Below are 71,898 nucleotides of genomic sequence, written 5' to 3'. Positions count from 1 at the left end.
CCCTCCGCTCATGGACTTAGAGGGGACCCCCCTGTTACTGCACAGATCCCTGCTCTCCCTCCAGGGAGGTTTAAGCTAAGCTGCAGCAATTAAAACAGGGGCCTAAAGGATAAGCTCGCTCACTCACTCCCTCACCACTCACACACATTGATTGACAAGGACAAGACACACAAAACAGAACGTCCCAAAAAGGGAGACGGTCTCTGTGCAGCCAATGTCTGGGGTTTCACCCTACTCACCAGCAAGAGAGGAAAGCCTCAGACCATGCCCAGGCCTGTGTGGAAGCCAGAGAACTTCAACAGGCCAAGGGGCAAAAGCTGTGACACGCCCTGACAACAGGGGGTCACGCTGGGTAGGCCACCAGCAGGCAGAAAGCTGCTGGGGCAGAGAAGTTGGGCAGAGAAATGGCCCTCCCCTGCTTACAGGGTGGCCTGGGGGTCCAGAGAGCTCCATTTCCCCCTCGGGTGCGGAGACGCTGGCTCTCACCCTCCTTACAGGGTTGCCACGCTCTCCGGGCAGCCAAAGGAGCAAGACGGCCAAAGGCCAAAACCAACAGTAGCAAAGACCTGAGCCCTGCTTACAGGGAGGTCGCCCAGCACACAACATTCCTCACGGCACCCCAAAGGTGCCATCATGCTCTTACGTGACCTCCCCCTGTGCCCACAGGGGGTCCCTTTGCCCAGGGTGCCTTTCTCGTGCCCCCTCTTCTGCCCCACGCCGCTCCTCGCCTCGCCGTTCCACACGACGCCTCTTCTCTCTTCTCTTGACACGCCGCCTCTTCTCTCTTGACACGCAGCCTCTTCTCTCTTCTCTTGACATGACGCCTCTTCTCTCTTCTCTGACAGCTTCTGCCAAGGAAGGAAAATGTCATTAGCTCTGGGAAGGGCCAACTCTTCTCCCTGAAGGAAACGTGGATCCATAGCCCTGGAGGGAGCTCCTCAAGGCACCACCAGCCCACCCACTCACCCACCCGCCCGCACACCCTCCCTCAATTTCAGCCTGGCTCACCGCACTGATGCGCCGCAGAGTTCTGGCCGGGGCTAGAGCCGGGCTCGCAGGCGGGCACCCTGGGCAAATCCGCTGGGCATGCAAAGCAACGGCCACAGAGGCTGCGCACCCCTGCTCACAGGGGGCCCGAGCCGTGGCCTGCACTGTAAAGCGCCCAGGACTCATGGCCGGGCCCTGACTTACAGGGTGGCCCTGGTCCTTAAGGCATTCGGAGGCTCCTTCTCTCCGACTGAGGGGCACCTTCACCCTCACCCCACTAGCGGGGCGGTCACCCCACACAGGCTGCCAGCTGAGGGAGCACAAAGGCTCCCAGACCCAGGACCTGCTTACAGGCTGGTCCACACCCAGGGAGCCGCAGAGCTCGGCCTTCCCCCTGCACCAACAGGAACGAGACTCCACAGCCAGGTACCGGAGCTTCAGAGCTAAAGGCCGGGGGACTGGCGGATACAGCCCCGAGCCTCTCAAAGACTAGGGCCAGACATTCCCAAATAAGCTCCAGGGAGCCCAAGGCTCCGACCTGCGTCCGAGTTACGGGCGGGCCTCCTGGCTGCACCACACCATCAACATTACCATTATCATTATCATTGTCATTATCATTGTCATTATCATTATCATCATCATTATCATTGTCATTATCATTATCATCATCATCATCATCATTTCATCATTTTCATCACGTAGTCCTTCAGGAGCCCAGCGCACAACCTCGACCCCAACCAGGGGGAGGTCAGCCCAGCCAAAGGTGGGCCTGCAACCTGTGGCACTGCATTTCCTCAACCTGCACCCTCTAAAGGGCGAGGGAGGGCTCGTTCCTGTGGGCTGGCTAAGAACAGCCTCCCATGCCCTGCTTAAAGCAGGCTGGGGCTGCTCCAGGGAACAAAGGGCTCCACAGATTGGGACTGTGCGTGGAAGCTGGAGACCTTCAATACGCCAAGGGGAAAATACTGCGACACACCCTGACAACAGGGGGTCACGCTGGCAGGTCACCAGCAGGACAGGCAGCCATGCAGGCAGAGACCCAGGTCCTGACTACAGGCAGGTCGCATTGCCTGCACCACAACTAAGTGGCTTGGCACCGTCCTTGGAAAGAAGGGGCGAGTCCAGACCGTCCCTCCGCTCATGGACTTAGAGGGGACCCCCCTGTTACTGCACAGATCCCTGCTCTCCCTCCAGGGAGGTTTAAGCTAAGCTGCAGCAATTAAAACAGGGGCCTAAAGGATAAGCTCACTCACTCCCTCACCACTCACACACATTGATTGACAAGGACAAGACACACAAAACAGAACGTCCCAAAAAGGGAGACGGTCTCTGTGCAGCCAATGTCTGGGGTTTCACCCTACTCACCAGCAAGAGAGGAAAGCCTCAGACCATGCCCAGGCCTGTGTGGAAGCCAGAGAACTTCAACAGGCCAAGGGGCAAAAGCTGTGACACAGCCCTGACAACAGGGGGTCACGCTGGGTAGGCCACCAGCAGGCAGAAAGCTGCTGGGGCAGAGAAGTTGGGCAGGGAAATGGCCCTCCCCTGCTTACAGGGTGGCCTGGGGGTCCAGAGAGCTCCATTTCCCCCTCGGGTGCGGAGACGCTGGCTCTCACCCTCCTTACAGGGTTGCCACGCTCTCCGGGCAGCCAAAGGAGCAAGACGGCCAAAGGCCAAAACCAACAGTAGCAAAGACCTGAGCCCTGCTTACAGGGAGGTCGCCCAGCACACAACATTCCTCACGGCACCCCAAAGGTGCCATCATGCTCTTACGTGACCTCCCCCTGTGCCCACAGGGGGTCCCTTTGCCCAGGGTGCCTTTCTCGTGCCCCCTCTTCTGCCCCACGCCGCTCCTCGCCTCGCCGTTCCACACGACGCCTCTTCTCTCTTCTCTTGACACGCCGCCTCTTCTCTCTTGACACGCAGCCTCTTCTCTCTTCTCTTGACACGCTGCCTCTTCTCTCTTCTCTTGACACGACGCCTCTTCTCTCTTCTCTGACAGTTTCTGCCAAGGAAGGAAAATGTCATTAGCTCTGGGAAGGGCCAACTCTTCTCCCTGAAGGAAACGTGGATCCATAGCCCTGGAGGGAGCTCCTCAAGGCACCACCAGCCCACCCACTCACCCACCCGCCCGCACACCCTCCCTCAATTTCAGCCTGGCTCACCGCACTGATGCGCCGCAGAGTTCTGGCCGGGGCTAGAGCCGGGCTCGCAGGCGGGCACCCTGGGCAAATCCGCTGGGCATGCAAAGCAACGGCCACAGAGGCTGCGCACCCCTGCTCACAGGGGGCCCGAGCCGTGGCCTGCACTGTAAAGCGCCCAGGACTCATGGCCGGGCCCTGACTTACAGGGTGGCCCTGGTCCTTAAGGCATTCGGAGGCTCCTTCTCTCCGACTGAGGGGCACCTTCACCCTCACCCCACTAGCGGGGCGGTCACACCACACAGGCTGCCAGCTGAGGGAGCACAAAGGCTCCCAGACCCAGGACCTGCTTACAGGCTGGTCCACACCCAGGGAGCCGCAGAGCTCGGCCTTCCCCCTGCACCAACAGGAACGAGACTCCACAGCCAGGTACCGGAGCTTCAGAGCTAAAGGCCGGGGGACTGGCGGATACAGCCCCGAGCCTCTCAAAGACTAGGGCCAGACATTCCCAAATAAGCTCCAGGGAGCCCAAGGCTCCGACCTGCGTCCGAGTTACGGGCGGGCCTCCTGGCTGCACCACACCATCAACATTACCATTATCATTATCATTGTCATTATCATTATCATCATTATCATCATCATCATCATCATTATCATTGTCATTATCATTATCATCATCATCATCATCATTTTCATCATGTAGTCCTTCAGGAGCCCAGCGCACAACCTCGACCCCAACCAGGGGGAGGTCAGCCCAGCCAAAGGTGGGCCTGCAACCTGTGGCACTGCATTTCCTCAACCTGCACCCTCTAAAGGGCGAGGGAGGGCTCGTTCCTGTGGGCTGGCTAAGAACAGCCTCCCATGCCCTGCTTAAAGCAGGCTGGGGCTGCTCCAGGGAACAAAGGGCTCCACAGATTGGGACTGTGCGTGGAAGCTGGAGACCTTCAACACGCCAAGGGGAAAATACTGCGACACACCCTGACAACAGGGGGTCACGCTGGCAGGTCACCAGCAGGACAGGCAGCCATGCAGGCAGAAACCCAGGTCCTGACTACAGGCAGGTCGCATTGCCTGCTCCACAACTAAGTGGCTTGGCACCGTCCTTGGAAAGAAGGGGCGAGTCCAGACCGTCCCTCCGCTCATGGACTTAGAGGGGACCCCCCTGTTACTGCACAGATCCCTGCTCTCCCTCCAGGGAGGTTTAAGCTAAGCTGCAGCAATTAAAACAGGGGCCTAAAGGATAAGCTCACTCACTCCCTCACCACTCACACACATTGATTGACAAGGACAAGACACACAAAACAGAACGTCCCAAAAAGGGAGACGGTCTCTGTGCAGCCAATGTCTGGGGTTTCACCCTACTCACCAGCAAGAGAGGAAAGCCTCAGACCATGCCCAGGCCTGTGTGGAAGCCAGAGAACTTCAACAGGCCAAGGGGCAAATGCTGTGACACGCCCTGACAACAGGGGGTCACGCTGGGTAGGCCACCAGCAGGCAGAAAGCTGCTGGGGCAGAGAAGTTGGGCAGGGAAATGGCCCTCCCCTGCTTACAGGGTGGCCTGGGGGTCCAGAGAGCTCCATTTCCCCCTCGGGTGCGGAGACGCTGGCTCTCACCCTCCTTACAGGGTTGCCACGCTCTCCGGGCAGCCAAAGGAGCAAGACGGCCAAAGGCCAAAACCAACAGTAGCAAAGACCTGAGCCCTGCTTACAGGGAGGTCGCCCAGCACACAACATTCCTCACGGCACCCCAAAGGTGCCATCATGCTCTTACGTGACCTCCCCCTGTGCCCACAGGGGGTCCCTTTGCCCAGGGTGCCTTTCTTGTGCCCCCTCTTCTGCCGGACGCTGTTCTTCTTCTTGCTCAATGTTGCTTTTTCTTTAAGTTCAGCTGCATTCTGTTTTGGAAAGACAACACCAGGTTCTCTCAGATGAGTATGTTTTAAAAGCTACTCTGAGGTAAAATATATTATTTGGAGTAATAATCTGATATCTATACACAAACAAGACATTAGTGCAGTGTAATGTTTCACCTTCCCTCTAGATTTGTCTCCCAACTTCCTTTTTTCCCCTCTGCCAGCACCTTTCCAATTTTTTCCAATGTCAGCTCTCTTGTTCACCATTTTGCCCTCCTCAAGCCAGCACACCTCCCCCCTTTCCCCTCACTTTCTCTTCAGTTATGCATGAGAATTCCTTTCTCATTCCCACTTCGATGGTGGTGGGAAAAGTCCTTCATACATCCCTCCTAAGTTGCTAAAAGCCTCTGCCTCCCACCACACCCATCCATTAATGTCTAAGGCACTAACGGCAAATGCGGGGGCTCCGCGCACCTCCTCTCTCCTCTGTTCCCCTCAGAGCTCTGAGGTAACCCTCTCCCGCTGCATTCATTTATAGCCCCCCCTTCCCGCCGAACGCTCTGATAGGCTGGCTTTCCTAGCCCGCGAAGAACCCAGCCAATGGCAGGGCGTCTCCTCCGGTGCCTTGCCTTTCCCGTCCCCCCCCCCCCCTCCCGCCTCATCCCCCCCTCCCGCCTCAACCGCCCCCCCTCCCGCCTTCCCTGTTGAAAGAGGCTAATGGCGGCTCAGTGCCGGCTGAGGGCGCTGCCGTGGGCAGAGACACCTCACGCTTTGGGTTTAGCCTGTCGTGTGTTTATGCCTTTGTAATAGGAAACACAAACCTCACTGTTTATTCCCTGTGTGTTTATTCCCTTCCTAACAGTGTTTGATAACACACCCCAGGGGGTTCCTCCACTCCACCGGTGTCTGAGGGAGCTAAGGGACAGCCATTTTGTGCAGCCTTTCATGGTGGCTGGTTATTTTGCAGGTACCAAACAAAACAGAATTCCAGATGTTCACTGTGATTAAGGGGTTTTATCTTTTATCAGTTCACTCCCAAAATTTAACCAAAAGCACTTCTTGCACACTTGATGGAGCCCTAAGAAGTTTCTGACTAACTCAATTATAGAATTTATCAAAGCCCTTTACAACCAAAAACTTTTCACCAAACCCTTCCACTATTATTTTTCTAGTGAGGAAAATGAGATAAATGCAGGTATGTTTGCATCCAAAATGCCTATGCACCTTGAGAGCCCCCAAGGAGGTGCAGAGTGGCCAATTAGCCAGCTGTGTATATAGGTAAGGAAGGAGTTCACATAATAAAGCCAAATTATGTTTTGTTTCTTTTCTTACTTTTCACAGAAATAAATTAAAAAACAAAACAAAAAAAAACATAGGTAAGAATCATTCTTAAAGTCAAATTGCTCAGAAAAAGCATCAGAAGGCTGAAGACGAATCAGATTATAAACCACTTTGGTCAGCCCATCGCCTTAACTCCAGCTCCTAGAGCCATTAACCACTGTATTTCAGATTGAGCTACAAGGTATCTGCAGATTGGCACTAACTGAGAAAGGTGTCTTGCAAAGATAGTGCAAATGTAACAGAACTAGATTATTTATTTATATTTATAATATATTTATTATTATGAAGTTGATTCAGTGACAAGACACTGAAATCTTCCAGAGTGTGGCACTGGCAGGATGTATTTACCCCTACCTCTAATTTCTCATGAAATCAGAAAGCCATTATATCTCAGAATGCTCTAGTCCTATCAGGGCCATCCACACTGTACCCACTTCACAGCAGACATTCACATAACTTTTACAAACCAGCAGTTAATTATGACTCACCATGCTTTTGGAGCAAGAAAATAATGTTGAGCCCATTTTATAGAAAAGTATATTGAGACTAAACTAAATCATTTGTCCAAAATCATCACTGGCACCAATCCAAAATCCTGCAGGCCTTGTGGCATTGCCCACCACACACATGCACAGGAGCTGAGCAGGCCTGTGCTACCAAACTCACAGGGAACCTATGCAACAGCATCACCAGAGCTTTGATCACCAAAGTGAGAAGGGGAAAGACTATTGGGTCCCAGTCGCAGCCCTCTCTACTGGGACTGGAATAACTATTACCTTCCCAAATGTACTACCAAAGCAAACTGGGCCAGCAGGAGTGCACCAGGAAAACATGGAAAAGTATAAGGAAGAGCTCACAGAGAAATGACATATGCATTGAACTGCATGCGACACAGATGTCACAACACAGTCAGGATGATCATTGTGCCATTGTTCAGCCTCCCAACGAACACAGAGACAGCAGCAAGTACAGAGGATGCTATCTAACGCTGGTTTCTGCGGAAGCTACATATCTGAGGGTGGAAAAAGGGCTTCTCTCTTGAAGAGTCCTTCTTGAGGACTATCTACCAACTACTCAGTGCTCAAAGATGATCCTGCTGAATACATTTCTGTGTTCTACTCCCCTTTTCTTGGCAGTAAAAAATGAAAGCCCAGCACAAGCTGTTTGCCAGTATTAAGCAGGTCTTCAAACACAAGCTTCAGGCTTGGATATGTCAAAAAGACAGTGCTAATAGCACAGGATCAATGACGTCCTTGTGACTCAGGATAGAGGTCAAATCCATACACTCTTTAACCTGTCTGTTACCAAATTTTGACACAGCCACTGATTGCTGATGATCTGCTAAAAGACTCCACTAGCACAGCAATGTAAGAGTCCTACCACTTCCATTATGCATCTCAAACAGGACCTTAAAAGTAGACAGCAGATGCTGTTTTTCCCTCAGAGCCACATACTTACTGAGTTTGAAGATCAATATAGGCATCCTCCCTCCATTCCAGTTGCTACAAGTGATCTCCTGAAGAAACAGTACAAGACCCCGGACCTTAAATTACTTGCTACACTCCTCTAAAGGGAAATATATTCGAGTAACATACAGCTCAGAGAAAAGTTTAGGCTGAGCCCTATGTTTTGCTTGTATTAAGAATAAAGGAAAAGATTGCTCCATCACTGAAGAGGTGAGAGCATATTTTCAAAGGAGGCCAGTCACAGGCCCACTGCGTGGACATCAGAGCAGGGATTCAATGTACATACTCATTAGGAGTCATTACTGGTAACAAACTAGGTCTCTCTGGTATCTTAGAAATTAGGGATCTGCAGTAAACAGCTCTCTCTGCAAAAGAGCTGGCAGGAAGCGTGAGGATCCTGTTCAGTTTTTCCATACTAGACATGCAGCATCGAAGCTTTCTTTCATTCTTTGATCAAAGGAGAAAAACTATAGTTTGGTTAATTGGGTTGGGCTGTGCTTTATCCGATTTCCTACTTTGACTTTATATAATGTGCTTCTATAAATCCTTGGCATACAAACTGAAAATCCAATCTCAGAACAAACCAACAACCTCATTCAACACACAAAGAAACCATTCACAAAATTGAATGTTCTTTACTCAGCTCCTATTAAACAACAACCCCACACTATATCCTACAGAAACCCCTTAGGTTTTGTCCAAACTTCATCCTTCCCTAGAGCTGGAAGCCAGCTCTGTTTCATACTCTAAAGAACCACACATTCAGATGAGCGTAATAAACTAGCAGAATCTGAAATGGCTGTGCTTGTTTTACAAATGTACTAAAGGCAAGGTGTCATCTCATTATACCAGTGAAGAAAAACAGTGAAAACAAAATATCCTCGCATTTAACTGCTCTTCTGGCTCCAGTCTTCAAGTACTCGTGTGTTTTATTCAACAGCAATATTAACTGCTATGGGTATATAAGTGTTTTGTTGGATCATGACCTCAAAATATTAGTCAACAACCACAAAAGGTACGAAAGATTATTCACAGATTCAGACGATATGGCTGAACATAGGTTTCATGTTTTATGCAAGCCTGAATTACAAACATCTGAAGGGAGATGTTCAGTTTAGAGACTTGCAAAGCTCAATTTAAAAATATCATAATTTTTGCATTAACAAAAAAGTGAAAGCATAACACCTGTAATTTATTGCATACCTAAGCCTATTAAATATGCATAATGATTAAATTGGGAAAGAATAAAAGCTTCTTTGAACAACAAATTCATTATAAAAAGCAGCTCTCAGCCCAAGAATGGACTTCTGCACTCTAGCTATAAACTCATATAAACGACTCTCAAAACCAAAAATTCCATCACACCATGTGCCATGATGGTTTTGAACTTCAAGCACCACTACCACGTAAGAATCCTTAAGAAAACAGCCCATCATTACATGGCAAGTAGAAAATCACCTGCTGACCAAGCTCTAATCTAATTCAAGCTTTTAGTTATATAATAAACTTTATTCCAGTGAATTAGGAATGGCTAAAATGGGGGAGGGCAAGACATTTAAATACTGTGACAGGCAGGCATTGTAAGAGCTAAGAAACTACATTTACTTCTTTTTATCATAAGCAGATTAGGTGGGTGGGAAGTAAAAGCAGAGAGACAGAGGCAATATCTGAGACTATCAAGACCACCAAATACTATGTTCAACATGCCATGTAATATAACACCTTATTACATCAGCACAAAAAAATGGAAATTTTAAAACTGTTAACATGTTAAACCTATCCATTGCAAAAGAGGATATGCAAATACCAGAATAACATGATTTTTTAAAGCCCTACAGAACATTCAGCTCAGAATGACACAAAAAACAGGGGGAGGCACACACATTTTGCTTCTTCAAAGCATAGATAATGTTATTTTTAAGTTAAGATAAAGCAAGCAGTGTCTTCCTCTCTCCCGTAAGAACAAATACATGGTAATAGCCCAGGCTCAGAGTTGTGCAGTTCCCAACCATTGTCAAATCATTCAAAACATGTACCTCAGCAGACAGTGGTTTCTGACCACCTGTCTTGCACCAGAGATGTTCGTGGTACTTCTGGTGCACTGTATGATATTGTAAGTAAATGAAACAATGAGAATTAAAATGAGGTAAAGGTACTTCTAAGAGACAAACATTCCTGGGGATAGGACATGCACTATCCATTTTTTCATGAGATCCCCCGATGTGAAATGGGGGCAAAGGCAACCAAGAGATTACAGTAGGGGGAAGACAAAGGAACTAGAGATATTACTGCTGACTATTCAACTGCTGAAACTGTTTTTGTTGCACCTTTTAGAGCACAATCAGAAGGGAGGTGGAGAAAATCACTCCAAAAGGGTGCCAAAAGAGTAAAAAAGCCAAGAACAATAACAAATCTGGAACTGTCCTTCACAGCCCCCTAGATCATTCTAAAGTTAACCATAAACAACAGATATCACACACACATTTGACTCTTTCTTTACAGGATGACACTTAAAATAGGTACCCAAAAGCCAGTGAAGGTCTTTGGTTATGAGAGACCAAATTCAAAACTGTCATCTGTATTTCAATAAAATTGGCAAAGTATCAGAGCTAAGAGTTGTTCATTTCTTATACGCATTAGGAAACTAACCAGTGGGTAGAAGAGAGACATCTTAGCCCTGATCTTGTTAAAGGAAGGCCAGAGTCTTGATTAGACACTGCCAAACTCGAACAGGAGGTTTCTTAATAGGACAGAAGGGAAAGAAAGAAGATTCCTTAGTTTTGTTGGTTACAGAGTCACTTATGCACCAAATTGTAAAGATCCAAGAAACAGAACTGAAAGTTGAACCAGTTCCCTAGGTGTTCTTTTCCATAAGAGCATGATATCAAAGTCCAGATCTTGCCAAGCAGGTCAGTTTTGAGGAGCACACTTCAGTTTTGTGAACATAGAAGCATTTTAAGTACTCTTACAAATTCTTCAGTACACAGAAGAGGGTTTACTTAGCACAATCTCACAGCAGCCCATCTTTTCCCCATGTCACTTGACACTGGGAAGAGAATGGGATTCTTCTGCCATGACCAACTAATTGAGAGGCACAGATTTCATCTGTGCCCTCTGTTCTGCCAAACCACTATAGCTCCTAATTCTGGAGCAATACAGCATAGCCTGAACTGGCTGTTACAGACATGGCAGTCAGTACAGCATTGGAGCAGTCTGTTTCCAGATTACAGCTCTAAAATATCAGCATTGTCCAACCAGTAATCTCTTCTGAGCTTTGTATACCAACAGGTATGAGACAACTTAGCACAGCCAGAGTGCAGACTGAAAGCTTAGCAAGGATTTGTGTACAAAGGCAGACACTGTTGGACAAGATCAATTCAGAGGAAAGCAAGCCTTCCAGTAAGGGCTGCCTATCAGGTAAGCTCCCTACCACAGAAGATGTATTAACCAAAATGTTATTTATACTCCAGCAAAAACATCCACACAGTAATGAGAGGATGACACAGCAGTATCTGCATGAAACAACACCTCATAGTAAGGGATGCCAATCTTACATCTTTTCTAAAGGCCTTGGCTGCAAGTTTAAAATATTTGGAAGTGTAAATATTGTCTCTGCATTTTATGACACAATAAAAAGTGGTTTAATACAGCAATAAACGCTCAAATATGCCTTGACAAAGTTATTTTAAACACAGTTTGAAAGCTCATAGCTTAAAGTTTTAGACATATAATTTCAGAAAGGCCTTGACACAAGTCCATTTAAAACTAAAGTATTCTGCTTATCAAGACTTACTAAATAAATCTCAAGGTTTTTATGGCACTAATGAATGAGTATGAGCACATTGGGACTGTTGAGTTGATGCGCGGATAGACTCCACACTCGCTTCGTAGCTATGCTACATCTCAGCCACACAGAAACACAAACTTACACATGGGATCCCACACACTCCCACTATGGTTCCGCGTACCCTCCTCCTGCTTCTTATGGTCATGGTCCTCAGAACTTCTTACGGTCATGGTTCTCAGAACTGAGATGCAGCAGAACCCTGGTGGGTTCGCTTACCCTTCACCTGCTTCCCTTGGCAGGTCCGGGCTCCCAAAACTTGGGATGCAGGAAAACCCGGGCTCACCCGATCCGCTCCCAGGATCGCTGGCAGCCGCTCTATCGGCCGGCGAGCCCCCCGCTTGCAAGCCCTACCTCCCAAGGGGAACTTCGCTGTGCGCCAGACGTCTCTGCACGCCTTACCAGCACCCCGGGACACACGTACGCCTTACAGGCCCCCTAAGTTACCATAACCCCAAACATACCGTTTCTCCGCAGCCGGCACAGGTCGTTGTCTGTCCCCGCAGTGAGCAGACGGGAAGCGGAGCTCCTCCAGGCAAGCAGCGGTGGCACCGAGGATGTGCACCCCTCGGCCGATCCTGCAGCCGGACAGAGGCCTCCTGCCTGGCTCGCCGAACTGATGCGCGGATAGACTCCACAACTAGTTGTGTAAAGTAGGTGTGCTTTTATTCAGCGCTGAGGTGCATGGGGATAGCTCCTCCAAAGCATGCACACCTCAGGGGTGTTCTCCCTTTACATTTGTTCTCTTAAGGTACACACAGACATGAGGTTGCTCAATCCGCCTATACATATTTATTATCTATCCCCGCTTGGAATTATAATGAGCCGGAAGGTCCTTTGCACCCGCGCAGTGCCCCTTCTGGTCATGGGCAGGGGTCTCAGGATGAAGTAAATGAGTCTTCCTCTTAAACTTTACAGCTTTTAACCTTCAGACATGGCCTTAGGGTCTGGTCGGCGCCCAGTCTGCCTCTCCCCGGCTTATCAGTAGAACCAATCATCTGCTTTTGTCCCTTGTCAGTAGAACTGCATCTGCTTCTCCCCCTCCAGCAGTAATCAATGCCTTGGCAAGGTGGCAATGGCAGGTACTTAGGACAGACAATACTTTTGTTTAAGCAAAGGAATTTCTTTAACCCCTTGTACAATTTCTCTGTATTACCCCCCTGTACATTGGTTACCCCTGTATCAGAGTCATTTGCATTAAAGCTATATATTGCAGAGGCAAAAGCAGAAAGTGGCATATGCCTTAGTACTGAAAATGGGGTTAGGGCTACCTGGAATAACAGGGCTGCAAATGGGGAATTTTTCGTGGTTCAACCAAGGGCATTTACAACAGTGACCTAGGACACAAGCGATATCAAACCATTTAAAGGATTAGAAGCAGCATACACTACATTGTGCCTGTCAAAACCTTACACAACCAAAACAGTGAAAAACTATAGTGAGTTAAACTTGTTTGAAACAAGTTGTTTCAAAGCAAATAAACCTCAGCAAATATACATGAACCTCACACCCTCTGTGATGAGATTTAACTTGCAGTTTTCCCAGCCACTGCATGGAAGACCAGGGGTCCATGCCCTACCCAAGCCAAGTTCATGGCATTAATTACCTCACATAGCAGCAGGGGCACCCAGCTGTCCCCCACTCATCAGGGCCAACCCCAAGGCGAGGGGGATTGCCAGCACACATGCTGCAGTAGTAGCCACACAGTCATGGCCAAAGCACACACCACTTCGGCTAAGCAGGACAAAGATGGGCAATTATCTGTGAAAGGTCTGTCCCCAGGAAGGCTGGTGATGGCAACAATTATGGCTCTAGAAAAAAACTAAGCTCAAGGTTAAGAGCCCGGGGAAAGCATTTCTCCTCAGAGCACCCACTCAACTGCATAGAAACTAGATTAGCCAAACCTTTACATTTTAATTGAAACGAGGCAGGCACTGCTCTCACAAGCAGCTGAGTTGACAAGTCCAACAGGACAGTGGGAGTCATCTGTTTCTCTGGCACAAGCACCCCCAAAGCTACACCACTCACATCACCCTCCCCACATAGATCCCTTTACTACCTTAGAGCTGCTGCTGCAGCACCAAGCACAGGGACAAGGAAAAGGCATTTTTTTTTCCTAAGCCACCACAATTAATTCCAGAACTGTTAAACCTACAGGGTAATGAGCCACAGAGGATGCTTAAACATCCAGTGCGCAGAATATAATAGCACAGGTTTGGCTTTTGGAAAGTAGTTCAATTTGACTTTGAAAAATCACAATGAACAGAAGTTAAAGCACAGAAGACAAGTTTTACAGCTTATGTGATTTGTCCAGGAATTTGCACTTCCATTTGCCTATGGTTTTGTTCCTTTTAATGTGGAAAATAAAAGGTGCTTATCTCATTTTAATCACTTTTTTTTGATGCAAAGAAGCCTGATACCAACTGTTCCTGCACTTCTCTGGCATGAAGTACTTTTCCCTTACCAGGATCAGTCAGCACACTTCCAGGGAGTCAAGACAGTAATACAGCAAGATAAAAATACACAGCACCCCCAATCACAGGCAAGTAATTGGCAGAAATAAGACTCAGTCTTCTGAGTTAGACACTGTGGAGCCCACTTGTTAATTAAAACAGGTTAGGTGAATGATTTAGGTAAGTAATTCAGAAGAATTATGAACCTTCCTAATCCTTTGTTCAAAATCAGAGCTGACACTTCTGGAGACTCAAAAAAGCTAACTTTAGTCACACCTAGTGCTATGCATGCAGACATACACATGTGCACACCCTGAGCTCTCCACTTCTTCTACCCTTCCACATTTCACAAGCAGTAGAAGTGTCAGAGTAATCTTGAAGGGTAATACTTGTGTCAATAAGACGTTTGCCACTCCATGCTGCCTTCAGTACCACCAAGTTTATTGTTCAGGCTCAGAATCCCAGAAATAGCCGCCTGGTTTTTTTTTGAAAGTGATAACTAAAAGAGTGATCCAAGTAATAAGGGATAAGGTGCCGCGGCCAGGTGGAGGGGAGAAAACACCGATACGATGTAGGTTCACAAAATGCTCCGTTTATTGATTACAAGGCTGCTCTTAATATACTGTCTTACACGCGATCACGCATTACTTGATTGGCTGCTTCACTTTGCCCACGAGGAATACACGCTCCCCTTTACCTCTCCTGATTGGTTTCACACCTTCGCATCAGCTTAGCGTTACATCATGCTTCTGCAATTACTGGCATCTTGTTATTGCATTCCTGTTTTGCTGATCTTGACACTTCTTCTTCTTTTAACCTGGGGTCATAAGTTCACTTTCTCACAGCTTGCTGTAAGCCTGTTCAAGCGCCCATGCTCGACCCCCAACATCTCCCCCTCTTTTTTCAAATAAAGCGTTCGTCATCTGCTGCAGGTGTTGCATAATACATTGTAACAAACAAGGTCCAAAAAACAAAATTAACAACATAATCATTATTGGTCTGCTAAACATCACGATTAAACTCCTTAACCAACTACTTATTCCTAACGATTTTAACCAAGAGTCTACAGTAAGTTTTTTCATATTTTCTTTAAGTTCAAACAACTTCTTCTGAATAGATTCAGAATGATCAGAAAGATTCATACAACACATGCCCAGAAGCATTCTAATGCAAAGGGGATGTGAAGCAGCTGCAGAAGTAAACTGTACAGTGTTAACAGTCAAGGAGTTACACTCCCCCCCTTTTTTTTTTTTTTTGTTTTTGATCAGACAAAAAGCCATTTATTGCAAAGCATTAACTCCTTATATACTATTGCTTACACACACCTACAGTAATCTGGCATATAATGATTGGATACTTGTCTTGAAGACCCTTAGTGACTAACACATAATTGGTTAAGCATAGGTGTGAGAACTTGACCTCGAACGCTTGCCAACAGTCCACAGTTCTCAGGACTCAGTGAATTACAGCTTCTTCTTATCTTGCTTGCTTAGGCTTCCTCGGGCCTCTCACGGCCTTGCTGTATCCCTCAGAGTTATTCAGAGCTCATGTACCAAATATTCATTCTCCTGTGAGAACACTGTTTCCACATCTCCCCCTTTTTAGTTTTACTAAAGGTTTTTTAAAATTTGGTATGTCTGCTCTATCACTGCTTGACTTGTGTAACATAACAACCCACTACTCTAGGTAGCATTATTTCAGTAATATTAGTCTGATTTGAAGTCACTTGAGCCTTTATAACATGTGGCATATCAGTGAATCCTACACACCATGTAACAGGATGGACTAATGGGGATTTAACAGATGTGCTCAGTATACTTGTCCATTACCCATGGTCACAAATAATAGAACAGATATTACAAAGATTTTACACAGATTTCTATCATTGCTGTTTCTTTATGTTGTTCTGCGGCTTTATACTTTTCGCTGGCAGTCAGTATGGTCCTGTTGATAGCTGTACACAGCTGGGCCTGCCCTTTTTCTCCTGGATGGCTCTCTGATAACAGCGGAGGCCATCCCTCACATCAAGGTCTGGTATGACATGTGTCTCCACTGCTCTACACCTGCTGGGTTGCAGCCAGCAGCGGAGCTAAAGGTTCTTCTTGGTGGCAAACACAGAAGCCAACCCAGTCTTGCCCTTGACTGTGGTAGCAGGCATTTGGTCAATCTCTGTCCTTGCACCTTCTTGTCAATGCAGAGTTTCACCTGCTTAACCCAGTAACAAGTCACTACTACAGCAAAGCACACACAGATTTACATTAGCAGAGTAACTATTACAGAGTGCATCAGCATGTTGAAGATGCTAATGGCAGCGAGTGACTAACCAAAAAAATTTCTTACAGTGGAGTTCTCCCACCCTCTTAATTTGTTCCATTACTTGCTTTATAACACTATCATAATCTTAGAATCCTTTAGCTTTTACCTTAGCATTTTCTAGCAGCTGCTGCAAATTTGCATGTTCTAACATCTCTTTTACAAGTGACAACTCCATACAATACAAGGTATAGTTTCTTGTTAGCAACTGGCTAGTAAATACAGGTGGTTTTATACACAAAATCACAACCTCTAATAATAGCTACTTTACAAGCACGCATATTCAAGCTGTTAATTTTCAGTTGCCCCCAAGTGATGTTTTTTTTTTTTGGTTGGTTTTTTTTTGTTTGTTTGTTTGTTTGTTTTTTTGATTACACATGCATATTGTCTGGAAAACAAGCTTGAAGCAATATACATCAAAACTACAGTCATTAATAACAGCTAGAATGTGTTATCATTACCCTTTTTTTCTATTTTTGTTCTTTTTTTTTATTTTTTTATATTTTTTATTTTTTTTTCTATTTTTTTCTATATTTTTTTCTTTTTTTTTTGTTTTGTTTTGTTTTTTGTTGTTTTTTTTTTTTTCAAAGTTGCTCACCCTGCTTTGCACAGCTAAAACCACCGGCCTATTGGCAGCTGCACTTTTGCATTAACCTTTTCTTGCCCGAAAGGTTAAACTGCTACCTGTTAAAACTTTTACATGAACCTGACAACAAAAAATATACAGAACACTGTCTGCCCTCATCACACACAGACACACACACACACACACACGGGATCCCACAAGCACACTCCACACAACTACAATATTTGAAACACAAATTCCAGACAATCATTGTTCCCACTACACAGTCCCACATACAGGACGTGGCACAAGGACCCTGTAAAGACTACCAGGAAACCAGCTCCAAGAAGCATCATCGCAGTGTGGGGTGGCAGGCTCAACCTTAGCAGGCGTCCCCGCAGAGGCTCTGCCTCCCTTACATCGCATGAGGCTTGGGCTTTTATACTGACCAAAATGCACACTCGTTCCGACACAGGTAGCCAGCCTATGTCAGAAGAAGTTGCCAGCAATATCTCTAAAGGTTTCCAAGGGTCAATAGAAACATGGACATACTTATATTTACCAACTTCTAGTACATGAGTATCACAGAGAGACTGTATCAAAGGAGTTGTATATGGGGTCCCAACTCCACGGTCTGACACATTCTGCCCGATACCCCTGATAAGAGCATACAAGAGATTTTCCCACTGCGGGTTTTGAACCAGCATATACACCACAAGGAAACCATGCAATACATCTGCATCCCCCACCCATCTCGCTTCTCCCTTTACAGCTGCCCATTTATCATGAGGATATGGGGGATATAAATCAGGCTTCTTTTCCGGATGAATAGGCTCCAGGTCAAAAGCACCATCCAGGTCAGCATCGGCATTATCAGGCATCAGAATCTCAGGATCAGCAACAGCAAACTGATGAACGTGCACAGGCTCCTTCTCGGGGTCAATAGGGCATGAGTCGAAAGGATCATCTTCATCCCTGACATCAGTCTTCGCTGCTGCAGCGGCAACCAGTGGAGGTTCGGGGGGGGGGGGGGGGGGGGGGGGCACGCTGATCTCCATGATCTCATTTTTTTTTTTACTTTAACATCTCTAAAACAGTTCTCCAAATGACTGACAAACTTTTCACAGCATCATTGCCTTTTGTAGCTGCATTCCACAGCTTAACTCCTGCCCCATTCCACAAGGATATCTCAAATCCGGTAGACTCATAAATCTCTGGGTAACGTGTCTTCGACCATTTCAATATTAACTTTAGGTCTGTCTCTTTAAGGGTTGCTCCCTTCACCTTAAGAAGGACTGAAAACATCCATAAATCAGGGGCTTCTTCCTTAGTAATTTTCTCCCAAGTCTCGAGATTAAAAGCTTCACCGACTCCCACAATTCTTCCCCTGTCTTACGCCATTGATCTTTGGAGAATAACTGTCCCGTATTTTCTAACAACCCCCTTCGTCAGCACCAAAATAAAAAGTCCACAAGTTCCTGTCGGGGTATCGAGTACCCTGTTTTCTTCGCTACGCATAGCACTCCTTCTGTCGTAGCCTTTTCTATCGCTGATACAGCGAAACCCATCCCGAACCAGACCGCAGTCTGCCTGACTCACCGGTCAGCCGTGGCCACGTAATTTGAGCTCCTTTCCTGCCTCTCTCGGGCAGCCGGGATCTCCACCTTCTCTCGTCCGCGGTCTCTCTCTCTCCTGGTATCACGTCGGGGTCACCAGAATGCCGCGGCCAGGTGGAGGGGAGAAAACACCGATACGATGTAGGTTCACAAAATGCTCCGTTTATTGATTACAAGGCTGCTCTTAATATACTGTCTTACACGCGATCACGCATTACTTGATTGGCTGCTTCACTTTGCCCACGAGGAATACACGCTCCCCTTTACCTCTCCTGATTGGTTTCACACCTTTGCTTCAGCTTAGCGTTACATCATGCTTCTGCAATTACTGGCATCTTGTTATTGCATTCCTGTTTTGCTGATCTTGACACTTCTTCTTCTTTTAACCTGGGGTCATAAGTTCACTTTCTCACAGCTTGCTGTAGGCCTCTTCAAGCGCCCATGCTCGACCCCCAACAATAAGGTTTTGTTGTCAACCCCAAAAAAAACATTTTGATTAATTCCAATTTGTACCTGACTCTTCAAAATGCCATTCAGGATGCACAAAAACTGAGGAGAATCTTTCTTTAAAAGAAAGTACTTTTGACACCTCTAACCACATGATTGTTAACACTTTAAATGTGAAACAATGCCAATTTTGAAAATACTGCTCAACAATTACCTTATTTGATTTTCATCAGCATTAACACCTGCTCAAAAGAGCAATAGATGACCAGAACTCCTGTCCTCACCATTACTTGTATGCCACCTCCAGTCCAATAGCTGTATAAAGCACTTATGCAGCAGCCCCAGGATCAAGGTGGCAGACCCTGCCAGCATGAGCACTGGGCTAGTGCCATGATAACAAACCTGCTAGCTAGAGCAGTCTCACAGCTCATCTTCCTGAGCAGAGCAATGTCCTTCTGCCTATATAACATCCATGTAAAAATGCTTGCAGCAAAACCCCAGCCTAACATACATTAGGAGCTTATCTACTCATGGCATGCTCAGGAAAGTCAAGGCAAATCAGCTGAAGGCCCACAGTTAAAGCCAAGAAATTAGAGTATTATTAGATGATAGCTACTTCTAAGAGGGAATATTGAGATGATACTTTAAAGCAATATACCCTTATTTCAGAAGTCAATTCATTTACTTTCTCTTTTCAAAGGATGAATGGGAAAAGGAAGACAGGAAAGAGAGCAATAAAGGCACAGTAAAGACCAGTCTTTCAGAAAGTAATAGTCATATATATATCATCCAACACCAAATCTGAGAGAAAGAAGTTTGGGAACCTCTTCTGGAAACCCTTGAGAACGCTCTCTGTTCTAGCACCTCTGTTTTACTGTGGTAGGTCTATGTCCCTGTTCTCCTAAAATCAGCATTATAAAGCTACATTATTGCAATTTACCACCACTAACTCCAGTAGGTCTCACTTCAGTACATCAGCCACTGTTTTTTCAGTCTGGAACAGCAGCATTATGAATCAGAGACCTGACATCTTGCACAAGGCAAAGTACCATTTAGATTTAAAACAAAAACAAGAACTAAAAAAAAAACATTAAAATACAAAATGTGCAAATTTGTCAAATATTATGCACCGATTACATGGAACCTTGGGCATGGAGACAACTTGATGCAGCTCACTACTGTCATATGTCCCTAAAGAACCTCCTGAACTCACTTCCCAAATGCTTCTTTAAACTCTTTCATCTCTTGGTGCTCAGATTCTTCACCTACAACAACAGCAAATTAAGTCAGAGAAATTCTTGCAGAGAAAGGAGATCCGTGTCTTTTAAACTTTTACTGCTGTGCATTATTTAACTACTCCTGAGCCAAGAGCTAAACCTTATAAAGTCCTTCCAAGCCTTGTGGAGTCTGCTCTCCATAGCAAAATCATCCTACACATACCAGGAGTTAAACCTCCAAATTTTTCTTCTCTTGAGATTTTATATGTTTAAAATGAGATGATCTAAGCTTAGTTCTAAGTATTCTGAGATCAGTTAAAAGGCACAATCCATTAGAAGAAAAACATTCAAACTGCAAAGTAAAAACAAGGCTGGGTTCTGCACAGGTTTCTACGTGATTCTATTTTGGTCAACTAACTCGAAATTCAAACACCATTTTGTGCAAAATGGGACAGTAAGTATTCAATTAGACCCTGAAACTGTGCATAAATGTAAGATGATGCATCAGTTTCACTTCCTCACTGAACTGGTCTCCTATACGTGATTCATTTGTGGAGATAAATATTGCAGAGGAAAAAACCCCAACTTGATAGAATTCTTCCACCCTCCAAATAAAACATAAAGACAAGAACATGGAAATAACCCTGGCCTGGTATTTTGGTCACAGGTCTACTTTACTTCTTTCATATGCATAAAATGCTATGAATTAATCTGTTTATAATTGCACAGATGGAAAATCCAACACCGAATTAATGAATCTATTTGAACAGCATTTAAACTACTGCTTTTATATAAAAAGTCTTATGTTTCCCCCCTCTCCCTCCCAAAAGGCTACACATTGCTTCCTTGCTCATCTGCAAGGAATTTACAGGTGTTAAATCAGCCACAGCAGCCTTCCCTTTTGCTCCCTGAATGCTATCAAAACGTATTGAGAATTACAATAGAAACATACTGAGAATTACAGAGGAAAAGTTTATTAGAAACTTAAACATAAGCACTAGGAAGTTCAAACAGAAGATTTTTCCCTAGTTTATACCAAGATCGGGCTGCATGCAAAATTACACAAAAATCAAAGCCCTTTGCTTCTTCAGAAAAGAAATAAACCTTAAAAACCCTTAAAATGTGGCTATACATTTATAAATAACCAGGTCCCCTATTATAGCCAATATCTTGTAGATCTGATGTTGAAGTGATAAGATATGCACAAAAGGACCAAAATTCCAGTGATTTGTACTTCTGAAGCAATTTGCCAGGTTCCCCATGTAAACCCATCCTATAAATAGAGGTATTCTAATGGAAAAAGTTTCTCAAGTATCCACTCTAGCCTAAAGACAAGTTCTCTCAGTGTCAGCTTACCACAAATAAATGATTGAGTTTAGCTCATAAATGTCATCTGAAAGCAAATTTAAGATTGCTGCCTCCAATTTCCATACTAAAATGGCAAGTTCCATGTTAAAGGCCACTGCCTGACACACAGGAAGAACCTTCTCCCAGTTTCACAACAAAGCTTTGACACACAGGTACTTCAATTAACTAGGCAAGGATCTAATTACACTCCTTATAGAAAGGTTGATGCACAGAGATTTATGTATTTCATTTTACAGTAACCAAAACTTAAAGCTATCCATACACCTCAGAAACCATCATTGTTAAATTTTCCTCTCAAACATTTTTCTACCACAGCTTCCTTTCACTAGTATCTGAATGTTTGCTTTTAATATCCTTGCAGGTCCTGCTTAGTCTTATTCTGAAGGGCTTTTAGCACCTGATAGTTGTAGCAACCCTGAGGAGCACTAGAGCACACAAACACACAAACTAGCTTCCAAATGCATTTGAGACACATCAATAGAAGTTATGTTTGTAAATATACATAGAAACATATAAACATAGTCAACATACTGCTTTAAAAAGTAAAGTCTTATCAGTAAAAGCAATAAGGCTCAACACTTACCTTGCTTTAGCTGCATTACAGATGACTGCTTGAGGCTGGGTGAAGCTCCTGGTAATGGATTTTGAATGGAGTTCGCTTTCTCCACCTCCTGTTTCAGAAGCTTCTTACTCTCTTTCGATGTACATCTTCCCATGTCTCTCCAATTAGCCAGTTAACAAATTGGGAGTTGTATCAGCCTCAGCAGGACTCCCCCACAAGCTTGATATGAAACATTGCAATTAAAAGCCATTTCCGAGTCCACACATACAGCAGAGAAAGGGCACACCAGCCCCACATACTTTGCCTTGCAGTGGTGCTTCTGTGGCAGCACTTCATGGCACTTGGAAAACAGACACAATTTGCTCCAGAATCTTCACAAGCAGGGACAGAGCTGAAGAGCAGCATTCCTTCTACAGAGCCCAAAGAGCAACTGAGGCCCAGAGCTGGGTTTAAATCCTGGGTGTGGTTTGATGCACAGGTGAGGCTGTTTAGGGTCATTAAGGCTTACTAATGCCCTCAGTGCCTTAACGAGTTCTATTCTCAGGGCACATTAACACAGAGTGAGGTGTGATTGCAGTGTTGTGATGGGGTTTTGTTCCCTCTGTTAGCTGATTGGTCTTCTTCCTCACCCAGCCCCAGAAACATTCTATCAAATGAATGTTCTGTGCATGAGAAGACACAGCCACACAACCACTTCATTTGTGTGTGATTCAGTAAATCCTCTTGGAGACCTTAAGATTCTGATCAGTTCTGGGAGACTTTGGAAGAGTGGGTACATAAACACAACCCTCAGCAAGGCACACACCATTCTGAATGGGTAGTTCCTAATAGCCTCTGTACTGTTTATTTCACATTAATTTCACCCTACAAGGAGGTAAGGTGTTCACTTTCCATTCAGATCTGTATAGAAATTTAAGACAGGGTGCATCTAGCTTATGTTTTCAGTGCTCTGCATCCCAAACAGAGATGAATTAGCAGATCTTTATGACCATAATGAATAAAACTATGCATGCACTCACTGCAGGCACCCAAAAGGATGCCTCTTTTGTTACTTCCTCCGATTTAACAGTTTGAGGGGAGCTTCAGAAAGGGAGACTTTATACAGGTGGGAACAAGCAGATGATGTCCTGCCTCCTTCCCCATAGCTGAAAAAAGAAAACAATAGGCTTTGAGACATGATCCTATATGTGGAGGAGAAGGTAAATAGGATGCTTCCCTGCTGCTTTTCATCCTCTCTATGATGGAACCCCCCAGAATTAGCATCAGTGCCCTGCTGAGCATCAGTACATCACCACTCAGGAGACACCTTTTCTGTGCAGATGGACAAGAAAAGGGTGATGTCTCCATAGCGTCACAGAGTGTCTGGGAGTTTTGAGCAGCTTCCCTCTTAATTTCACTGTGCATGACCTGCCCCACTCACCGTCTGTATGCACAGCAGCATGGATTTCATCCCTTTGGAAAGAGCTTGGAATGGGTGTTCCCAAGGAGGAGGTCAAGAAGGCTTTCAGGTTTCATAGATAACATGGGGACTCTCATGCTTTCTGTTGCCAGCTGTGGGTTGGGTCATTTTGTGACCATGTCTTCCTTCCTTCCAGAGTGCTAGGAAGTTCTTGCAACCTCCCTTTTTGGTTTTGCACTTGTGCATTGGGAACACACAATGTTAAGGGTTTATGCTCCTTCCCTGCAGTCGTACAGCTGTGCTGAAACCACAGCATCACAGGGATGTAAATCAGCCCCTCAATGCAAAGTTTATAGGTCCTGCAAAGTGATGGCTTTGCTGCAGGTGTAGGAAAGAGAACTGCAAAGAGAGAGTCGTGTGTTGGGGAGGATTGAAAGAGCATCCCTGAACCCAGGGAACTGCTCAAATGGAAAAAGAAAGGAGTGAACTGTTTCAGTTGCCTCCTGCCTGTTAGGCTGGGTAATGCTGCTATTCCCCCCCCCCCCCCCCCCCCCCCCCCCTTAAAGGCTCAGTAGTAACCATCAATAATGAATGTTTTCCCCCTTTTAGTTCCATTACAGTTTCCTTTCTCCCCATGACAAATCCTCCAATCACTCACACAATATAATAGTATCCACGGATGCAAAAATCGGGGGATCAGTGTTTGTATGCCAATTTGCTTGATCACAGAGCAAAAAGCTTTGTTTTGTCAGACATCTTTGAGGCAGAGCTGTTAAAATTGAATACATAATTTGTAAACCAGCAGTATTTATGACTTTGCTTATTAAAGCCGTAGTAGTTGGTTTAGGATTTTATCAAAAGGACTTAAAAATTCACCATTGACCTCTTACAGGTTTTGCTTTGCCTGGCCTGGCCCAGCACAACCTAGCCCAGCCTAGCCTGGGTTAGCGTAGCCTTGTTTAGTCTGGGTGAGCCTAGCCTAGCCCATCCTATCCTGGGTTACCCTGGCCTAGACTAGCATAGCCTGGGTTAGTTTATTGTGGCCAGGTGGTTTAGCCTAGCCTGGGGAAACCTCCATCCAGGATGAGATTAGCTGGGGTGAGATTAAGACGTGTGAGATTACCCTGGGTGAGATTGACTCGGGTCAGATTAGCCCGGTTCAGATTATCCTGGGTCAGTTTTGCCTGGTTCGGATTAGCCCGGGTCAGATCAGCCTGGGTCTCATTAGGCCCGGGTCATATTAGCTCGGGTGACCCACTTTGGATCATCCCGGGTCAGATTAGCTCAGATAAGGTTGGACAGGTGAGATTATCCTACCCTGCTTAATTTAGTTCAGCCTGAGTTATCTCGAGTTAGCCTTGGTTAACCTGGATTAGCCTATCCTCAGTTAGCCTGGGTTAGCCTAGCCTGGATTACACTGGGTTACCCTACCCTATCATAGCCTATCATAGGTTAACCTAGATTAGCCTAGTCTAGCCTGGGTTAACCTGGATTAGCCTAACCTAACCTAGCCTTGTTTAGCATGGGTTAGCCTGGCCTAAGGTACTCGGGGTTATTCTAGCCTGGGTTAGCCTAGCCTTGGTTAACCTGGGTTAGGCTAGCCTAGCCTAGCCTGTGCCTAACCTGTGTTAGCCTTGGTTAACCTGGAGTAGTTTAGCGTAGTCTAGCCTAGTCTTGCTTAGCCTGGGTCAGCCTAGCCTAGGGTACCCAGGGTTATTCTACCCTGGGTCAGCCTAGCCTAGGGTACCCAGGGTTCTTCTAACTCAGATAAATGCATCTTGTTTCAACCCTAATGCATGACTCACAGTTCAGTGAAAAAAGCAGATTAGTAGAAGCAGCTGCCTCAGATGGGAAGTATCAGGCACCTCCATTTATCTCTCACCTCTTTTGTAGCAGTAACTGCTTGGTGTGGTGATGATAAGAGAAGCACTATTCATAGGTTCAAATGCTCACAGTGAAACTAAAAATTAGTGCTGAAAACAGCCCAAATGGAAGAGCAGATGTCAAAAAGTCCCCCTCAGACTGTATGAAGGGATAGGAAAGACGCAGAGGAAATGAGAGTTAGGAGGATGACCTGCTTTTTCTGTGCTTTTTCACTGAATGATTCCAATAAACCTAAAGCTTTATTTTTTCCATAGCAAATAGAAAATTCCTTCAATAAAGCCCATCCCCTATAGCCAGAGGATCCATTCCCTTAAAAAACATATAAACTCAAAAAAACGTGGTCCTTACATCAGGAATGTACCTTTTCCTCTCCCAAGGTTTCCTCTCCAACGTAGGAGATTCCACAACCTCCCTGGGCAACCTGTTCCAGTGCTCTGTCAGTCTCACAGTAAAGGAGTTCTTCCTGATGTTAACATGGAACCTCCTATGCTCCAGTTTACACCCATTGCCCCTTGTCCTACCACTGGATATCACTGAAAAAAGCCTAGCTCCATCATCCTGACACCCACCCTTTACATATCTGTAAACACTGATGAGGTCACCCCTCAGTCTCCTCCAAGCTAAAGAGTCCCAGCTCCCTCAGCCTCTCCCCATAAGGGAGGTGTTCCACTCCCTTCATCATCTTTGTGGCTCTGCGCTGGACTCTTTCAAGCAATTCCCTGTCCTTCTTGAACTGAGGGGCCCAGAACTGGATGCAATATTCCAGATGCGGCCTCACCAAGGCAGAGTAGAGGGGGAGGAGAACCTCTCTTGCCCTACTCACCACACCCTTTCTAATGCATCCTAGGATGCCATTTGCCTTCTTGGCCACAAGGGCACATTGCTGGCTCATGGTCACCCTCCTGTCCACCAGGACCCCCAGGTCCCTTTCCTCTTCACTCCTTTCCAGCAGGTCAACCCCCAACCTGTACTGGTACATTAGGGTTTTGTCCCCAGATGCAAGACTCTACACTTGCCCTTGTTGAATTTCATCAAGTTTCTCCCTGCCCAACTCTCCAGCCTGTCCAGGTCTCGCTGAATGGCAACACAGCCTTCTGGTGTGTCAGCCACTCCTCCCAGTTCAGTGTCATCAGCGAACTGATGAGGGTACACTCGGTTCCCTCATCCAGGTCGTTGATGAAAATATTAAACAGCACTGGTCCCAGCACCGACCTCTGAAGGACTCCACTGGTCATAGACCTCCAGCTGGATTCTGTGCCATTGACCACAACTCTCTGCCTTCTTCCTCTCAACCAGTTCTTGATCCACCTCACTACCTGATTGTCAAGCCCACACTTTCTTAGCTTATCTATGAGAATGCTGTGGGAGACAGTATCAAATGCCTTACTGAAATCAAGAAAAACCACATCTACCGCTCTACCATCATCCCTCCACCTAGTCACTTCCTCATAGAAGGCTATAAGGTTGGTCAAACATGACTTCCCCCTCATAAAACCATGTTGGCTGTTCTTAATAACCCCCTCATCCTTGATATGCCCAGAGATGGAGTCAAGAATAAGTTGTTCCATCACCTTTCCAGGGACGAAGGTAAGGCTGACCGGTCTATAATTACCCGGGTCCTCCTTCTTGCCCTTCTTATAGACTGGTGTGACATTTGCCATCCTCCAATCCTCAGACACCTCTCCCGTTTCCCACGATTTACCAAAGACGATGGAGAGATGCTCCACTGCCTGTTCTCAGGAAATGTGAGGAAGCTCCGGCAAAGTCTGGCTGTTTTCTTCAGGAAGCAAACACACCAGATCCAACTTTCCCCAAGGAAAACCGGAGCAGTGGCCAGGCCGGAGAGGATGCTTCCAGGGCCGGTTCTCACTAGATGGTGCTGTCGGTCCGGGAACGGAACTCCCTGCTGGAAGGCAGCATCATCCTCTTTGTACTGCTTATGATAACCAAACCTTTTTCTGCTCGTAACTCTCCTGAGCGACTTCTTTCCTTACATGCAACCTCAATGCCATGGAATTATTATGGGAAAAGTAATTAAGAGCATAAATCCGCTCCATACTTCAAAGAATTATACTGAAATACTCCTTGTTTTGAAAGTTTTGCAGTGCTCAGCCAAAGCCACATCAGGGCAGCCTGGCCTCTGCAGAGATTTAGGTAACACACCTGACATTGCTCAGGGATGCAGATACAGACAGAGGATGTGCAGGCCTCCTGACTTATGGAGCCAGTCAGAACCCTGAGTTTTTATGTCTGTTTAGAAAAACACATAATGTGAAAGACTGTCTTCTTTCTGAACTAAAATAAAGCCCTCTAGACTCCAGGAAAAGAAAATGTCAATCATATTTAGGCTTTTCACTTTGTATTATATAAAGTACAAAATACTGTACCCTGAAATGAAAAACTGTTTCTAAATCAAGGTTTGAAATATTTTGATAGCATCAAAATTCCCCATGTCCAGCTCTACAGTCTCCCATACGATATTGATCCAAAACAAAGCTCTAGTTAAATTATTCAAATTTGATGAAATATTTAAGGCTGGCATATCTATTACCAGCATGTATTTTTTTTATTCAAAGCTCTGAGGAGCACATCTGTTCTTCAGTCACCTTTATGAACTATTCTTTTCAACAACTTTAAAGCCATTTTGAACAGATTACCAAACTTTTAAAGACTATTTCATAAGAGTGATACACATCAGAAAGTTCGAACTCTTAGTCCTTACTCTGAACATACTCAATTTCTAGAGCTCCTGCACCAACCACCATCTCATTTAAACTGTTCAACATAAAGCTGGAGGGCTTACATCTGATTTCACCACCACCACAACTTCGTTTTCTAAACCAAGTGGAAAACACCCAATCATTAGGTTTAGGATTAAAGTAACACAGCAGTTGGCATCCGCTCATTTGTTATAGTTCATTAACGACATTTTAAAGAAGGAAGAGCCATAGCCATGTCCCCGAAACATGCTTTGAACACTGGGGACTGACAGTGCTGAGGATGCCCAAAGTCTTCCCTGGAAGGTGGTGGTGATGCAGCCCAGCTCCAAAAGGTGCAAACCATCATCACTCCTCCTGCCTCTGGTCAAGATGTGATAGCTCAGCAGCCTGGAAAACCATGCCAACAGTGTAGATTGACAAAAAAAGTAGCATTTGGCCCTGAGTCCCTCCAATATTTGTTTTTACTATAAAAGGAGAATTAGACTGTAGATGACACATGGGTTAGCTGATTTAGTTATACAAGTAACTGGGAAAGCAGAGTGTTATGTTTTCAAATGCCCTTTTCTGCTTTTGACAGTTCAAATTCTTTTTAAGCTTCACCTCAGGCTACACAAGTTGTTCTGTCCCCAGACCTGTAGCTATGTTGTTTTAAGCACTAATAAGCACAGCCTCACTACCAGGCACTCCTCATCTCAGAGCATCTCCAATCCAGCAACTGCTTTGAAGAGCTTGTCAGTAAACCCAGAGCTTGGGTCTTCTGCATATTCAAAACACTGTTCTTCCTAAAGGAACAAAGCCACACTTACAGCTACCTAGATTTGGAAAGGAAGCCCAGTGGGGCCTAACAGAGTTGTGGCTGCCCCATCCCTGTCAGTGTTCAAGGCCAGGCTGGACGGAGCTTGGAGTAACCTGGGCTTGAGGAAGGTGTCCCTGCCCGTGGCAGGGGGTTGGTCTTCAAGATGCCTCTCAACCCAAACCACTCCCTGATTTCCCCTCCTGATTCCCATGCTGCAAGGACACCACCAATCCCAATAATCCAGGTTAGCTCCTTTCCCCTCTTCTTCTCCTGGGTTTCCCAGGGTGGACACTTTACCATCAAGTTTCTGCTTCTTAATGACAATCTGAAGGCCAGTAGCGCTGAAGAGAAAATTGGAAGCTATTGCAGCAGGTTCCAGCTCTGCTTCCAGTGTTAGGCTCAAAGCCTCAGAATGTTACTGTTGTTTTCATTTTACAGCCATTTTGAACAGATTACCAAGCAAGAAAAACATACAGCCTCAAGAGCAATAGCAGTAAAAGGAGGATGGCTGAGAGTTCAATCCAAAGTAGCACAGAGCAATCCATGAGCTTTGCCTCAGCTCCAGCCACTTTATGAACTTGTATCCAAACTGCAAGATGTGTGAGATGGGCTCCCGAACAGAAACTTGAAGCTGCCTGGAGCTGCAGGCAAGTAACAAATACCCTTGTTATAATAGAAGATAATGGGAGAGCCAGGGGAAGCACATGCAGTGAATACTCTGAAAGTGAGAGATAGACCTTCAGCAGCCATGCAGCCCTGGCACCACCACTTGCTTTCCACAGGATGCAAGCAAACCTTGGAGAGGGGAACTCGCACCACACACCTGAGCAGCACAGCTCTGCTATGACTGCACTTACAAGCCTCACCCAGTCCTAAAAGGAACATCAACAGTTCCTGCTCCTCCTGTGCTTGTGGGTTTATTTAATGGCACATTTACTGAGGAAAAGAAGGATTTTCTGCCCATGTAAGACCCACCTGAGATTTAACATTTGTTGTTAGCCTTGGCTTTGCACTTGCAGATCAATGCAGCTCAGAGGCTGTTCTTGTCCTTTGTGTGTGGAGCAGACATTGCTTCCTCATCCAAAATGGGAGCTGTCATCAAAGAAAAGGAACTTCAGTGTATGGTGAGAAAGCCCCAAGAAGCACAACTTCCCATGTGTCATGTACCTGCATTTCACCTCACTCAGCATAGCAAGAGGGCTCCCATTCAGCTTTACAAGTGCCACACACCTCTATCACCATTCAGCCCCACGAGCTCAAACTCCAACAAGGAAGACTGTCACCATCCTCACCACTGGACCTGTTCCTCCTAACACCCGACTCTTCCCCAGCACACTTAACCCTGTTATATTCTGCCTTGCTCATAACAGACATGCAAGTAGACAAAGTGACCTCTTTCTCCCATGCACCAGTCCTCAAAGCATTCGCACAATATCATTGGCAAAAATTGAGCTCAAAAATGTCAAAACAGTATTTTTGATTGCTCTGTTTTGGTGGGGGAAGGGCACTTGCAGCCAAGAACATGGCAAAACAGACATGGCACACAAAATATTCACGTGTATTTATATTTGTCTGGGAAAAAACTGTTGGAAAATGTTGCCCTTCTGCTTATAACCACTGTGTCCTGAGGATGAATAATTTTGGCTTTTCCCAAGAAAGGGCTCCAAGTCAACAATAACAGCAGGGCTTCAGGGTATGTTTTACCACCAAAGGACAAGGGCTGATTGATCTTGCTATTGACTCCTGCTGACACTTCTTCAGGAAGTGCAGTTCAGCCATGGAGTTGACTGTGGACACCCCTGGACTACTCAGCTCTCTACTAACAAGCTGAATTATTGAATCCCGAGTCACTGAGTTGGCCTTTGCCAGAACAAGGACTCACCTGCCCCTTTCAGCAAGTAGACAGCATCACCTCTCTATGGCATAGGTGACCAAGGCACAAGGGCCCCTGCACAGCTCTCCACCAGCTGCATTGTGACACTTTGGAGGCTCTGATACGCTTGGCTTGTTTTCTTCAGGGATGTGCAGCTTTCCCTTCTCTGTATCTATGTAACAGCGTTTAAGTGATGGAAGATGTCAGTCTTTAAAGTGATAAAGTTTTCTCACCAAATTCTTTTTCTTATTATAAAAACAAGGGAAAGAATAACATTTATCTAATCACATGGCTATTACAGTGTCTATTTTTCTGGACTCTGACACTGCTTGCCCTAAAGACTGAGCATTTTCTTCATGAAATACCAGCGAGTCTTGGGGCATGACTTTAGAGAGCACCAGAAATAGTGTATGGAAGGAGAAAAGCAGTATTCCTTTCTTCCACATATGGATACCAGTTCCAATGAGGGATTTGCACAAATATAATTCCTTTTGATCCTAACTTAACTGGGATCCTGTTAAACTCCCTTCTACTTTTTCCTTCCATCTATTATATCCTTGTCTACTCATTTTCTTGTACTCTCTATTTTTGGCCACCTTTTGCCTTGACTTCAGTGTGGCTCATGCGAGGCTGCTCCTTCAGCCCCCACAAGCATCCCCATTCTTCCTTCTTTGTCCAGCACAAATAGGGCCGTCCAGGCACTGCCTCTACCCCAGATCGGCAGCTCTAAGGTGGACACATCTCCACATCCCTGCAACCCAGCCACACCCAGGTATCACCACTCCTCTTGGAAGCCCTCACAAAGCAAAGGCTCTTCTGCATTGAACCGCACCAATGTGCACTACAGTAAAGGCAATTTTACCATCCTTCACCTTCACTGCTGCCAACCTTCCCCCCACATCCTTTGTCACATCAAAGGTGGTCAGCCCTATCATAGCCCAGGCAGGATCTTGGTGGCAATTTGTACCCACTCCACTGTGTTCAGTGGCCATGTGACTGTGGTGGGCTGGCCACAGAGCCAGCATCCACTTGTACAGGTTTTTAACAGCTGTCTTCATGCCACTTCACGTAACAACCTCTAGATCTGAAATCAGCCTCAAAGATCACTTTGTGATGACAGGAAAGCCACTCCAGTCCAGATTCAATAGCCCAGAAGTCTCTTGTCTGTTGATGATCCCCATTGCCCAGCTGCCACCACAGCTCAAGAAATGAAGGGTCAAGTTAACTATGGGGGCATGCATCAAGGACTGTATCACTGTGACCAGTAGAGACCTGCTCTTGCACTGCTGAAGGCAGTGTCAATACCCTTCAGAAACCCTAGGTTTGTGCACAAAGACAGTCCAGCCCTATCTAAGCAGCTGCCATGCTGTGGTTTGAACAAGGGACACTGTCACAGCCATTCATGATTTACATTATATAGTCAGGAGGCATCTATGAATATTAACTCATTTACTTATGTTGTCATAAATAGCCCTAGCCAGCCAACACCCACAAAAATACAAGCAGCCCAGTGTTAACGCTTGGAAAGCTTCAGCATCAAACTGAACAGGCAAGCAGATTTGGGGTTATAGACTGCAAACAGTTGTAACCATGGCAGATACACCAGCACCTCACAGGATATGGCTCTTTCATAACTGCAAAGAAAAAACTATTATAGTTTTTCCAGCCTTCAACATTTTGTCTTGCAGCTAAAAATGTTTTTTTTAATAGAGTACAGCTTGCTGTATAGAGCAGCTATCCATCTTGGAGACCTAGGAAAGCATCCCAAGCTCTGAAGCTTGATGTGAGATTTAAACTTAGATACAAAAATAAGTCCTAGAAGGAGCAACTCTATCCAACTGGGGTATAGACAGCTCTGTGTCCCATCCCACCACAGCAGGAACCTGGAGATAAGGGCTCCTTGGAATACTGTGGCCAGCCAAGCATCTTATGTAAAGCCAGTGGGATGAGGGGAAGTGCCCTAACCTGCACTGTCAGGAGGGATATAGCTCAAGCTGCAGCCTCCCCTCAACCCCAACACACACTTATCCACAGGTTTTGTTCTATGAACAGTCCAAGCTGAAATCCCCAGGAGTCTTCCGTAAGATAAAGGCAATGGAACAAAGAGTACTATTTCTATTTCTTCCTTTTATCCTAACCATAGTAATCAATAACATTATGCACTGAAGAAATGTTTCTCTTTAAACGAAGAAGGGAAATTCTGTTTAAGATCAGATACATGCCTTTCACTTTTCAGCTCTCCTTAGACACTGGTGAAATCACCTGTGTCCTATAAGATCTTACAAACAGCCTTGGTTGCTCTGTTTACATTAAAACACCACAAATCAGGTAATAGGTACTGGCTATGCTCCAGTGGATGTGAGAGCATCCGCATTCCTACACAGTTACAATGCTTCCTCTAACAGTTGGATCTATATCCATATCCAAGCTAAATAAATCATGTACCATGGTCCCTAAAACAGCTCACTTATCACGCTTAGTGTGAATAATGAAATGTCATAATATTTGTCCAGGACAGTGATTTATTTTGCTTTCAATAAATAAGGTCCAGCAGGAAAAAAAAAAAAAAAAAAAGTAGTAATGTTTCCTCTCAGTGTTATTCAGTATCTGCTGGTGGAAATGGACTTTGAATCAGTGGGGGCAACATAGGAGGAAGGCACCTGGATTGGGAACTCAGCTTAGACCTGCAAGGCATCATCTTCTGTTCAGCAGAGGCAGGCTTGGTGAAGCGAAGTTAAAACCAAGCAAAGCCTTAGAATGGGCAGCCTGGAAGCAGCACTCTGTGCTGAGTTGTCCATGACTCATCAGCCAACACTGGTGGTCACACTTCAGGGGCAACCCAGGAATTACCTGCAGGAACCCATTATGGAGCCCAAGTCCTGTTTTCCATACTGTGCAAACATGTCTCTGGCTGCACTTTCTGAAGCAACATGCCAGTGCCAGGAACAGCAGAGGGGAAAGGCAAGTGTCAGTGGGTTTTAGAGTCTTCAAAGCTGGAGGACAGGCTGCAAGGACGTACAGCACTGATGGATGAAATGGCAAGATCAGAAGAGAATACCTGTAAACGTTGTCATTTATCAAGGGCAAAGATTTAGAACAAAACTGACATGAAGTTGTAGCAATAACCACTGGGTTTTCATTTCCGCTCAGAAGCCCGTCTCCCCAACTGTAAATCAGACTTAAAGTCATGAACTATACTGAAGCTCTGAAAACGCTGTCTCTTGGCATGCTAAGGTCTGTGCCTGGCTCTCTTGCCATAGGGTCCCTACCATACAGCAGGAGATACTCAGGTTTAAGTTCTGTCCCAGTGGCTGCAGCCTGTGGTTAGCAGCCCTGGAGAACAGCTCACCAGCTTGAGATGTCCACAGGAGGTATCAAGAGTGAAGAAGCCTAACATATATATTATCCTGCTAAAGCCCAGGAGGGAACAGAAAAGTGACTTGGTCCTGAGCACAATCAAACACCAACCTATTCCTGACAGTCTGATCTGTTGTGGAACAGAAAGGTATTTTTGACAAAGACTTTAAGGGTTGAGAGATCACTCAGACCCTACAAACCTTGACACTGGTTTTACATATACTTTATCTGAGCAAACAGCATTTTTCTAGTTGCACACTGCCATGTGCAATGCTATAGATGAAACATTCACCCAGAGGACAGGGAGATGGTAAACTCTCTTTTCACGTTACTATATTTGCCATCTCTTTAGCACTGTTTTTTAGCAGCTGCCAGCGTACTAAGCTGGGATATTAGGTGGTCACAAGCTTGTCATCTTGTCTTCTGGCTTAAAGTAACCCCACTGCCATTTTAGGGCTTATGCTACCTGCAGGGAGCCCCCCAAACCCTGCCAGCCAACCCACTGGTGCCACAGGAACACTGCTTGACCACCAAACTTAGTTCTAAAATTGACGTTTTCAGGGGGAAAATGGTCAGCAGTTACCTTGGAGCCTGTGTCCACACTAGTACTTAGCTTTTAGACAGCCACTGCCAGACAGAGGAGTGCCACAACAGATCAGAACAAGAACAGGGCAGGGAAGAGCAGCTGAAACCTTTCACATGCAAAGCTCACAGTGCTAGAAATAGGCATCTATATTCTTCACTGGGTTATTAAGAGGTTAACCCCCCCCCTTGAGGGCTTGAAAGGATTTTATCCATAGGCATTTAGGAGCCTCCTGGACATGCCACAGGCAAGCAATATTGATCAACACTGCAAAAATCCCTCAGCACATCTTTGCCATGACATCATCCTAAGAGCACCATCTTTTCTTATTTATGAGTGGTAACAGGCATTGCTCTCTGCACTCCCGCACTGGCTGCCTCACACGAACACTTCATGCAGTGTTTTACTCAAAGCCCAACTTAGCCTTTGCTCTTTCAAAGAAAGACTAGGCTTCTGAGCCCCTGTTGTTAAACCATGTTCCCTCTTTTACACAGGAGTATATAACAAGAGGACAGGCTATGAGGAGATATGTCACAGTTCTGTTCTCCCACCCTCCTCCATGGAGCCCAGGACAGTCACTGTGCTCCTGCTGCTGCAGCATGGCCTGTGCTCGTGAAGGAGCACAACCAGAAGTGTATTTATGGCCTGTCCTTACAGCACAACAGGGGCTCCTCTGCGCTGCAGCAGCTCAGGGCTGCAGGATGAGGAATGACCCCAGGGCTATCAACGATGGGAGCTGGCCACTGCAGCCAGGCTCCACCATCACATCAAGGCTCACAAGGCAAGTGGTACTGACCCCAGCTATCCTACATGCACGCCTACTGAACACTCCTGCTTCAACTGATGGGGCTGGAAACCTGAGTGCGACTTGGCCTTGTCGTCCCTGAACACCGCTTACACCAGCAGTCAGCCAGCTCCTGCTGAAACAGCTGCCCTGGGCTGTCACGGAAGCACTTGTTTACTTTCACAACTGCTGCTCTGGTTGAGCTGTGTATAATTCTGGCAATAGGTGCTGCACAGCGAAGCTGAACAATACAGGGAACAGCAGGATTAGCCATTCCTAAAAATACACTGGAAAGTAGCAGGGCATCTGCTCCCAGCCTCACCTCTGCCACATCCCAACAACCTGGCTCCTCATGGGATTGATGGGCAGCAGAAAGGTGCTGGTGGAGAAGGGTGCTGGCCGCTGCACCCAGGACAGGCTGAGGTTAGGAGAGAACAACATAACTGGGGTAGAACCTGTCCTGCCATCCCTGTGCCTCCCTTGGCTCCGACTCTGCCCAGGGAGAGCAGCTCCCACAGGAGAGCACATAGAATCATAGAATAGTTGGGGTTGGAAAGGACCTTAAGATCATCCAGTTCCAACCCCCTGCTATGGGCAGGGACACCTCACACTAAACCATGTCACCCACGGCTTCATCCATTGAGCTTGCCTGGCTGGCTCCAGAACCCACCCTGGTTTGCAAGCTGCAAATCCCTGTGCTTAGCGTTGCTGCAGGGATATCTGTTCCACAGGAGGCTTTGGAGCCTGGGCTGAGCCCTTCTGAGCTCTGAGCCCAGCGTAGGACAGCAGCTAGCCCCTCTTCTTACTGGCCCTCCCCAGGGTGTATACTGAACACATTCACTTTCTTCTTACCTTAAGCCTGTGTTGAAAATACCCTATTTGGATCTGTTTTCTTGCCAGCAAGACAGTTTTAACTGTCTGGCTTCCCATTGCATTCACTGTAGCTTGATGCAAAACACTCCTTTAAGCCACTACTGCAATCTTCTGTACGCTGGCAGTGCCTCCACTCATTACCTGGCTCCTGTCCTTTGCAGCTTGGAGCTGTGTTTCTCTTTGCTGAAAGGGAAAGCATTATTCTACTGCTACATGATTTTTTATTGAATAAAACCTAACACACGAGGATAAGCAATAGCCAAAGGCAAGTTTGGACCCTTGTTCTAATCAAGAGCACACCAACTAGTTAAATCTGATTATCAGAGTACCCAACTGGTTATGTCACAAGTGATAAATCACAAAAAGACTCTCACTTGATAAGGAAAAGCCAAGTGAGGCTATTTTAAAATGAAAATCCACAGGAATTTAGAGAGCTGGTGTGAGAGAAAAGACAAGATTAAGAGGAGATATAAATACGAGATAAAGGGGGCCCCTCCCAAACTGTCCTCCTGTGCCTTCAGCAGAGAGGAACAACACCCCATGAGCCGCTTGAAGCTGTTTTTCCTCAGAGCAGGCTTGGCACTGTTCAGCAGCAGCTCTGCACAGAGCCCAGCTTGACAGGGGCTGGTCAGACCTTGCTGCTGGAGCCCCTGTGAGGGCAGCAGGAGACACCCCAGCCCTGCAACACACAGCACATCCCAGAGCCAGGCAGGCTGCAGATGGTAGGCTTTGGGCATCCCCCACAGACAGGCCTCACAGAGTCATTGCAGAAGGGTCCCAGCTCCCCCAGCACCTAGCACACTGCTCTCCCTCTCACCTGATACAGGATACAGTCATTTATTCAACATCTTAAACATTTCTTTGCCCACTGCCAGAAGAATGTGATTAAGAGGGGAACTGGGAAAGAGCTGGCAGTTACTTACAGGCTCAATTAGTGCCTGATGAGCTGCATAATAAGAAATGCAGTTGTATATGTTTCACTTGATACCCAGAGCACTGGTATCATTAAACACAGTATTAAAAGCAGAAACCCTTCAGTACCTGGGGCGTCTTACTGTGTTACCGTCTCCCCAGGGCCCCCACTGATCTCCTGCATCCCTGCTGGAGGGCAGCCCCATCTCCCCAGCCTTCAGGCACACCACTCCAACAGCCCAGACCCAAGAGCTCTGGCTGCTGCTGGTGTGCACACAGCATCTGATAGCATCCACATATTCTAGAGATCCAGGGCAAACAAATCCAAAGTGAGAAAAGCTCATAACTCAAATTCAGATCATAATAAGTGCTCATTATCAAAGGCAAAAGAAAGAATTTGATTGTAGCCCATAGGATGAAATGCAGCTTTCCATCCTTTGTCTTACAGTTGAGCTGTCCCTACCTACTCCACATGGAGAGGCTCCACTACAAATAAAGGCAAGGATTTCCACCAGGACAGTCCCAGCTCGCATCTGCAGAGTGGCAGCTCCTACCTTCCCTAAGCACTCACTCCCTAGCCCCAGCCTGCTGCATCCTGCCGAGAAGAACATTTCAAGCTCCTATCCCACCATTTACAGAGACAATAATGCAAAAAGATCAGGTGGTTGCACATGCAGAGGGCATGAATTTGATATTCATAGGCTTTCTCTTTTAAAGGGCAAAACACTTTGGTTTGAAACAAACAACGATGATGACTTGAATGATAAATGAATGTCTGTACTTAGTGAAATTTAATTGTAATTGATATTTAACATGGCAGAGCTTCTACTCAAACTTCTATTGGACAACCACCTACTCCAGCTGCCTCTGAAAAGGTAATGTCATTCAACCCCTACCCTCTGTATCTTCTGTACTCATTAGCACCTGAGGACTGAAGAGCAAGGACTAGCCAAAATACAAGAGACCCTGAGCCACTTGCAGGGAGGCAGGCACTGGTCTTGGGCAAGGCTCACCCAAGGGCTCTGACACTATTAGCTCCAGCAAGACTGGATTCCTTTCACACTATCATAGAGCACATCCAGGCAGGAAAAGGACAAGGTACCACCTGTGATCAAGGAGAACCTTGGTTTTCAGCCCCTCTGAGAGGGGGGAGACCAGGAACTGAGGCATGTGAATTTGAGGCAGATGGAGAAGACCCATCCCATTCACTTGGAAGCAAGTGAAAGTCCCTCAAGTTCACCAATAAGAATGTGCATTAAACAGTTTTCTTACCTGGGGCTTTTGCTTCTCTGGTGCATTTTGATCCAACTTGTTAAATAATTATTTCCATACATGAAACTCCAGGTGCTGCATGGTGCAGACTTCAGATAGCACACACTCACTGCCCACAGTTGGTGCTTTCAAGCCAGCAAAAGAAGACAAAGACGGGATCAGGTATCTGCAGATCCGTCGCCAGGTTTGCAGACCTGTACCAGACCTCATCCCCAGCACTACCAAACCTGCACATGCATTCTCCTGCTACAAAAGAAACCCAGCTCTGACTTTCTCCTGACTTGCAGCACGGCAGTGGCAATGTGCAAGGGAAAACAAAGACAGGATCACACAGCACCACCACCACTTGTAGGTTCCCATTTTCACGGGGGAATAAAACTAGGGAATGGATCATTAAAAGTGAGTTTTAACCTACAACAGACAGAAGAGCTAATAGGGTTTTGTTTTTCCTTTTTAAAAAGCATGAAAGGAGAGCTCTGCTCCAAACGCTGAAGGCAGAGCTGATCTCTTACCCTCACTTCCATCTGGTGGCACCTTCCAGTTGCTTGAAATATTCATTTGCTCTTATCTTTACACTGAGCCAAAGGATTAAAAGCCCCTGAGGTCAGGACTTACACACAGAGTCATTCCTCCTACTTTAACCTAACAATTTACCAGCATCACTTCATACCTGGCTGTCTTCTCTTCCACAGCAAACCGTGTGCTCTCAGAGGACTCAGTAACAAAAGCTCACAATTTCTTTACTATTCCCTTCACTGCAATTCTGGTCTATTTATTTTTATAGGAGCTTTGATTTCCGAGAGCTTTATTTCAGCTTTATTCTTCTCTGCTCAAGAGAAATACATTTCACTTGCTGGGACCAAACTGCAGGTTATTTATCTGATCCCTAGAAGGCTTCTAAGTTCATAGCACCAATCCTTCAATCCCACAGCCAGTCCAGGTTTTGATGATTTATTTGCCAAAAAGCAATGCCTCCCTTGAAATCACACCTGAGGTGCTCAGGGACACAATGGTAACTATTTGTTTCTGCAAAGGAAAACTTGTCACAAGGTTTTATAACAAATGTTCTCAAGATGAAAGATTGAGTGCAGCTGGGCTTTGGACTCCCGCGCGTGCCCACAGACACATGGGATATACAAGAGGAGCAGGCAAGGGAGCAGCATCCTGTTCTGAGCACCTGTAACTCTTTCCATTTTCCTAGGAGAGTAAAAGCCTTCAAGAACTTGGAGCACTGGGGAAATATTCCAAGCTAAACAGCAGCAGTGGAATCTTCCACATGTCCGAAGTGATGCTGAGCTGTACCTCCTCCTCTGCCAGTGCTGCAGCACGAAGCTTTGAGAGGAACTGCTCTTAGAGCAGGAAAGCCTGATGGCAGCAAAGTGAACAAAAAAGGCTTCTCAGTGCAGTAGCCCCTGGCAACACAGTATTTACAGGGTAGAAACCATCTTCTGGCCATGAGCACCCCAGGGAGGGAGTGGGTTTTAAACCACCCAGATGTACTTCATGCATGCAGGAGCACTTGGTCTACCCAGCCTTCTATGGGCTCCCTAATCCCCTTCCCTCATGCTTAACGCTGGAGAGATGGACAAGGGCCGGCTGAGGGTAGCTGTGCTCACAGGATGAAAGGAACAACTGAAGCTTAGGACTCACCTGGCAGTCTGGTGCATGAAAACCTCTGCAAAGAGAAGCCCCCCATTTGGAAAGAGGAGTGCATTTGCTATATGAAAGCTGGACTTTATACTGAAAGGCAAGACTAATTTATTGCACTAGTTGGTACTAGTGAAGGGCACTGCCAAGAAATTAATGTCTATTGGCATCTCTTGCATTACCAGGTTGGGAAAAGTTCTCCACAGGACCAGCAAATTCTTTCAGCACATATCTATAACCATCCTCAAGGGAGCATTAATAATTGCTGAAATTGCTATTGTTTTATCACCTGTACTTATCAATTAAACTTCTGGTTATTATCAGTTACTAACAAACAAATATTACTGTTAGCCCACTGCAGCCTCTGCACACCAGCAGCTTTTACATTGTGTCCCATTCACAGTCTTAAAGTACTCGGAAATACATTTATTTATAGCCTCTGTGGTGCAATAGAATATTCCTCCTCTCTCTCCTTGCTACTTGACTCTTACTAACTGCACGTTAACCACTACGTGGGCCCACATTCTCCTACTCCCACGCCTGGGACACCAAAGCCACATGCCTGGGTGCAGACAGCAAGGACCAGCCCAAGCCTAAAGACAGAAAGTGACTCACACTGTTAGAAATCGCACACCAGGGCCCAGTAAAGCAGGGGCGAATGCATGTGACACCCCACAACCATGCTGCCATCCCCTCCACAGCCCCTGGAGCTCAGGGCAGCAGGCTGAGCTCTCCCTGACCATGGGGACAGCAACCACTGTCCTGGTGTAAAGCCTTCCAGTGGGATGGGTGGAGGAAAACGCAGCAGAACAAACAGCTTGTGTAGTGCTGCTCTGTCTGTCAGGGGACAGCACTGCCAGGAGCAGCTGTGGCTCCTAAATTGGGTGCTGGGCACCAGCCAAGCGAGTGCTGCTCTTCCATCAGAGCGCTGTTACTCACACACACCGCCTCTGCTCACAGTAGTGTTATGTGCCTTCAGCTCCGGGTAAGGGGAAACCAGCTTACCTTGCAAAACCACCCTGCATAGTCTATTTTGAAGTGCTCAGCCATGGCAGCAGTGGTGCTGCAGAACTCTGATAGAGAGGAATTCAGCCGTGACAGAGCAGGACTTAAGCTTTGGAACATGGAGCTTTTACTTGCAACAACAGCCCATGCTGGGTTTGTGCTCTTGCTGCTGCTGAGACAGTGCTGGCCCTAAGGGCAGAGGGCTGGGTCACCAAATGTGGGTCTCAAAGCCCCACCGAAGGACAGAGGCCAACAGGCAGCTTGTGTTGAACCAAGTTCCAGGTACTTTTACCCCCACAACCAGCTCTTGGCACTTTTTAATCACCAGCAGCAGCAGCTCACTGCCTGCAGGTGCCTCTGAGCACTGCAGCTGTGCCTGTTAACCCAGGAGGAAGGCAAAGGAACAGGACCAAACTGAGCCACCTCGGCTAAAGTCACAGTAACAGACCCAGGGAGAGTGAACTGGTGCTGCTGAAGGGTTTTCCAGTATCCTTTCTCCTGAAGAAGCACAGCCAAGACAGGGTCAATGATGGACACTCCCCTCCAGTTAAACCCACACCTCCATGCTCAGACCTTCACAGAGTTCATCCCTTCTCTGTAGGTGCCTCCTTTACTTTTGCAGTACCCCATGGCTTTGTATGGTTACTTTCCCACCCCCAGTTCTGTCCTTTCTCTCCCTACAGGAGGAGTCAGGGATGTCTTGGACAAGATGCGGTCATCACAGCTTTAGCCATGGATGTGCCACAAACCAGGGCATCACCACATCTCCTTCCACTAGAGCAGAAATCCCAAGAAAACAGTTTGCAGACTGAGGAACCATCCTGACTCCCAAAAAAAACACCTCAAGCAGGAGTTAGAGGAGACTGGCAGCCTTCAACTGCAGTAATGTTCAGCCAGGCTCCCACCATCACAAGTTCTCAGGAAAAATGAATATCTCCGAGAGACACGCAACACCTCAGCCAAATGAAAGAACACAATCCCATTTTTGCACTGTATTATATCAACTCAAAGGGCTGGAACAAAACTGAAAGCTCCAGGCACCTAGCCACAAAGGTTTGATAAAGTCAGCACTGATGAGTTTGGAAGGCGGCAGCCTTTTGCTGTTAAAATACTTCCCTGCCATGCCAGCTGAACACATTAGCTCTGAAGAGGCCTCTTCCATGCTCAGCAGTTGTATAGACATCTCCAGGACACTGATCCCTCCTCCTCAATCACAGAAGCACAACATGGTTTGGGCTGGAAGGGTCCTTAAAGCTCATCCAGTTCCAACCCTCTGCCACAGACAGCAACATCTTCCACTAGACCAGACTGCTCAAAGCCCCAAAGTCTTCACTCCTTTCACCATTTTACTGGTGTATGATTTGCAATACATGAAGGCTTTTATCTGACAATTCAGATTCCATGGTAGCTGTTTGCTTCCTGCTAGAAATAACATGTTCCAATAATGATCTTCAGTTTGTGCCCTGAGTTTTTTCTTATGTTGTTTTACATTAAGGTCTACTTCAGACTTTGGTTTGTTTCCCAATTTCATTTCACTGGCAGAGATGCAAGCAGGACACTGCACCCTTATGGGGTTTTCCACTCAGGTCCACAAAGAAATACTATTTCTTTGTGTTAGAGGTACCCAGCAATGTTTCCTCATCCAAATAAGCATTCCTAGACCAGCCTGTGCAGCCTAGAATAAACCCAAGCTTATAATGATAACTTGGCACTGAAGGATTAAGCTCCAGAAGCCTGAGGGTATTTGGATCCAGCTTCACATACCTCCAAGGAGCTGGACTTAGGGGAGCTGGACTTAGGGGAGCTGAGATAGGGAAGGAAATGAGCCATACATCCTTCCCTTCATACTTCTGCTGTATTGTACCAGCACAGAAGGCATGCCCAGGAGAAGGAAGGGAAAAGGGCTCACCCACAGCAGCACCAGACCTCGGTCTGCCTGTGGGCCACCAGCAAGGCTCCTTTGGGTGCTCCTTCCTGCTCTGCTCCCAACAAAGCAATGAGGGTGTCATTTGCCAGAGGCAATGTTCCATCCCAGCCACAAACCCCAAAGTACTTCCCAGCTGGAGGTAGCACAAACATCTTTGCAATTTCACATGGGAAACAGAAAAGAAATAAGGCTCAAGAACAGCTCAGACATGTGCATCTCTTGAACCCTCAACATTAATGAAGGTTCATATACAGTCCCTACCAAAGAGGTTTTGCCCCCAAATGCTGCAGTGTGTGGTGCTGACCCAGGGGTAAGTCACAACCACCTGCTGTGTCACCCCTACCGCACAGCCAGTTGTCACCAACCATGGCCAGCACTGCATGGAGAGAGTTCAGAGCAGCCGTAACCAAAGGGGCACACGAGGGAAGAACAGAGACCGGTTATCCCAACACTGCTTCACATGAAAGTGCCTATAAATAATTGATTTGCCAGAAGCTTTGGTGGGTGGTTTGATGGTGGTTGGTTGTTTTGGTTTGGGGTTGGTTTGTTTGGTTCTTTTCCTACAAAACTATTTGTTTTAAACAAACATTCACTTCACAAGACCCAAGAGAGCACTGAAGAGATTGATGAGCATTATCAAAATACAGCACAAGTTAAATAAAACTTCATTAATACGCTAAATGTCACTGTGCCCAGTGTCCAGTGAGGAAATACTTTGACTGTTGTAGACCCGTGAGTTGGTCTTGTAGGATTCCTCCAGTTTCTCTGAAAGAGCTGGAACTGAAGGAATCCAAACCGATACCACGAGCTGCTCCTGCACCCCAAAGCCTGCTGGCTGTCCCAAGACAATATGGCTTCTCTGGGTGATATTTATAGATGTGATCCCCATCTCCCCTGAGGCTCTTCATTTAGAGATCAGTAAACAAAAATTTCCCCTGTAAGCAATCATTTCTCTCAGGCTCTTGAGGACCTTTGCCCCATTTTGGGCATCATTTCTTCCATGCTGCCTCCCCACACGAGGGGCAAATCCCACCCGCACTGCTGGGGTGCATACCCCCCCTGCACTACCCATACATTTACTGTCCCCAGCAAAGCCCCTTTAAGGGACACTTGGGACGGCCTCAGGAGGCAGGACATTAATTTTAGCCTGGAGCTGCGCCAGGGGCAGCTGCTGTGGGCAGGGGGGCCGGTGCCTCCACACCCCATCCTGCCCCGGTCCTCCCACTGCAGAACCCCATTCCCTCCGCTGTGACCCTCCATGCTGGCAGCAGAGCGGCCATGGCCGAGGAGCAGATGGACCTGGAGGAGAGGATCATCATCAAGGACCAGCACACCAAGGAGATCGACCTGGTGAACAGAGACCCGAAGCATATAAACGAGGACGTTGTAAAGGTAGGACTTTCTCAGCGCTGTGTTTTAGAAGCATCACTGCCTCCTTAATGCAGTCAGTGTACTGGTATTGACGTTCTGTATTTGGCTTGGCCTCAGCCAGGGCTGCAGTTCCCTGGTACAAGTGTCTCAAGAGGTGGTTACCTCCTGTAACAGGGAGGTAACCTGCTAGAAGCCACAGACCTGCTGCCAGGGGCAGGCAGATGCTGGCTTGATGACTCCAATTAATACAGTATTCCCTACTCCTTGAATGCTCTCTCCAACTTCACAGGCTGTGTAGCCTTATACTTATGGAGACGTCTTCCTTTGTACCAGTAAGTGGGAAGTCAAAGATAAACAGGGTCAGTCCACATCATTCACCTAAAGGGAACCTGGGGAAAAAAAACTGCTAATCCTTAAGACCTGACTATGGGAGCACCGTTTTGATACGTGTTGTCCTGCTGTGAAGACTGTTTTCCCCAGCAGCAGCAAGAGGGTGCAGCAAGCCTCCTCCCATCTATTTTTGATCAAGAGGAATTCTCAGTCTAGCTGAACAAGGAAACCTTTTCCAGAACACTCACCATTGAAACACAATTGCTCTAAGCTTTGTTGGTGTTATGCCAAAGACAAGTTTGGACCAAAGGAGAACAGGAGGAGAGGGGAAAGTTTTATTAAAACTGCATTTGAGAGACCAGACGGGACAGCATGCACTGAGCTTGCTCAGAAAGGCTTTGTAACATGCCATGAACCTAATTACACAGCTGAAATGTAAGCCTGCATTTATGCATTAAAACACTATTACAGCTAAACCCCTGGTCAAATTCAAAGCCCTCTGGGATGAGCTGACAGTGACAGCCATAGATGGGCACCCTTCCGGCACAGTGAGACGTGGCTGTGACAGCTGCCAGGCACCTCGCTATCTCAAGCGTGTTCCCAGCAGCGTGTCCCACATCTGTGTCACATCATGCCAGTGTCTCATCAGCCTTAGCCCATGTTTAGAGAGGTGCAGGGCTGCAGCAGCACCATCCTGCCACCGCCAGTGCTAGTGAGGACTGGGACAGCCTTCAGCCCAATGGGACTGCATGCCAAGCAGGAGCACTCCTCTCTGCTCCCCAGCTACTACTGGGGGTAACAGCAGCACCTTCCAGACCATTGCTAACCTTTCACACCAACCCAATTTCCCCAGCTTTGCCTGTTCCCACTCAGGGATCCCCAAAAGCCTGTAAAGGATTTTGAAGCCCACACACTCACATGGCCACACTGCTGCTCCATCAGCTTCCATAGCATTCCTCCCACCTTAAAAATAGCACAGCTGATAGAGCCGGGGATGGGGGGCAGAGCCAGCCCCAGGATAGGGAGCACAGCTCATCCCATGGCTGCTGCCAGGAAAGCCAAAGCCTCCTGATTCTCTTCTGGGCAGCAACACACTCAGAAACACCTGTGCATAAAGCCATATAATGTTCCTAAAACACAGCAAGTAGAAAGTGGAGGTAAGGAGAGAAGCAGAGTGCTAAAGCTGAAGGTTCAGGCTGGAGGGTTCAGGTGGCCGTAGATAAATGCATCCTGAGCACTACAGTGTGACAGCCAGAATCTCAGACCACATTACAGCTACAGTGCTGGCACTGGCCACAAAGGCTTTGCAGAGCTTTAAAAGCCTCCTCCCAGGCAATGAAGCAACAGAGCAGTACCTGCATGTAAGGACGTCAGGGCAGTGCCCAGGTTCAGCTCGGGATCCAGCACTCTGCCTCCACCAGTCCTCCAGACCCTCCTGGTGTGCTGTGAGCAAAACAAACAACAACCCAGCAGCTCTTCTCTTATAGCCTGGTGCTCTCCTCATTAACTGACCCCTGATTAGCTCCCCAGGCAGGTGTGCAGTGACCTGCAGCTCAGCCCCAGCCCTGGGCAGCAGGGCTTTCCCAGGCACCCCAGCACTGGGTAACTTGGCTGCTGATTCTTTATCCATATCAATGTTTTCTCCCTCCTGCCCACTCTAGGAAATTAAAGATGACGCAGAACGATTTCATGATCAAAACATACATGTACAAACAGACACGTCAGCATCCCAAGGAAATGCCGTGCTATTTTTCACAACAAAAAGCATGGCTCACGTATTCCCTAGAAATTAGTTACACCACATGAAATGAGATCTTTACATGTAGGTTAGAGGCTTTTGAAAGCATTTATTGTTCAGAGATGCTCCCAGTACCTGCACACAACATCACTATCCCTGTAAGGGCATGGCCCAGCTGATCTCTCTCCCTCTGCAGAAGGAACCCAGACAGACAGAACAGAGCACCTTACCCTTGCATATATAAACTAATATATCACAAATGAAGGAGGCCGTTGGATTTTTATAAGCACAAACCACCTCCTGGCTGAGCAGGCAACCCATGTCCCTGAACACTAAAAAAGGGTAGGAATGGGCTCTGGCTTCCTCTGGAGTAAACACTCCCATGCACAGCTCCTGTTTGGCAGGCTTGTGCCTGGAAGCATCATCCACAGCTCAGGATTTGGGACCAAAGAATGTGTCCTGAGTGGTCACGCCTGGTTTAGAGCATCCATCCCCCCAGCACAGCCTTTGCTCTCCCCAGCCCCCTCCATTCAGGCTGTGCTCTGATGTTGCAATGGATCCTCATCCTTCCGCTGGAGCCCTTGTTCGTTCCCCAAACCTCCTTTATCTCTGTATTCTCTTCTCCCAGGTGGATTTTGAGGATGTGATAGCTGAGCCTGTGGGAACATACAGCTTTGATGGTGTCTGGAAAGCCAGCTACACCACCTTCACCGTCAGCAAGTACTGGTGCTACCGGCTGCTCTCTGCCATCCTGGGCATCCCCCTGGCCGTCATCTGGGGCTTCCTTTTTGCCCTTATTTCCTTCTGTCACATCTGGGCAGTGGTGCCCTGCATCAAGAGCTACCTGATAGAGATCCAGTGCGTCAGCCGAATCTACTCCCTGTGCATCCACACTTTCTGCGACCCATTCTTTGAGGCACTCTCCAAGATCTGCAGCAACATCAGAGTTGCTCTCCGGAAGGAGATCTAGGTCCCTACAGCTGCAGTACCCAGCCCCTTGCATATCCACCTTTCTACACAGGATTCCCTGGCTCCTGCAGTGTGCCCTGCCCTCAGGCACATGGACATCCATGCACAGGGACCTGCGCAGTGCTGCCAGGCCCTGCACCAGAACTGGCAGTGAGGGATGCTCCCTGCATTCAGAAGCATGCTGGGCTGCCCATTGCTCCATCCCAAAGCCAGCAGTTTTAGGAGAAAAGAAACCCAACAAGGCTCAGTGAGAGCCTTCAGCCCTCCAGAGCCCCCTCCATTGCACCCTGTTCCCATGGGAAGGACAGCAGCATCTCCTGGACCACAGGCCTGGGCTGCAACAAGAAGCCATTGTGCAGAGATGCTGATGGACAACAGACCAAACCCTATCTGCTTCTCCACCCCTTTGGTCTAGCACGACACTAAGAGAAATACTTGCATATGGATTATTATTTGCTGCAAATAATTGCTGTTGTGGAAGCTTCTGTATTAAATCATTCTGCACAAAAGTTTTATGGATAGAATAGTGAAAACAAACATTTTTTCATGTGTGTTTGAGTTTCAGCAAAGCTTTGAAATCAGATCAATTAGTGCATGAAATGTTGTGTCTGCCTTCTGGGAGCATGTGCCTGGGCCACTGGCAATGGCAAAACCATCTGTGGCAGTTTGATGCTCACAACTTAATCTGAGGGCATCGCTATACTCTGTAGGAGGATTGTTGAACCATGTGGGCAGCACCGGGGCTGCAGAGGGAGCAGCCAGGTAGCACTGTGGGGAACAATGAGAACAAGTGGCTCTTGGTAACTTAGCTTGAGACATGAAAAGCTTGGCTTCAAGCTTTAGCTTGGTTGTCAGCTAAAGGACGATGCGCTTACTTTGATGCTGGGTAAGCTCTAGCCTGCAGCAGTGCATTTATCTGGCACCACAAAGGCAGCAGAAGAAGGAGCTCCTCCAGGACATTGCCTGTACCCAGCTGCTCTGGCTCAGTGAAAACACAGGGATGAGGGGGGAAAAGTCCAATTTGGAGCTATGTCCTCCCCTGTCAATTAATCTGTTTAGTCCATTGTCCATGAACCGTACTTTAACTCTGAGGCACTCAAACGCTTCTTTGGCTCTGCCCTTAAGTGCTTTGCTGAATCAGGGCCCAGGAGGTCCCGTTGTTCAGAGGTTATTCTCAATTGTGTTCATGTGCTTTTTTCCCTTGGCTTCCAACAAAGACTTGGAGCCAAAGACTCTTCTAGTGCCATGCCAAGGACAAGAAAGAGCCAGGTTTTCCTCTGGTGCTTGTCCAATGGCTTGGGATCATGGACTGCATTATTCCATAGCAATATAGCACCCATGGTCTAGCAACACCAGGCCTCAAGAGGGATGGAGTGATTTAAGGTACTTGTATGGAGAAAAAAGTCTCCAAAACCACTTTTATCATGAGCATTTTTTAAAGCTTTTTGTGGGAATAAAAGAATGAAAAACAATACTGGGACTATATTCTTTTTAATTTTTCAGGGTTTTTTCTAGTAGTTCACAGCCAGAAACCAACAAACCTCTGAAATCCTGGTCTCCCATAGCAGCGATGCATGGGCTCATGTGTCAGCACCTCTTTTTTGCTTCTGACCCCTATAAAAGTCTTTTTGCAGCACATCTGATATCCTTCCACTCCGACAAACCTGGAGCTCTGCTCCCCATCCCCATCCCACTGCAGGCTGGGGATGCTGCAGGAGCCTGGCGGTGGGCTGCAGCATCACTCGGCCAGAGAGGGGGAGGAAGATGCTGTATGCTTTCCTAAGGATTTAAACCTGCCTGGTAAAACATGCTGAGAGTGCATGTACTGGGCTGTGTTCAGTAAATGTGCTGAGAGCTCACTTGAAGCTACTACAGAAAAATAGAAGGAATGCCAGGATATGAAAGGTGAAATGTACTTGTTGATGACAGGGAAAAGATCAAGTTCACGCTCAAATGCATTTTTTGTATTCATTCCCAATACGTAAGGCCAAATCATATTACCCTTTGCACACAGGCCTTGCTCCTGCACATTCCCTGGCTGCAAATCTGGGAGGCGGTGTGAGCAAAGGCAGGCTCATCTGTCTGCAGCCACTGGATCCCACAGCCACCGAATTCATGGGAAAGCTCACACTGCCTTCAGTGAGACTTGCCCTTCACCACAGCCATCCCACCCCGCAAAGGCTGTGGCATGGTGAGCTCCGTGTTATGGAATAAAGCGGAGTGTAGGTCTTAAGTGCTTGGTGCATTACTTTCTAAAAGCATCCTTACTTACTTGGATCTTTGGTTTAAAGCGTTGCTTCCCATCAGTTTCCTTTATTTTCATAGTCTATTGCTCCATCTGCACTTCCCCTCCTGCTTTTCTTAAGACGCAGTCAGAAAACTTTATATACAGGTATTTCTTAACAATAAAAAATCCATGCCATAAGCATGACCTTGTGCATTACAGAGCAAGAAAATTGCACTGGTGTAAAAGACTAAATGCAATCTGCGTAAACCCAAAGCAAAAGCTCAGCCTCAGGGGACTCCACAGGAGCTCCTCTGTTAAACCCCATGGAGTCCAGCTATAATCCCACAGGCCTCCCTTTGGAGAAGCTTTAGAGCACACTCAGCAAATGTGTTATTGCACAGATCCCCTGGCCCTGCAGTCGTGTCTGCTCCCCTGACTCCTGCTGACCCATTTGAGCAGCCTTGCAGGGCACATGGAGCAGAGCTGGGCAGGATAGGGGCAGCCGGGTGTTAATGTTGCCCTGTGGGAGGCTTGTCCCCACCCCTGTCCCCACTGCTCCCCTAACCCATGATGACAGGACTGCCCTGCTCTGTGTTGGCAGTGCCACTGACAAGCCCGGGCAGCACAGGGATGCAGGGATACAAGGATGCAGGGATGCAGGGAGAGGGCTGCCTCTGCCACACAATACTTCAAGCAAAGCAAGTATACCCGTGTTGAGAGCGTGGTGCCTGCTGCTCTGCCCCAGCCAGATGCTGGCATCCTGTGGGGCTCCTGCTGCAGGAGGAGGTGGGACAGTGCCCAACACTGTGTGCAGGGTAGCATCCATCACCCTGCCCCTTGCATCCAGTGGGAACATGGCACACCTGCCCCAGCAGTGTGGGATAGCTTGGGGCAGAACCTGTTCTTCCCAGTGGTATCTAAAAGCCACCAATGTCATGATTTGGGGGCTTGGAAGTGGGTTTCTGGTGTCCAGTCCCAGGCAGCACTGAAACCTGGACAACAGCAGTCCTCCCCTCACTCCTGCCTCAGTTAAATACGATATATCTGTATATTACCTGTACATGCTTACACAGACATATATACACCTATTTATATAGAACCCTCCTTGCTTGTCCAAATCCCAGCTCTCCACAGGGAAGGCAGCACGGTGGCAGCACAAGGCGATGCCCTCACATCATGGGTGGCTGCATGAAGCTCTTCTGGCTCGTGCTCTTGCAGCTGAGGACGAAGGAGGAGGAGCTGCTCTTCTTGCTCAGGTCGCACGTTGGCCGTGACTTCAGGTAGTGCGTGGAACAGCAGAGGAAGCGCCGCATCAGGTCATGGAAGAGGTGCCCGGTGTACAGCATGTAGATCCAGGGGTTGCAGCAGCTGTTGAGGCTGGCCAGGAGCATGGCGATGATGAAGGGGAAGGCTGCAAGGCAGAAAGGACATCAGCATTAGGGCATGGTGCAGGGGGGGTGAGAGCCAGCACGCTGGGGAGGTAGGCACCAGGCACATGCCACCAGCATGACACATCCTCCCATGCCAGGGATGGGCTGCCCTGAGTGTAGAAACACTATGGTTGATGCACTGGTAAAGAAGAGATGATGAATAAAAAGAGAGAAGCAAGTTTTGGTTTAAGCAACTTGGGTTTAAAGGCTTTTTCCCCCAGAAAGGCTGCATTTCTCCTTCAGCTCCTGCGCTGCTTGGCATTACCCTAGAAATGACTCACAAGAGGAAGAGCAGCCCCTGGCATCACCTGCACAATTTGCCCTTATCATGCCCAAAGTGGGGAGGAGGGAGCATGGCCTCTTGGAGTTGCCATAGCAAAGAGTAGGACAGGAACAAACATTTTTCCCACCAGCAGCTAATTCGGGGCAGACTGGCAGCTTCCACCTGCTTGGGCTGTGGTGAAGCCAATCTCTCCCATGGCCCCATAGCATGCATCCCCTGCTCCTGGGCTCTCCCCACCACCAAAACCCAGCCAACAGGGCAGTGCCTGTTAGCCCTGCCCCATCCATGCATCTTTGCTCAGTGCTATCCCCGCCATGGTGACCGGCAGAGTTTTCCTTTCTCCCAAATTAGTTTTTCCCATATGATGCTCTGCCAGGGAAAATGACAGCCATTCCCATTTCAGTAATGAAGCCTGGGAGCATGGCAATGGCTCCTGGCTGCAAGCGTGGTGTTGGGGACTGTGAGAGCATAGTGCCAGGACCTCCAGTCCCCAGCTCCTGCTGCTCTCCATTCCCAGCCCACGAAGTACCCAACTGTCCACTGGAGAGGTCAGATCAGTACCACCAGCTGAGTAGGGGATGGTGAGACTCTGGGACTCGCACCCTAATGGCAGTCAGACAGGAGCAGGGAACAGAGCTTTTATTCTGCCCATCCTCTCATCTCCTTGTGCTCTATGGGGACACCAGCAGTAAGGGTGTGAGTAGGTGTTTGGCTGTTTCTGGTCCCTTTCTGCCTCTGCAAAACTTCACTTGCAGTTTTTAAACTAGAGAAGAAGTGTGAATAATGAATTCTGTATTCCAAATTCACCTTTAGCCAGCTCATGCATAATTCCTGCTCTAGTGATGTCTGGTCCAACCACTTTTAATTTCAAGCATACGCTAAAGGAAATCCATGGGAAATGGTTTACAAATCCTAGGCGCAGGACCTGAAATACATCACAGCAATTCTACCCATTAAAAAAAACCCTAGCCACGGCTGAAGGCTCTTCCCTCTCTGCAGGAGATAAATTGAATTTCATGGAGCTTACAGCAGGGCGGATGTCCCCGTGCTCTGGCAGGACTACCGGAGAGCCCCGAGAGGTGCTGCAAAAAGCAAGCTCTGTCCCTTATATATGTTCCCTCTCCCCATGCTCTGCACATCCCCCTGTGCAGGTCTGTGGATGTCCTGCTGTCAGGAAGGATCAACAGAGGCAGAAGGCTGTGCCAGGGAAGTGCTGTGGGACCTCTGCTGCCAACGCTGCTACAGCAGAGAGATGAACTGAGGATTGTTCACTAATTCCCACAAGCAGATAGATGCCATCACTCACAGCCCACGCTTCAGGACACCAGCCCCCAAGATTAAAGGATCAATATAACAGTTATGCTGCTTCACAGCCTTGCTATTATCTTCATGGATGCCTTAAGCCAACTCTGACTCAAAGCTCAAAATGCCACATGCAATGTATATTATCTGTAAGGTGCCCGCAACAGAAACCTCGCTCTAACCAATGATCTATGAAGGATCCCTGGTGCTGAAGCTGGCACTTGAACCATAACCTGCAACTCCAACCCACACTTACAGGGGCTGTAGGGTTTGCATGGCCAGCAAAGGTGGACATCACTGGGGTGCAGGGCAGGGTGACAGCAGGGCTGGGGAAGACAAGGACTGGGGCCAGGCAAGTGGGCAGCAGCATGGGACCCCAGCCACATTCTGACAGTGGCATAGCATGGGCAGGGGAGCAGCTTCTGTGCCTCACTTGCTGTATTTCACTGAAGCTGTTTTGTGAAATGATGAGGACTCGTGTATAAAGCTCCTGGATCGGTATCAGCAGAGCAGACTTCTCTGATCATCACTTTGCTAGCTCAGAAAGGAGGGCTCCCTCTGTTTATTTTCTTTACAGTCTTATCTCTACCTCTAACACATGCTAAACTGCAGCGGACTTCTCACCTTGCAGCGGTGAAAGCACAGCCCTGAGGAGCGTTGGAGTTGTACCCAGGGCAGACGAAGCACAGTGCACCCCTGTGCTAATGCCCAAGATCTGCATCTCACCACGCTCCAGGATGCAACGCACACAAAACCACAGGGCCCCTGCTCAGCATTAATTAGGATTCAGTAAGGTATAAACACACTCATCCTTGTCAGGGATATTCTTGATGACATCCTATGTGGACAAAACTAAATGTTTTCTAAGTAGGTGACCCTCCCTCACACAGCCTTTGTGATCTGCACATCATCTCCCAGGGTGCAGCCTACCGGTACCTGAGCACCCTGCCCACAGCTTCCATTCCTCTCTGAAGCTATGCCCATGCAGGCTGCAAAGCCTACAAGATAAGAAACAGCCAAACTGCATTCCTACTGGGTACACCTCTGTCAGGCACCCCACCACACTGCCCAGTCGAAGCTGCCTGAGCCTAGGTGCAAAGAGAAAGAGATGCGGGATAAGGGACAACACTGTCTGGAACGCTGCAGGCAAAGCCTCTTTATTCTGCAGAGAGGTCTGACCCTGCCATCCCCTCATGCCTCTGGGCAGACAATGAGGAGAAGGGTGGGCCTGGGAGGAAAGGTTGGGATCTCTGGCTTTTGCTATCCATAATAACCCACCTGAGGCTTTTCCTCCTTGTGCCATGAACGCCAAACTCCCACCCTTTACAACAGACACGGGCTCCTGAGCAATGGAAACGTGAAGGAGAGAGGAGTCTGCTACAGCTCAGCAGGTCTGGAGCTTTCCTCTCAACCTAACAGCAAATCAAAAGGAAAAGCCATCGCAGGGCCAGTTGCACAGGGTGAGGAAAGATTCCCGGCGCAGCAGGCAGGGTGAGCTCAGTGAACCCCAGCCATCCCCCTGCTCCACACGGCAGGAATCAGCAGAGCGGCAGAGGTTTGTTTGCTGATGAGTCAGGCAAAACCCCTCGAGATTGCAGGTTTAAAATACAGCAAAGGGGAGAGACGCTGCTTCACTCCAGGGTGAGCTGAAAACCAGAAGTTTAAACAGCCTAAATCAGGTGGAAAATGAGACAGCCGCAGGGTGCACGTAGGGAGGCTTCAAGAGCTGTGCTTCTCCGCCTGAAACAAAAGAGCAGAGAGGTGCAAGAAAGGAGAAATAAGCCTGCCTGGCTCCTGTCAGCTTTGACCCAGGAAGACAAGACGTGCGTGGGCTGCAGGAGACATCAGGTTCTCCCACAAATAAGGTTAAAGGGTGAGGGCTAAAGCTCAGGGATAGGCTTAAAGAAGGAAAAAGAGCTCTTAGTGTAAGTGAACTGTGAAGCCCTTTGCTGTGGCAGGGCTGCTGGGGGAGCCGGAACGGGGCTGCAGCTCCTCACCCCTCTTTAGCATCACCAGAGTCAGCATCTCTGCTGAGCTTGGTAAGCATCCCAAAGAGCTGCCATCCCTGGAGGTGCTTTTTTCCTTTTCTCCCACCTCACGAAGTTGTGCAGAGTTTTTCTTCCAAGCTTTCCCAAGCAGTTTTCCTTGCAGGTGCAGAGGGACCGTCAGGCACCTCCACTGGGTGACAACACAGACTTGCACAGCTACAAGCATGTGAGACTAATGTATTTTACTCTGCCTCAATCTTAGTGATGACAGGAGCAGCCAGCACGAAGTGTAAGAAATGACAAATCAGTGACACCACATCCTTTAGGAAAAGCCTTTGCTTGTAAATCAGTGGCTTTCTGCACAAACCATGCTCCGGTCAGAGATGAAGTAACAGCAGCATGGTCCAGGGTGGATGGAAACGGGAGGAGAGGGAAAAGAGGGCAAAAGAGTGGAAAGCAAAGAAGCCAGTGAGGACAAAACAACAAGAAGAAAAGTCAGGCATTAATGCTGCTGTTTTCTCCTGGCTCATCCCAGCACCCGGGTTGGGAATCAAACCACCACGGACCCCAAGGCACCCCAGAGGACTGAGCTCACACCCCCGGGGACAGTGAAAAACCCCCCTGGCCACGACAAGCACACAGCTTGACCAACCCCAAGCTGTGGTGGTCCTGAACCTGCTGGGGCTCAGCCAGCCCTTGCTTCCCCTGAGGAAGCTCAAGCACAGCCACTACTGCCTGTCAGGTGAGGTTTCCATGTTCAGGAGCTTTTCCTGCCTCCATCCCAGCCCGAGACACAGCCTAGAGCAGGGGCTCTGGCTGCATTTGCAGCCCGTGACCGTGCTGCTGGTGTCCCTGCGGCCACTGAGCTAAGCAGTACATGCAAACACAGGGCTATGGGAAGGGACAGGACATACCTTCCTTCGGAGCATCCATGTCCCACACAGACCACATCTGCACAAAGAAAAAGGGAGTCCAGCACACTATGAAAGCTAACACTATGATGAAAGTCATTTTGACTGTCCGGATCTTGGCTTTGGAGATGAGCCTGGTGCTGCTGACCCTGGCAAATGTTGTCCCACTGTGGGAGCTGGAGCTCATGTTGGGCCCATGAGCTGTCTTAAGCTTCACGTTCTGCCAGATTTTGAAGCTGATCAAGCCATAGCAGATGCTCAGCATCAACACAGGGATGATGTAGACCATCAGGGTTATCCAGGTGACATAGGCTTTAGGTCCCCAGGGCTGGATGAAATCTGCCCAACAGTCGTAAACCCCATTCCCTACATCCCTCAGAGAAAATATGTGGATCTGTGGAATGCTGACCAGCAGGCATAGCAGCCAGGTGAGGAGGACAGAGATCCGGTCCGCTCTCCTGTGCAGAGACCGCAGCGGTTGACAGATGGCCAAGCACCGGTCCAAGGACATCAGCAAGAGCATATAGGTGGAAGCAAACATCCCCACTACCTGCAAGTACTTGATCAACCGGCAGAGGAAATCTGGCCCATAAAACCTAAATGTGATGTCCCAGATGAGCTGGGGTAGCACCTGGAAGATGGCCACGACCAGGTCAGCGATGCTCAAGTGCTTCATGAAGAAGTACATGCGGGACTGCTTCTGCCGGGTGGTGTGGATGGCCAGCAGCACGCACAGGTTGCCGGTCAGGGCAAGGAACAGGATGAGGCAGAGGACCGTCACCTCTACCTTGGCCATGTCCTCGTTCCTCTTCAGGGGGTCCGTGGTGCTGTTCCTCCCGGAGGTCTGGTTCTCCATGCGGAGGCTGCCGTTCCCTAGAGAGCTGTTGATGGTCCATATGCTGCTCCCCGCGAAGTACAACTTCTCCATGGCCAGCTCCGTCCCACATAGAGCCTGGTAGCAGAGAGGGTGGGTGGCAGATCCTCTGCGAACACGTCCCCGTTTGAGGCAGCCGTGTCCCCCCTGCGGCTCTCCTGGCCGCCGCTCACCTCGGCGGGCAGGGCTGCTCTGCCTCTTCCCCCGGAGCGCCCGTCCGTTCCTGCCCCTGTCCCGGTGTCCGTGCCCTGGGCTGAGGGCTGTCCGCCGGCTCCACCCCGGCCCCTCCCCGGGCTCCCGACGTTCCCGCAGGCTCCTGCCTCCAGACAAAACCAAGGCAAGGGAGGAGGATCAGCGGGAAGGGTCGGGACACGCCGGGTCCCCGGCGCAGCTGCCGCCCCCCCGGCGCTGCCGCACCCGCGCACCCCGCTCCGGCACCTCCTTCCGCACCCCATACCCGCACCCGCCCCGCTGCCCCCGGGTCCCGCGAGCAGCCCCTCTGGGGTCCCGCTCCTACCGCCGGACCCTGCCTTGCCCCGGGCCTGCGCTCGGAGCGGCGGCCGCGACAGGGAGCGGCAGCGCGGAGGCTGCGGCGGGTCCCACGGTGATGGGCGGGGGCTGCAAGAACCGGTGGCGGCAGCGTGCCCGTGCGAAGCGCGGAGGGGTGGGAGAGAGCCCATCACCCTTCCCGGCCCCAGCACCCCCCGGGCCCGCAGCCTCGGGCCGGGGAGAGCAGAACCGCCGGGAGCAGACGAGATGTGTCAGACCACAGCGAGGGCACCGGCCCGAGACCCGGGCTCTGCTCCCCGAGCTCTGCCCGCTCTGGCCTGGGAGTTCCGAGTGCAGTAGGGAGCTGCACTGTGACTGCTGGAGCCGGTCACGGCCACCGCGGCAGAGTCTCACCGTATCCACCAGCACAGCCTCATGCAACCCGGAGGCTCCTGTTTTCATTACCTCGCAGTCCAACAACCACCAGGAACTGTTGTTTTTTTCTTTCAGGAGAACTATTTTAGAGTATTAAACTATTCCTATGAAAGAGGACAAGGTGGCCGTGTTTAACATTGCTTGCAATCAGTGCCACTAGCTCGGCAGCACATGGCACCTTTTTTCCCGTGATTCCATTCACCTAACATAGCACTAGGGACCTAAGAGTGCAGGCAGGAATGTTCAGGAGAACATGCAATCTCCGCTTCCTGAGCCCAGCAGCCACTGTGTCACTCACAGGCCTTCTAACCAAAAATGTGGCTTCTGCAAGAGCACTCCTGGCCTGGCTGCTGCAGCCCTCAAGCTCCAAGCAGATCCAGCACACCAATGCACATTCCCCTGTGCTGCCTTCCCCGGAAAGCCACATCTCCAGTTCTACTTAGCTGAGCCTTAGGCCTTGGATAAACATCCCTGCAGTTATTTTTAAAGATTTTGGGAACCTTGAACCCCATGCAAGATGTAGAAATGTTACATACTTTGGCAAGTTCTTCTCTCCAGGGTTCACGTTCTTCCTCCTTCAGGCAATAAAACTGCTGTGGGAATCGCTGGGGATAACAGCTCACCATGTGCAAAGCTTTTTTTCATTGTTCTGCCTTTTTGGGAGTTCTGTAGGAGGAGGTGGCTGAGTGAAATCCTGGCTCCGGTGCAGTCAAGGAGAGGTTTGCCTTTGGCTTCTGCATGATTCCTGTGGTGTCTTGCAGGGCACAGAATGATGGTAAACATGCTGTGGCACCTGTCTGGGACAGCAGCACTGGTGAGACACTCACCTCAGGTGAGACAGAGCAGACACTGCTCCCGTTTACCCTCAAATGCAGTGTCACTTGTAATGACACAGGCACTAATTGCTTCACAGACCATGCAGAAAAGAGGCTTATGCCAATTGTGTTGCTCAGGCATGTGTGCCTCAAAGCATGGTGTGTAACTGTAGAATACGTTTTATTGCAATAGTGAATCATCAATGCTAAGCTGTGAAAGAGCTCTCCTAGGATTCATCCTGTTTGTCCCCTTGCCAATGCCAGACTGTTCCCAGGGCTGTTTCTAACACGCTGCCTGTTGCGGTTCAGAGGCGCAGGAGTGGCTCAGGGAGCTGTGCACTGGTGAGGTGAAGGATCATACGCCTTGAGCCCTGAACTCTGGATTAAAAGGCTAAGTCATGGAAGGTTTTCATTAGTTTTACTGTAAGTGTCTTGGCTGCAGTCTGGGCCCTTTGCTCATGTTGCACTTGCAGCAGCAAGGTCCTCCCCGGCCTTGCTGGCAGCGGAGGCTGGATGGGAGCACTGCAGCTGCAGCTGGGAGCACGGAGCTGGTTACACACGGCACAGCCCAGCTCCACACCCAGAGGAGCGAGAGGGAGCGTCCCCACTCTCTCATGCAAGGGGATGAGACCCCTCTGCACCCATCAGGGACTGGATTTCAAGCAGTGCAGATGCTGCTGTGTGCTTTGGGTGCCTGTGCTCCCACCAGCCGTGACAGGGCAGCCCATGGCCCCACTCTCAGCATACAAACAGCTCCCCATGTCCATCACTTTCCTGTCTGCTTTACTAGGCCAGCAAACAAGCTCCTCAGCAGCTCCAGCAGCTCAGGTCCAAGCTCTCAAGGCAGCCTAACCATTGATGCCCACCAGCAGTGCTCCAGCCTGCAGCACTGCACTCCAGGGCTGCCCATGATCGCATCCTGCATGGAAACTGCCTGAGCTGGAGCTCTCCTTGGAGCCCAGACCTGCACAGAGACATGAGAGATTTTCCAGCTCTCTCAGGATGGCTCCAGAACCTTCCCCTTTCCTGACCATCCCAGAACTCCCCAGTGCCCTGCATGGTGCACGGGTGATGAGCACAGCTGCTGAGGGTGCTCTTCAAATCATGCATGGGGCACAGGCAGCAAAAGATGCATAAGCAAAAAAAAACAGGCTTTTTATTCCTTTTCAACCTTCCTTTGCTTATTTTCTTTTTCTACGTTTCTGCTAGGGGAAAAATTCCAAGTGGTTCTCAAACCCACTAAATCCAGTCAAAATAAACTCACCCTGCAGCTGCCATAGGAGTTCACATTCATATAAATGTTAATTTGAGCAAATATGCTAATTGAGCAAATATTAATTGAGCAGATAACCATAGCACTGACCCACAGCTTTGTGCTGCATGGCTGGTACCTGTGGTCAGAGTCCGCTATCCTAGTGCCCATGCAGGGGGAGAAGGGCCCTCTCGCAGCGGGTGATGCAGCTCATGGAGCTGGCCAGCAAGTTCAACACTGTTACTATATGGAATTAAAATGCTTTACTGCTAATTGTGTGGGGTTGTCACCTGCTGTGTGTCTGTGGAGTGAGGGAACAGCTTTGGTTCTGCAAATGGAAACTGTTGTACTGGCAGACACCACTGCTGGGGGTTCCCTTCATCAAGGCGTGAGAGTCCAATCTGAGATTTCATCATTCCATCCATACGTCAGTTCTCTCACATAAGTGGCCAAGTGCAGAATCCCACGAGGGGCTCAGTAAAGAGGCACTTAGTGAAAACAAGGTCAATGCTGTGTTGGCACAGCCCTGGGCACAGCGGTGGTGGGAAAGCAGCCTCGTGGATAGACATGAGCCTCACAGAGCTTCTCCATGGACTTTGAATGGCCACAGCTGGGGTCTAGTCCTGGTTGGATTGAAGGATCCAGCCATGAGGTTTCAATGGCCACTCCTTTTGCCTGCAGTGGGAAGAGAGTGAAGGGAACTGCGGTAGCAAAAACCTCATCAATGCAAACAGGACACTGGGGGCTTGGGACAACATCCAACATCACCCAGCAGCAGCAGGAGAAGCTCGTGGCCCCTTGCAGCCCCTCAGTCCTTACTCAGGCAAAGCCGCAGCCACCCCACAACTGAAAACCAAAACCACTTGATCTTGCAGCAGAGAATCCTGTGAGAATGAAAGGGTTTTCTGAGTCACCCCCAGCTCCTCCCAGCTTTCAAAATTCAGAGCTGCCATACACTTGGAAACATTTTTATTTAGAAAAAAACATGCTTTGGAATAATCAAAAGCACAAACACTACATCGAGCTAAATTTAATTGCATTTCAGTTTACTGCTGCATCTGAAATAGCTGTTTTTCCAATAGCTATCTTGAATCCCAACTTTACAGTCCCCGTGATACAAGAGGTCTGGCAAAACTTCAAGTCCAGGCCACTGTTTTACAGCTGGAGTTGCAGCCGCTCAGGAACTCTCATGTATGGATGTGGCCCATTGCAGGCAGTCAGAGCAAGAAAGCCAGGATATTTTATCTGGCTGGTTTTGCATGGGAAATTCTCTTTATCCTAGAGCTTTTTCCTAGTCCTCACCCCCTGCACTCAGTCTGAAAGAGGCCCAACTTTGGTAAATTCACTAAAATACAGAGATGCGCAGTCATATGCATGCACCTCCCTGGAAAAAGCAGATTAGTGCTTCAAAAGAAAGCTGCTGGGTGTCCTGGGTGTTGGATAAGGCTTGGGACTATACTAAGGTCAGAGATAATTATGAGTGTTTCCTTGTGTCTCTCTTAAATATGCACATGAGTAAATCCCAAGCATGATTCCTGCATAGCTACCCATCTAGTATGCAGATCTTCATACTGAGAATAAGTATTGTAAAATGTACCCTACTTAAGTCAATGAATTTTTGGTGACAAAACATAGAAACACAAGCAATGCACAGTTATTTGATCTTGAACACTTATGCAATATTCATCACGTTAATGAGTTAATGAGTGGTAACACAGCACGGTGCTACACATCGGTTTAAGATGCTGGTAAAGTACTATTAAACTCTTTGGTAATGTCGTACCACAGGTTACATCACCTACCTGCATAAACCATGCTTTTTGCCATGGTATGTCTTTTTGTTAGTTAAAAAACCCAAGCCAAACCCGAAAAGTAGTCCTCAGATTGCCTGTAGTAAATAAACTCATGGAAAAATACAGCAGAAGCCCATTGTCATCAAGCATTCCTACTCTAGCGCACAAACCGGGTTGTTTTGGGGGCTCTGCACAGAGCTGCTCTGATAGCTGCTGTTTTGTTTTGGAAACTACATCATCAAAGCATTACTGAGAGGGAAAAACAAGCCAGGAAATCTGACTTGCACACGGACCAGCGAGAGGGGAGGAACAACTTGGATGCTGCAGACTCACCCAAGCTTTAGAAAGCATTTGCAGTAGAGAAACAGAATTTCCATGAATTCACGCCACGTATCAAAACCATTTCTTTTTTCCCTTGTTTTCATTTATCTAGGAACACTGAACTTGCTCAAAGAACTCAATGTTAAGATGCTCCTACACCATGTCGCTATAAAGTTCATGGGATTCAAACAATTTCTGTCAAAGAAATGCTTTGTTTCTTTAAACCCTCCAGCCTCTGCTCACACCAGTGCAGAACCCCGTGTCATGCTCATTCAACTTTAGGAGATAAAGTCTTGAAAAGGAGCCTGAATTTCTTGGCATTAAACCAGCACTGATTTCCATATCATTACCATTAATACTGCAGCATTACACATAAAAATCCCCACCAGAGCATCTGAAGATGCACTTGTTTTTTGCTTAGTGCAAAGAAATGCAGAGGATGCCATCTCCTGCTCTAGAGTCCAGTTCCCCCTGGGATACAGAAGCAATGCTCCATTCAAAACAGTGATTTTAAGCCTATTAAAACTAGAGTAGGGTGTGGGCCATGCTGATCCCATAATCCAGGCTGATCTGATAATCCAGAAAGTCCACTTCACGTTGTGGCAGACCTTCACAAGGCAGATGACCAGGGTTTCTACAGGAAAACTCACATGCTCCCATCTTCTCCCTGTCACATGCAGGCTTGGGAGTACCGGTTACAGGCAGGGGAGGGACCGCAGGGCATTTCCCCAGGGGAGAGAAGAAGGGTGTCAGGGGGTTACATGGGCTATGCCCAACGTATATAACCTCTGCTAAGGGTAATAAACACTCTCACCATGCACCTCCTTGCAGGAGCTAAACCTGCCTGGCTGTGGGGGCTTTTTACATGGCTCCATAATGACATTGTTCATGCTAAAATGTTTCTTGCTTCATCTCATTATGGCCCCAAAGCTCATAAAAATCAATGGAGCCTGCACAGACCCTGAGAATAACAAGCTGGCCTAATACAGGATGGTGGAAATACATACACATAATGTTTCCTAACAAAGAGTCTCCAGTTTCAAGCTGTTGGGAGATTATATAATAATTTTACTACTTTTTTTGCTTGTTTGACTGTTTTTTACAGTGCTTCTGTGTAACCTCATTTATTTCAGTTTCCCTGAATGCTCACTTGTCAGCAAGGAGGAATAAAAAGCAAAACAAATCCAATGGGATCCGGTACCCTGCCTCCATGCCCCTGAAGCTGCTCCAGCTTGGAGGGTATGGCTGTGCCCACGGATGTGCTGGGCAAACAATGTGGCCTCGACTCAACCAAGATGCTGATAAACAGCAGTCAGAAAAGGGTATGTGCAGCAGGAACAAGTTATATGGGACCTGCACAACCAAGGTACAAAGCAACGTATTACTGAGCATCGCCTCCTGACATCTGAGATATTGACTAAATATTTCTGTACACATAGCTACGGATCATTCAGCAAACACCAAGCACGTGATGGGCAAGCACTGGCCCCATACAGTGAGCTTCAATTTATGCACACAAATAGCTATAGAGGAATGCTTTTGTCCATTAAAATGAGGTGCATTTCTACGTGAGCAGAACATCTTACCTTGTTACAGTAAGGACAGAGGAGCCAGAACAAAACCGAAACACATCTGCCTAATGTATATTAGACAGTTAATATATATGTAAAAGAAAGTGAATCAACTTTGCTGCTCATCACTACTTGAACAAAATCTATGCTGAGTGATACAAAAGGGACTGCAGTCCTTCCCAGGATGATTAACTATATACGTGTGCCTGTGTGCATGTATGTGAGTATACAATTGGGCATATGCCTAGAAGTACCTGTACAGTGTGTGCAAGTGTGTGTTTCTATACACCCCAGTCCATGACTCCTTTGCCATTTCTCACACCAAATACCTGCCCAGGACCTAGGAATGCATCTGTGGGGCCAAATAATTAACCAGGGCATTGAGCTCCAAAAATGAAGCCCAGCTCCATTTATGCAACCTTTGCTGCCTCAGTAATTATTCCCCTTTTGCAGTGCTGTGTTTACCTCCTCTTCCTGAAGTCAGTGATTTGTCCTTCTCTTTATTTACTTTCAGGTGCTTGATTTTGAGCCAGCTCACCAATTTATTAGAATCACTTTGAATTCAGGTCCTCTCCTTCAGAGCACTCGCAGTGACTCCTCCACTGCCAGGGTGTGAAAAAAACATGATTATTCTTTCTTCTGAACACAAAATGACTGGTGTCAGGCTTGCCCAACAGTGGTGGCAGTTCGAATTCCTGCACCTGGGTAAAGCATTCCAATTCTGCTCCAGCAAAAAGGACTCTCCTTACACCAAAGGATCATTGATTATTAACTCCTGCTGTCAAATACACAACCCTTGGAGAAGTCACCTCGACACCATGGGCCCTGCGTGTCCCCTGCCCACCTCCAGCCTCCACATGTTCATGGCAGGGCCACACAGCCCACCAGCCACATCCTCAGCTCCAGACACCCAGCCCTAGCTGCAGTCTCCCAGGTTCAGAGGAGAACCTGGCCAAGTGCCACCAGTACAGCTGCTGGATGCAGGATGCAGGACACAGGATGTAGGATGCAGGATGTAGGCTGCTTTTGGCCAGCGGGTGGAAGTGGCTCTACAGCTCTGTTTTGGATGCCTGTACCTAATGCCAGCTCTGTGGGATGGGGCTCAACAGCTCCAGGGAAACTTCACAAAGGCAGGAGCAGTGCCTGCAGGACTTGAGCAGATACAGCTCAAACCTCCTGGGAACAGTGGGCTACCTTTACTCAGTCTTAATTACTCCAGGCAGGTACTCTTCGATGCTTCTGCTGTATCTAAACTAATACAGAATAATCTATTATGGATCTTTTTCTCAGCTGAAACCTTGACATGTGTAAACCACTTCTGCAAAAACACAAGATACCCACCTAAAACCACAACATGCACTGAACAGGCAGATTTAAAGGCATTTCTCAGTATTATTGCATTAAATTTTCAAGACCACCTGCATTTTCTCATCTAGCACACTGGTTACCTTGCTAGCTCTGGGTCTCTCATCAGCAGGGCTGATTCCTGCTTCACAAGGCAGGATCACAGTGCTGTTCCCACTAAAACACCAGTACCTGTATGCACTTTTGCATTCAACCAGTGCCACCGAGTATGGCAAAATGGAAAGATCACACTGAAACACCAGCGTGGACGACTTTTACTCAGGCATCCTTTTTAACATCAGAAATTAAAAAGCTGTTTTATAAAGAAAGGCAATGACTGGGAAAAATCCTACTATCAAAATTAATACTTCTGCTGATTAAATATTTCCATTTAAAATGTCTGTTAACACTGGGGAAGAGTTAACTCACTGCAGCACAGTGCCCCAGCTCTGCAATGGATGGGACCCTCATCAAATTGATTCCCACAGAGCCACGACAGCTTGTATGGACAAAGGGTCCAGTCACAATGGTCCTGCCAACAGATCAAGCTTTGTAATCATAATTTTTTCACTCTATTTTATGTGTCTGGTTGGGATTTTTAAAACATTAAATGAACTTTTCTCATGTATGACCATTGCTTTAAAAGCCAAAACAATGGAGTACAAGACAGCAGCAATATTTCCAAAAAGCCCTAATGTTACATGTGCAGCAGTTTTCACTTGTGCAAACTGAGTGCAAAAGAAGTTATTTATTTTCTTTATATACCGATTATTCCTTACCTGTCTACACGTACTCACCAGGCTTTTAAATCACAGCCTTTCCCTCCAGGTCAGCAATGGGGTTGCCCTCAGGTGAATGCAATCCATCACTGGTTAACTCCTAGCTCCATTAAAAGGGGTTAGCAGCCAAAGATGTCTTAACTGGTGTGAGTGACAACTGAACCAAATGCAGCAATTAATGAGCAAATCAGAAAACCAAGCTGTGATTTGTCATCCATTATCATGAGGTAACAGGGAATCAGCCAGCTCATTAGTTAATTGTCACTAAGTGGGAATAGGAGCACAGCATGTTGTGGTTCCCTGCCAAAGGCCTTCCAGAGCACAGAGAATGGAGAATGGCTGATCTGCCATGAAACATGGAAACTAGGAGCCTTACCAGCAGCAGCAGGCCCTGGAGGAGAGCCATACATGGATTTGCCATGCATGGATTTGTCATGCATGGATTTGTCATGCAGACCCAAGCCACAGGAAATCCTCAGTCACAGAGGCCTTCAAGACCCACCCAAAGCCCCACTCCAATTCTCCTGCACTGTGAAAGCTGTTGCAAGTGATGGGGATGTAGCATCCTGAAGCCACAACGGTGCAATGCATCATCTTGTTGCCTTTCCTTGCTCACCTGCATCTGAAGCTGCAGCCCCAGTGCAGACACAGCACAGTGCAGTACAGCACAGTGCGGACAGGGGCTGCAGCCTGGCATGTGCCCTGGTTAGTGCAGCCCTGTGAGTAGGAGCCCGTCCCTGGCCAGCAGCAAGAGCTGCTCACAGGATCCCGTTGTGAGAGCAGAGCCTGTGCACAAAGAGCATCCCCAGAGAGAGACTTGCTTCTCTGGGAAAGGAACAAAATATGTTCTCTTGTGTCCCGCATGACGATGGCCATTAACCCAAGTAGGCGCTGGGTTTGGGCTGGGAGCTGCAATCTCAGCATCCCAACTGCTTGGCTATAAAAAGAGACATGATTCAGATGTCAACCTAAAAAAAAAAGAGGTCCTTTCTAACCACAGTCAGACACAACTCACTGAGCTCACAATGCTACCAGGGGACTTCCAGATCCCTGCAGGGATGAAATGCCAGGGCTGCTGTGCCAGCCTGACCTGCCGGAGCACACAGCCCTGTCCCCAAAGCAGCCAAACCCCAGCACAGCCCTGTTCTTCCTGGGGACACCCACAGCCCCTGGCCTGGAGCAGTTAATTCCACACCTGGAGATCCTGGTGTGCCCACATATTCCTGGGTGGTGGGTGGATCCACTGGGATCACAGTGTGGTTTGGGGAGGCCAGTGTACTTAGAGCCACCAACCACCTCAAAGAATCTCTTCCACCGCTGCCTGGCAGAGATGTACCTGTGACCCACCTGCCCCACAGGTGACAAAAGATTTTTGTTGCCACCGTTTTTAGTGCAAAATCATTTACTAACAAAGGTGCTTCACTGACATTTCATCACGCCACTTCGTATGCATAAAAGTGATTGCTTAACATGTACAGCCAAAGGAGAGGTACCCAGAACAACCAGATGAGATAGGGACAAAAAGACCACATCTGTTGAAATCTTCAATGCTACCCACCTACAGCCTTTTCCCCCAGTTCCAGTCCTGGGGGAACCAAAGGTTTTGCCCACATCTTCCTCCGTGCACAGCTTCACCCACTGCATTGCTTCACCACCTAAGCGTGAATCAAATATCCCCCAGCAAGTGAGGGCAAAGCAAGAAACCAGGTGTCAGCTTTAGAAGGTTAGACTAAACATGATTAGAAACCGTGCGAATTTCAGGGCAGAGTGTGTGCAATAAGAATCCATGTTCCACCTCGAGCATGAAATAAGTGCAGGGGCAGCGCTGGGCTGGCTCCATGTCCAGCCCTGCTCTGCCAGAGGGAGCACAGACTGCGGTGAGCAGGTGAGGATGAGCTTCATTCATCAGAGACAGGCTGAACTGTAAAGTGCTCTGCAGGAGCAATCCTTTCTGCTGCCAGCATCCAAAGCTTCCCGTTTTGGCTTAATCTGCTTCCTACACACAACATTGCTCCAAGCATAAAGCCTCTTCTGCAGGAGCACAGTGTGGTGACACGCCACCGAGCCATGCCATCAGACTTGGTCTCCACCACCAGAACAGTGCTTTTCCCATCCTCTCACCTTCCCACAAAGCAGCATTATGGGTGCCATGCCCCACATTTGCTGCTCTCAGATCATACTGGGTGTTTCTGTGCTACCTTTGCTGTGTGCCATCCATCCCCCTGCTCCCATAGCAGCTTTCCTGCAGGTTTGACCAATGCAGAACAGCACACACCAATTCCAAATACTTGGCAAAGTACCTCCTTTTATAAATTTGGTTTGTTTGCTGTATTTTGATTTAATGCAAGCTACATTGTATTTAGTGATATCATTTATCCAGTCGATTTCTTCATTCACCCTGCAGGTGAACTGCTCCTGCTTCATTTGCACATCAGGTTGGGGTTTGTTTTCCCAGGAAACAAAAGTGTGTTGGGGATTTTTATCCCTCTGCTGATTCAGTGAAAGAGGAACCTGCATTTAGAGCAGGCTTTCACCATGAGCTGATCACCAGAAACAGGACAAGTATTCACTGCTCTCACACTTGACTGGAGCATTTGAGACCCTTGTTGAAGGCCCGCTGTAATACTGGTGAATAAACACACTTTTGCCACAGAAAACATTGCCTGTTTGTTTTAAAGAACATGGACCACCAAAATGTAAAAGAATTCAACCGGACATTAGAGCTGGAAAAGCAAGAAAAGAAATAATCAGTGTTAAAGAAAGCAAATACTTTCTGTAAAAGCTTCCATTAACCGGGAAAACGAATATTCCCTGTGGGAAAAGCGGAGATGGAAAATTTCCCAATCACAACAATTTTCAGAAAATTAAACCATTTTTCCTCTTGTTCAGACTCTGAAGTACCTACAAAACGCAGCTGCTATCCTGTTATGTCTGACACAGACCATCAAACCGAAGACACAAGGAATGTGACCGTCACTGCCGTTCTCTTTCCAAATCAGACCTTTTGGAACAACGGTAACAGCAGCACCTCCATCCTGCTGCAGGCACATGGTCTGCTCTGGAAAAGAGCAAGACTGGGCGAGAGGAGCAAATTCCTTATTTCCTCCAAAGCACCAGTGTTTCCAGGGACCAGGAGCAATATCAGAATAACCCCATTGCTCTTTCCAGCGTGTAAAGGAGATGCAGATGCACCATTTGCGTTTTCCCCAAGTCAGCTGGTCCTAGAGTGCTTCAGCCCAGGACGCTTACCCAGCATGTCCAGCACCTGGTCACTCACAGGGGCATGGAAATGGGTTCAGACAACAGCAATAGGTGTCATGTCTGTGGCAATTCCTTTTGTTTCCAAAGTTACTCCTGCCTAACAAAACCAATCTGATAGAAACTGCCTGTAATGTGCAAAGCAAAACCAGATAACCTCCTCTTTCCAATTCCTTACTTAACCCACCGGCTATTGCATCTCAGAGGGGTACATGAGTGGGAGCAAGCGGGGAGCCCATGCCCCATCAGAGGCGACCTCCATTGCTGCTGCGCCAGCATTCCCAGGAATTGTGTCCTTTTCACATGGCTCCAGTGCCTGTCTGTAGGAAGGGAACAGGACAGGACATTTTTACTGTGCCTGTGATTGTTTTGTTTCAAGTTCTGCCCTCCTGCCCTGGCCTGAGGGACTGCTCCATGACTAAATTAATTTCCTTTCAATGGATGTTCTGCCTAAAGCAGCTGTTCCCAAAGCATTCTGCTCCTGGCCCCCCACATATCCCAGCAGTGTCCCTGGCCCCGGCTGCCAGCAGCAATAGAGGGTTCCCAGGAGCTTCTGTCCTGCTTGCCATTCCCCCGTCACCCCTGGGAGCTGCAGCAGCCAGGATCTGGCTTGGGATCTGCTGACTTGGGGATGTGTGAAGGGGTCAGGATCTGCAGTGGGGCAGGGCAGAGGGTCCCCAGGACACTCACCAGCCAGCACAAGGGGCTGGCCCTGGATGACCATAAAGTGTAACCAGTGGCTTTCAAAATCAGCCCAATGAGGAGGTGTGCAGAGAATGGAGTAACCCACTGCATGATCGCTCACTTCAGAGGCACAGTTGTGCTTTTCCCTGCTTTTCTCAGCCTCCTTCAGGCTGAGGGCTCTGCTGCAGTGGTCAATGCTCAGTGAGCACTGCTCAAGCAGGAGGAAGCATACCAACATCCGTGCATCACCAATTCTAAGCGTTGCCTTTGCTCCTCTTTGCGGTGACTTTTGTCCCCAGCCTGGTTGTTCACAAGTCCCTGACTGCTCTCCAATTGCCCCTTGACTTGGTGACGGAGGAGTGGAGCTGCCCAAGGGAGCGAGGGGACAGGACAGCGCGCTGAGGACACTGCGTTTCCTTCACCGTTGTTGTTTTTTCCCTTACGTTATCCAATTGATGTGAATTTAGGGCTGGTGAGAGAAGTGCAGCAAAGGGCCCTGGAGGAGTGCTTTATGGTACCCAGGGGACCGGCAGACACCCGCAGCAAGGGCTGTACCCGGCAGCACTCACCCATGGCCGGAGCTTGACCCCAGTGCTGTGTCTGGCAGTGTGCAGGCAGGCAGGCCACAGCCCCTGCCCATGGCCATGGATCCTGCTCCGGCTCCATCGGGATGGGAATGGGAAGCACCAGCCATCAAATCTGCACGTTTTTCCTAAGCTTCCACATTGTCAGAGATGTCTGCTCCATGCAGCCTTCACCCACACCTCCATGGCTGGTTCATGCATCCAAACACCTCTCTTGGGTTTGTTATCTTTACAGACAAAATCACCCACCCCTGGTGCTGACACACAACTCACTACAGAAGGGAGAACAAGCCCCTTGTCCACGGTCCTGTGTTGATGTTCCATGTACCTCCACACCAGAGCACGGGATCATGGCTGTTCCTGCCCCATGTGCTGCACATCTCCAATGGGACAGAGACCTCAGGGTCTCTCTCACAAAGCAACTCACCCGCTGTAAAGCGATAAGGTGACACAGGCACAGAGCAGCTGATGCACTGATTGCCTTTGAAAGATCCTGAACAGTCTCTTAAACTCAGAGGTCTGTAAGGACATCAATAAAGATGCTTTACGTGAATGAAAAAGTCTCTGTCTTCAGCAAAGATAGCTATTTCAGACCTTAAATGGGTACTTCAATAAGTGATAAAAAAATGTATCACAAGAGGTTGTCAGCAAACCAATTTGATTATGTCTGTATTGAACGCATCATAGCTAGTCCTGTCTGTCTTCTGTTATCCCAGGTAATTGCTTCATTATCTTAATGCTGCAATTATTGTGGTAGTATGGCTCTTTAAATTATTGTTAGTGAATGCACCCACACCATTTCACTGACCAAAGGTGGTGTAGAACTTGTGACCTGCTTCATCCCTGCATCCTTCCAAGTGATCACCCAGCAGTGGCCTGGCTTGTTTGCCGTTGCTTGGAGAAAGCTCTTTACAATACCATGGCTCCTCTCACACAAAAGGCTTCACAGTTTAGCCAGTGGTGCGTGGCAAGGAACCACTGACAGCTGAATTGAATAAAAGGATCAGTAATACCATGCCAGCATCCAGAGCCTGCAGGTCCAGGTTTTCCTAGGTGCTCCTGCAGGGTGGAAGAACATCCTGAGGAGGAAGCTTGTCTTTCCAGGGCAAGGCAGAGGTGCTTTCCTAGGACTTGCTCAGAGCTTTGTGTGTTAGGACCCACATTAGCACTGGTGGTTTGCAGTAGGTGAGAGGGCCTCTCAGAGGCACCAGCCATGCCGATGTCAGAGGCTGCATAGAGGAAGTGTGGAGAGGGCCAGTGGGATGCATGCATGGAGCTGAGCAGTGCTGATGTCTGCCCTGGGATGCTTCTTGTCAGGCACACAGGGCACTAGGTTGCTTCACCAACCTGCATCATCAAGCTTTGAAAGAGAAAGGACAAAAAGAGGCTGATGTTATTCCAGCACCTGCAAACACTCTGGTTTTGTTGGGTCCTGAGCACGGTGCCTGGGAACCTCAGCAGGTACAAGATGTATGTGCACAAACCTCCACTTCAGCAGCAATTATCACCCAGTTCCTCTTTCTTTTTGAGTAAGTACTCCTAATGGTCAGATTAGTTTAATTCTTAGTTAGTTTAATTAGTTTAAGTAGTTTAATTCTTAATAAACAGGTCCCTGGTGGATCAAAGTCAGAGCAACTCAGTTGACCCTAGATGGAAATAACTTGATTTTGTTCCACTTGGAAAGAAACCCCAAACACCCTTGATTTGCAATGCTTTAGTCTTACTCTCATGTGGGCAATGGTCAGCCAAGGCAGAGGGTCCCTGCAGGGGCTGGGAGAGGGGCAGGCAGCAGCCCAGCCATGTCCAATGTTGGCAGGGAAATAATGAGAGCAAATCATTGGTGGAAAATCACAAGACAAGTACAGGATTTTATGGCATGTCACAAAGAGCACATTTAACCCTGAGAATACCAACGTAACCCCTGTGTGCTACAAGTCACCAAATGGTTT

General features: G+C 47.8%; 2 protein-coding genes across 2 annotated transcripts; one reads left to right on the top strand and one right to left on the bottom strand.

Moving 5' to 3' along the window:
• The first annotated feature begins 44,471 nt into the window (after positions 1–44,471).
• Positions 44,472–47,625, top strand: CAV3 (caveolin 3). Its single transcript, XM_005145830.2, has 2 exons — positions 44,472–44,593; positions 47,269–47,625. The coding sequence occupies exons 1-2, from the start codon at positions 44,480–44,482 to the stop codon at positions 47,608–47,610; spliced, it is 456 nt and encodes a 151-aa protein (XP_005145887.1). The 5' UTR covers positions 44,472–44,479; the 3' UTR covers positions 47,611–47,625.
• A 1,541-nt stretch (positions 47,626–49,166) lies between these two features.
• Positions 49,167–56,867, bottom strand: OXTR (oxytocin receptor). Its single transcript, XM_005145868.2, has 2 exons — positions 55,754–56,867; positions 49,167–51,247 (listed from the first exon to the last, which is right to left on the bottom strand). The coding sequence occupies exons 1-2, from the start codon at positions 56,676–56,678 to the stop codon at positions 51,006–51,008; spliced, it is 1,167 nt and encodes a 388-aa protein (XP_005145925.1). The 5' UTR covers positions 56,679–56,867; the 3' UTR covers positions 49,167–51,005.
• Between the last annotated feature and the right edge of the window lie 15,031 nt (positions 56,868–71,898).

This window comes from Melopsittacus undulatus, chromosome 9, assembly GCF_012275295.1.
Source record: "Melopsittacus undulatus isolate bMelUnd1 chromosome 9, bMelUnd1.mat.Z, whole genome shotgun sequence".
NCBI lineage: Eukaryota > Metazoa > Chordata > Aves > Psittaciformes > Psittaculidae > Melopsittacus > Melopsittacus undulatus.
This window is presented reverse-complemented; position numbering and strand designations above follow the sequence as displayed.

Bases quoted from the DNA above. Each gene is read 5' to 3' on its own strand.
- CAV3 (XM_005145830.2), top strand. From the start codon at position 44,480: ATGGCCGAGGAGCAGATGGACCTGGAGGAGAGGATCATCATCAAGGAC. The intron at 44,594-47,268 runs GTAGGACTTTCT...CTCTTCTCCCAG, and splicing joins TAAACGAGGACGTTGTAAAG to GTGGATTTTGAGGATGTGAT.
- OXTR (XM_005145868.2), bottom strand. From the start codon at position 56,678: ATGGAGAAGTTGTACTTCGCGGGGAGCAGCATATGGACCATCAACAGC. The intron at 51,248-55,753 runs GTATGTCCTGTC...TCTGCCTTGCAG, and splicing joins CATGGATGCTCCGAAGGAAG to CCTTCCCCTTCATCATCGCC.